Here is a 69,978-nt window from a genome sequence, read left to right on the forward strand (position 1 = left end):
TCATGCATCCAAAATACTTGAGCCAACCACTATGCCATTTGTGTCCACCATACCTACCTACTACATGGTATTTTTCCGCCATTCCAAAGTAAATTGCTTGAGTGCTACCTTTAAAATTCCATCATTCACCTTTGCAATATATAGCTCATGGGACAAATAGCTTTAAACTATTGTGGTATTGAATATGTAATTATGCACTTTATCTCTTATTAAGTTGCTTGTTGTGCGATAACCATGTTTCTGGGACGCCATCAACTACTCTTTGTTGAATTTCATGTGAGTTGCTATGCATGTTCGTCTTGTCTGAAGTAAGAGAGATCTACCACCATAGGGTTAAGCATGCATATGTTAGAGAAGAACCTTGGGCCGCTAACTAAAGCCATGTTCCATGGTGGAAGTTTCAGTTTTGGACAACAATCCTCAAATCTCAAATGAGAAAATTATTAATTGTTGTTATATGCTTATGCATAAAAGAGGAGTCCATTATCTGTTGTCTATGTTGTCCCGGTATGGATGTCTAAGTTGAAGAATAATCAATAGCGAGAAATCCAATGCGAGCTTTCTCCTTAGACCTTTGTACAAAGCATAGAGGTACCCCTTTGTGACACTTGGTAAAAACAATGCGGTGTGATGATCCTGGTAGTCCAAGCTAATTAGGACAAGGTGCGGGCACTATTAGTATACTATGCATGAGGCTTGCAACTTGTAAGATATAATTTACATGATACATATGCTTTATTACTACCGTTGACAAAATTGTTTCATGTTTTCAAAATCAAAGCTCTAGCACAAATATAGCAATCGATGCTTTTCCTCTATGGAGGACTATTCTTTTACTTTCAATGTTGAGTCGGTTCACCTATTTCTCTCCACCTCAAGAAGCAAACACTTGTGTGAACTATGCATTGATTCCTACATACTTGCTTATTGCACTTATTATATTACTCTATGTTGACAATATCCATGAGATATACATGTTACAAGTTGAAAGCAACCGCTGAAACTTAATCTTCTTTTGTGTTGCTTCAATACCTTTACTTTGAATTATTGCTTTATGAGTTAACTCTTATGCAAGACTTATTGATGCTTGTCTTGAAGTGCTATTCATGAAAAGTCTTTGCTTTATGATTCACTTGTTTACTCATGTCATATACATTGTTTTGATCGCTGCATTCACTACATATGCTTTACAAATAGTATGATCAAGATTATGATGGCATGTCACTCCAGAAATTATACGTGTTATCGTTTTACCTGCTCAGGACGAGCAGAACTAAGCTTGGGGATGCTGATACGTCTCCGACGTATCGATAATTTCTTATGTTCCATGCCACATTATTGATGTTATCTACATGTTTTATGCACACTTTATGCCATATTCGTGCATTTTACGGAACTAACCTATTAACAAGATGCCGAAGTGCCGATTCTTGTTTCTGCTGTTTTTGGTTTCAGAAATCCTAGTAAGGAAATATTCTCGGAATTGGATGAAATCAAAGCCCGGGGCCTATTTTCTCACGAAGCTTCCAGAAGTCCGAAGGAGAGACGAAGAGGGGCCACGGAGGGCCACACCCTAGGGCGGCGCGGCCCCCCTTGGCCGCGCGGCCCTGTGGTGTGGGGCCCCGTGCCGCCTCTTGACCTGCCCTTTCGCCTATAAAAAGTCTCCGTGACGAAAACCCCAAGCACCGAGAACCACGATACGGAAAACCTTCCGGAGACGCTGCCGCCGCCGATCCCATCTCGGGGATCCGGGAGATCGCCTCCGGCACCCTGCCGGAGAGGGGAATCATCTCCCGGAGGACTCTACGCCGCCATGGTCGCCTCCGGTGTGATGTGTGAGTAGTCTACCCCTGGACTATGGGTCCATAGCGGTAGCTAGATGGTTGTCTTCTCCCCATTGTGCTATCATTGTCGGATCTTGTGAGCTGCCTAACATGATCAAGATCATCTATCTGTAATTCTATATGTTGCGTTTGTTGGGATCCGATGAATAGAGAATACTTGTTATGTTGATTATCAAAGCTATGCTTATGTGTTGTTTATGATCTTGCATGCTCTCCGTTATTAGTAGATGCTCTGGCCAAGTTGATGCTAGTAACTCCAAGAGGGAGTACTTATGCTCGATAGTGGGTTCATGCCTGCATTGACACAGGACGATGACAGAAAGTTCTAAGGTTGTGTTGTGCTGTTGCCACTAGGGATAAAACATTAGTGCTATGTTCAAGGATGTAGTCACTAGTTACATTACGCACCATACTTAATGCAATTGTCTGTTGTTAGCAACTTAATACTGGAGGGGGTTCGGATGATAACCTGAAGGTGGACTTTTTAGGCATAGATGCAGTTGGATGGCGGTCTATGTACTTTGTCGTAATGCCCAATTAAATCTCACTATACTCATCATGATATGTATGTGCATGGTCATGCTCTCTTTATTTGTCAATTGCCCAACTGTAATTTGTTCACCCAACATGCTGTTCGTCTTATGGGAGAGACACCTCTAGTGAACTGTGGACCCCGGTCCAATTCTCTTTACTGAAATACAATCTCTTGCAATCTTGTTCTCTTTTTCTGCAAACAATCATCTTCCACACAATACGGTTAATCCTTTGTTACAGCAAGCCGGTGAGATTGACAACCTCACTGTTTCGTTGGGGCAAAGTACTTTGGTTGTGTTGTGCAGGTTCCACGTTGGCGCCGGAATCTCTGGTGTTGCGCCGCACTACATCCCGCCGCCATCAACCTTCAACGTGCTTCTTGGCTCCTCCTGGTTCGATAAACCTTGGTTTCTTTCTGAGGGAAAACTTGCTGCTGTGCGCATCATACCTTCCTCTTGGGGTTCCCAACAAACGTGTGAGTTACACGCCATCAGTCTTCACCTTCTTCTTTATGCACCAATTAAGAGAGCATAGTTGTCATTCTTAGTGCAATGTGCATAGTCCCAAAATTATTATTGATTGATTCATGATTATCCTACTGCTTGTTCTTAAATTACTTGTATCTAGTCACCTTCTGAACTTTGAAGGTGTCCTAACATTTATCTTTTGCTACTTTATAAAGGACATGTTGAGTACCACTTTGCTATATTTTATCTATGCTCATAAACAATCAGTTGCTTTCAATGCACAATTATTCATGATCCTTTGTTTGAGTTACTTCTCATGTTATAACATAGTTTCTAAGTTCTATTGTTAGAATTATATCTATCATGTCTATGTTTAGCATACTTTGATCCCAGCTCACAATGCTTTACAATAACTTGATCAAGATTGTGTTGGCTACATGTCATCTCAAAAATTATTTTTGTTATCACTTACCTACTCGAGGACGAGCAGGAGTTAAGCTTGGGGATGCTGATACGTTGCAAACGTATCTATAATTTTTGATGCTCCATGCTTGTTTTACACAAATTCCTATATGTTTTGCTCACACTTCATTGCATTTTTATACATTTTCCGGCACTAATCTATTGACAAGATGATACAGTGCCAGTTTCCTGTTTTCTGCTGTTTTGTATCTTAGAAAAGTTGTACAAGAAATATTCTCGGAATTGGACGAAACAAAAGCCGAAGATCTTATTTTTCCGTAACAGATGAAGTCCGGAGGAGAGACGAAGGGGAGCCACAGGGTGGCCAGACCATGCCTAGGCGCGGCCTGGCCCTGGCCCGCGCCTAGGGGTAGTGTGGGGCCACCTGGCCTCCACCGACCTCGCCCTTCCGCCTATAAGAAGTCTCCCGACGCGGGAACCCCTAAATCAATCTGCCTCCATCCACGAAAAGTTTTGTAGCTCCGCCGCCATCGCAAACAAGATTCGGGGGGCATAAGTCTCTGTTCCGACACCCTGCTGGGATGGGGAATTGCCCCCGGAGCCGTCTCCATCGACTCCACCGCCATCTTCATCGACATTATTGACTCCCACGATGAGGAGTGAGTAGTTCTCCCCCGAGGCTGAGAGCTTTACCGGTAGCTATGTGGTCTATCTATCTCTCCATGTATGATCATTATGTGATCATGAGTTTTGTAATCTAGTTCAATAAGTAGATGTTATTCTTCAACTATTGCGCTACTCAAGTGATTTTATTATGTGATCTTCGGGGACACCTTGTCCAACGGTGTGAAGGTGACAATGTGCACACCGTATTTGTTTCTTAAGCTTAATTTACAGAAATACTTATGAATTGTGGTGTCTAGTTAGTACCATCTTTGTATGCTCAAAGTGACAGCATGGGGCGTCCATAGATTGGGAATGTGAACATTAAGAAGTGCTTATGCATCCCTACGCAGTGAATTTGTGTTTATTATCAAACCGGAGAGTGGTTCAGAGTATCATAGTGAAGTGATAATATCTATGTATTCAATTTTGGTATCATTGTTGAGAGTGTCCACTAGTGAAAGTATGATCCCTAGGCCTTGTTTCCAAGCATTGAAACACCGTTTACAACCAATTCTGCTACATGTTTGCTTGCTGCCATTTTTATTTCAGATTGTATTTACCACTCATAATCATCCATATTACTTGTATTTCACTATATCTTCGCTGAAATAGTGCACCTATACACCTGACAAGTGTATTGGGTGTGTTGGGGATACAAGAGACTTCTTGTATCGTAATTGCAGGGTTGCTTGAGAGGGATATATTTGACATCTACCTCCCTGAGTTCGATAAACCTTGGGTGATTCACTTAAGGAAAACTTGCTGTTGTTCTACAAACCTCTGCACTTGGAGGCCCAACACTTTCTACAAGAATAGAAGCGTGCGTAGACATCAACTACCTCCATCCCTAGACTTAAAGTTTATATTTTTTTTCCAGAAAGTCAAACTATGTTAAGTTTGACTAAGTTTTTATAAAAAATCATTAACATGAAATGTACAAAATAAATATTATTAGATAGATAATGAAATATATTTTCATATGGTATCTACAAAATATCATATTTGTTCATAAATTTTTCTAAAAGTTTCATCAAACTTTACTTTGTTTGACTTTCTAAATGAAATATAGGCCTTAATCCTTAGAATGGAGGTAGTATTAGTTAGGGCAATGGTTTCAAACAACTCGATGCCCACCATAGGCACACTTGTTCCAAATAAGAGCAATACACGTCCAGTACTCAAACTTGTCGACGAAGTTTAGATAAGTCATCATATTTAGAGAATACCAATTTATGGTGATTGAATACGCTCTAAGGTTCATCTACGGTCACTGGTGCTGGGAACGCGATGTATTTGTCGACACGACACTCATGGAGCCCACATATCAGTCCCTATTTGTGTTACATTTTTCAGAAACCCCCTTCCCCAAATAATTGTCTCTTTGTCTCCGTCCTCCTCTCTCACATCTGTTTTCTCTCCTTCCTGCATCTCCTCCCCGCTGTTCCGTCAAATCCAAATCCTCTCCACCGCCGGAGACCCCTTCAACTCGGTATGCCATGCCGGGATGAGCAAGAAGCCCAGAATCCTCGGGTCCCCGTGCAGTAACGGCCTCCTGGAGGAGGGGAAGACGAAGACGATGGTCCAGGCCGGCGGTGGCGGACGCCACGACTGTGGTCGCACCAGCGGCGCTGGGGCTGTTGTGTACGGAGGCGGCGTCACACATGTAGGCCTAGATATCGCCGCGGGTGATACACGACTCATCTAGTCGTCTCCCTGCGCCTCGGAAGCCCGCGCGGCTTGCGCGTGTGCAATCGATTCTGCAGTTCGTGAAGCAATAAAGCAATGCACTCCTTTCGTGTGTTTCGGGTGGGCAGTACTAGCTGCTGGTCAATCAATCAGGCTACCTAGCTCACGCTAGTGGTAGTGGTAGTGGTAGTGTGATGGACGGCGGAAACTACTGCGGCGGCCGGGAGACGTGCTCGATGCGGCTGCGGCCGAGGGTTCGTCCACGGCCCCGTCGCACTCCACCTTGTGTAGAACGCTAGCCTTCGTACCTACTCCGGAAGGGATGCCGCCCTTATGGGTGCCACGGCTGCTACAGGTCGGGAGGTGTGCTCAGTGCAGCGGCTGCTAGGGGTTTGGGCAGGCACTATCGCGCTCAACCTTGTGCAGAATGCCGACGATATTGGGAACCACCTGGGTCCTCCACAGCATGTAGTTGGGGGGATCTAAGCGCACCATAATGGAGTTGGTGTATTGAGTGGGAATGGAGGTGGGGAGAGATGAGGTGATCATGCCAGCAGTGAGGGAAGTGGAGAGGGAGGTGGTGGTGGCGGCATCGGTGGAGGTGGAGAGTTGCATCATGGCTGTGTTCATCGCGAGAACGCATGCCCTAGACGGGAACGTTGTTCTGATACCAAGTCAAAAAGATTCTTTTGCCGTGAATCATCCCATCGTGGGGCTCTACATATATATCAGAGGTATATATACAAATACAAGACAATGATCACAACTCGATCAGCCAATGCATTTAGAGGATCACAACTGATCCCATCTAATAAAAGAAGATATGCACAATCACTACAATCACGGAAAATAATGCCTAACCGATTCTATTCTTAATAAGAACATCATTTATGTTCGTGGACTTTGTGAGAGGGAGTTACATTTTGCAATAGTATTCGGTATTGTTATCGACCCGCTTTAGTGTATCATCTTGAACTAAAACTTGCATAACTAAATCTAGACTACTTCAGCCCTTCCTACACCAAGCGGTACTTCTTCTTCTTCACGCTCAGCCTCTCCATCTCGACCCTCCGGTACTCCTCTGCCAGCTTCATCAGAGTTCTTCAAATTTATACGAAATATTTTTACCTCATTAATTTCACTAACCAACAAATAATTTTTTCACCTCACTAATGTTACTACCAACAAGTAATTCTTTTACTTCTACCAACAAGTTTGGTTTTTTCATTCAATCTAATATTTACCAGTACTCCATTAGAAATAAACATTAACCTAAATAATATTTTCTTTGTTTTTTACTCTTTTAGTTAGGTAGGGATGTTTAAGAAAACCTTTTGTTGCAAAGCACTTCACTCTAAATTAAAGGAAACCAAAGTGATTACACCACTCCGCCAATAAATTAGGCCATAACAATTTTCTAGTGTACTTTCGTTGTCTATAACATTCTTAAATATCATAAATCTTGGTACACTCATTGGGAGCATATGAATGTCAAGAAGTATTTTGATAGTAGTTTCTAGAGTATAAGCTTGAAAACGTTGCTTTAAGTAACTATATATTTGTGGTTTGTCCTATCTCCCTCTTTTTTTTTATGTAGTCTTGCTCACTTGACGATTTAGAGGATGAGGATATTTAGACCCTTCCTCGAACCAACCTATCTAACCTTTTTGGAACAAAAAATTGAGAAGTTTAGTGAAAACGGTCAATGTTTCTTCCAACCCTTCTAGCTCATTGAACTCACCTCTATCTCCGGTATAGGTAGTAGAAGCGAAACGGCGATCGAACTAACTTTGAAGTGACGAAATGCCATACCCCATACGGAATCAAATAGAAATACGATTATGAGTGAATCTCAAAGCTATTTTGAGTACATCTTAGAAGGTGAATCACAAAGCTAGTCTTAACGGCCCAAAAATAATATTAGGAGTGCAAAATAATATCAACGATGTTATGTATATGATACTACTACATAATATTATGCATTGTGAAGATAGTATCGTACACTTGTATCATATACATGATACTACTATATGATACTTTCCATTGTGACTAGTCTTAGGATGTGACGTGCAAACCCAAAACCTTTACAACAAAAAATGGGGTCAGCCCTGCAAAAAAAAAAAAAAAAAATGGGGTCAGGGAAAACGAGCTATTGCACAAAGCCACAAACGGACAACAAGGCTAAAAAAACGTGAGAAATGATGGCCGTTGCAGCACAACATGCCAACACACGCAGCCTAATGTATACACCCAAAAAAGCAGCAAATTCACCGCTTTGTGTTTCAAAATCAGCAAATTCGCATCCCAAATGGCAATTTGCGTTCGTTCCAAAGCGTACACGACCACCCAACCTTACTGTTCATAACCACGCCACCACGCGCGAAATCGAGGAAAAGCCCCAACGTCCCAACTCTTCTTCTACCTTCCCTTCCACGCCTCTCTCTCCACCTCCCCCCTTTCCCTTTCCTCCCAGATTCCCAGCTCGCCACGGCGCCATGCCGGCGGCGGTCGCCTGCTCCGTCAAGTGCCGCCCCCACTACCGCCTCACGGCGCCGCAGCCCCCCGCCGCGCTGGAGCTCCTGCCCCGCGCCCAGGCCGCCGCCGGCGAGCTGCGGGCGACCCGGTGCCGGAGCCCGCCCTCCCTGTCCTTCGCGCGGGCCTCCGACCACCAACCGGACTCTCCCCGTGCTCCCTGCCGAAGCCCCCCGTCCGCCAGGCGAGCTCGCGCCGGCGTGGCGGGCGAGGAGGCGGGCCGCTCCGACTCCGCGGCCGCGCTGCTCGGCGGCGCGCAGTCGCTGCACGCCATCTTCCGCGACGAGCTCGTGCGGAAGGCCTTCTACGCGGCCGAGGCGGCTCACCGCGGCCAGGTGCTCGACCGTGTCCCTCGCTCATCTGTGCATTTTGGTGGACGTTTGAGTGAGGTGACTTGACCGCGCCCCTCAATTGGGCGTTCTGGTGGTTTCTGCAGATGCGCGCGAGCGGCGACCCTTACCTGCAGCACTGCGTGGAGACAGCGGCGCTGCTCGCGGAGCTCGGCGCCGGCCCTTCGGTTGTCGCGGCGGGGCTGCTGCACGACACCGTCGACGACGCGGGTCTGGATTATGGCTCCATCTCCGAGCAGTTCGGCGCTGGCGTCGCGGACCTTGTCAAGGGGGTAAGAATCTGAATATTTAATGTAGTTACTAAACGTAGCTGACATTGAGCAGGCTAGCTTGTTACTGGTAACTAGTTTGATAGAGCTGATTCAGAGCTTCTTCCTTGGCACACCTCTTTTTCTAAAAAAAGTAATCACTCATACCAGCATCTGCGGATAACTTTCTGAGCATGACATAATTAGCTGACATTAGGATCTGATGAGCAGGCTCACTTGTTAGTGGTAACTAGTTTGGTAGAGCTGATTCAGAGCTTCTTCGATGGTACACCTCTTTTTCTAAAAAAAAAAGAGAGATCACTCATACCAGCATCTGCCGATAACTTTTTGAGCGTGACATAATCTTCGCCTGAGTCCAGGACCAGGTCATAATCACAATTGATTACTTATATGATTATGTCTCTGCATGACCCCTTCTTCTATTTTCATATTTCTTGGTCTTGTCATTTTCGTGGTCGAGAAGTAGATGCTGTTAGGTTTCTGGCCGTCTAGCTAAAGTAATTGATTAAAGATTGTGATCGACAGAAGATGCTGACTGTTACGTTATTGATAGGGCTTCTAGATGAAAATTTCTTAAGGCAGATATTGAGTTAACATCAGCTCTTTATTATATTAGGCAGTAGCCACCTCCTAGGATTGACTTACGCTTTAGTATATTGTAGAATCTGCTCCTTGTTGGTTACCAGATCATGTCAGATATGCTTTTTGGTGATTTTCTTAGTCTGTTCTCTGATTTTTCTTTCTGTGAACGGTCTACTTAGGTTATGATATCATATTTATCATCTAGAACTTGGGAAAGGATGCTTTGAGATTTTGGTTGCCTTAAGTCAATATTACACCTGATATATCTTAGGGTGCTTGGCAAACTTTTTCTGCGACAAGGATGCTTGGCCATTGTGGAATGACTAGATTTAGTGTGTTGATTTCTTTATAGGTTTCTAACCTAAGTCATTTGAGCAAACTGGCTCGTCGAAGCAATACAGCGAGCAGAACTGATGAAGCTGACAGGTTACGTACGGTCTTCCTTGCAATGGAAGATGCGAGAGCCGTGCTCATCAAACTTGCTGATAGACTACACAATATGAGGACGTTGGATTCGTTGCCCAAGATCAAGCGTCAGTGCTTTGCAAAGGAAACACTGGAGATATTTGCTCCGTTGGCAAATCAATTGGGGATATTGAACTGGAAGGAACAGCTTGAAAATCTGTGCTTCAAGCACCTTTATCCAGAACAATACGAGGAACTGTCATCTAATCTTCATCAGTTCTACAACAGAGATATGATTGCAGCAGCAATAAGGCGACTAGAACAAGCCCTTCAGGTGAGCGGACTATCCTATCGTTCCATATCGGGGAGGCATAAGAGCATGTACAGCATCTACAGCAAGATGGCAAGGTAATCTCGTGCATTATGTTTTACTTCTGCTATCCTTGCTAGTAAAAAGCATTCAAATAGTTGCATTTCAGTTTTAGTCGTGTTGAAATCAAAATAATTATTATCCATTTTACATAGTTTCTGAACTAGCTTGAACATAACTTTGAAGAAACCTTGCTAGGCTGAGGGACATATATACAGGCTAATGTGATTGTTTCTTATTACAGGAAGAAACTGGAGATGGATGAAATCTATGATGTACATGGGGTGCGTGTGATACTTGAGAATAAAGCTGATTGTTTCACAACATTAGAAGTTGTCCATCATTTGTGGCCTAGAATTCCTGGGAAGTTCAAAGACTATGTGAACAGCCCCAAACCTAATGGGTACGACCTTGCAAAGATTTGCTATAGTATGCCGAAAATCTTTTAGTTACTGTGGTAACTTATTTTTTCTTAACTTGTAGGTACCAGTCCCTGCACACGGTTGTCCTCAGTGAAGAAGCACTCCCATTAGAGATCCAAATTCGTACTGGGGACATGCATTTGCAGGCAGAGTTCGGAATTGCTGCACATTGGAGGTACAAGGAAGGCCTTCGGAGTTGCTCTTCATGCTCTCCTGAAATGGTTGACTGGGTTAGATGTGTTGTTACGTGGCAGTGTGAATCTTTGCACATAGATCACCCTTCACCTCTTGGAGTTGGTCCGTCACCGAGGACAACATGCACCTTCCCTTCTCACTCTGACGATTGTCCTTTCTCCTATTCGAAACAATATGATCACAGTGGACCAATCCTAGTAATACTTCTGGAGAACGAAAAGGTGGAGTACATTCACTATTTTTCGCGTTTGTGCTTTCTCATTAACTATATAGTTGCAATGTGTTAATTTATATCTCGTCAAAGAGCAGTAAAACTGAATTTGTTCTGTTTGTTTTGTTCAGATGTCAGTGCAAGAGCTCCCCCAAAAGTCAAAAATACTGGACCTATTGAAGAGGGCATCTTCCTATGACATGCAGTTGAGCCTGAGGCTGAATTGCCATGCTGTGCACAATTTGAACCAAGAGCTGAAGATGGGCGATGTGCTGGAGCTAATTCCTTCAACTCCATGCAAATCTGGAAGTTACATGAGGGGGTTCCACCGGTTTCGCCATCTTGACAGACATCGAACAGTAGATCTTGTGAATATAGATATGACAGAGCAGCTAATCATCTGAAGTTCAGATTCTACACTGACATAACAGTAACAGATAGTGTAGTATGTGGTGTTTATTTGTTGAAGTAGAGGAAAAGAAGGTACGTAGCATGTAAAATTCATCTGAAGTTTAGGTTCTCCTGCACTGACAGAATAGTAACACATTGTTAGCATCTGGTGTATATTTTGTTGATAATTTGTTGAAGTAGCACAAGATTGTAAGCATGTAAATATGTGATAAGAGTTTGAGCACAGTAAATGGTTTCCGTGGGACAACCCTTATTGGAATGTAAACACTGTTCTGATACACAGAGATTTGGTGCACATGGGCACAAGTAATCTTGTTTTAAAAAAAATCAAAAATCATAGTTTTGAGTTTCAAAAAATTCTGAAAACAAATCCGCATATAGTCAATGATGTATCCCGCAAACGTGTAAAAAATCAATTTCAAATACTTTATATTCTGAGCTACACAGAAATGACAAGAAATGACAAAATTGTATATATGAGTAGTCATTTTCAAATCTCCAAAACATATTAGATTTTGTCATTTTTTTAGCACAAAATAAAAGGAATTTCGGGTTAAGATTTTGCATGATTGTGGGATGTATCATTGACAATCTACAGAATTATTTTCATAATTTCTGATAACTTGTTAAAATATCTTTTATTTTTTTTAATGACGAGAGCACTGGAGCCAAAATCACTTTTTATACGTGCTTTCAGTTCTCTAGTAGTTCCCATTTTGCTTATGAAAGAATTGCGAATTTATAAAATATTTTGCTCCACGAGCTAGACATTGAAATGCCAGGGAGCTTTACTGCATAAGATGCAAAATGAGAAGTGAAGAAAAAAAAAATACGACGCCTGAGAGATTCGAACTCTCGCGGGGAAACCCCATGTACTTAGCAGGCACACGCCTTAACCACTCGGCCAAAGCGTCTTTGTTGTGCATAGAATGAACATTACTTTATTTGTACTATTTTATTTTTGGTGTTGCTGGTTCTTCGGAATGAAAGAATGTATACAGTACAGCCCAGAAACATACACGCGTCATTACAAAGCTTGGACAGTGCTGTTGCTGACGGCGACGCGCTGAAGGTGAAGCAGCTGCCAGTTTGGTGCTGCTGCAGGTGTTCTGAACCATGCCTGTGAGTGACCCCTTCAGGTTTTAGCTGAGGTTTGCATTTAGGCGATGACAAAGGCCCGGGATTAGGGTATGGTGAATATTTGTGGTGAAACTGGTTCATGCAGTATCCAGGAGTTTAACCTAGCTCCTATAGGTGTTCTCTTTCGAGGGAATAATTAAGAGATAATTCCTTATTTGACACTACCTTAAATTTTGGTTCCCTATTTGACACTGAAATTTTTCCTCTTCCCTATTTGACCATAAGTGTAAACTTCTTTCCTTATATGACACCGAAGTCCATCCTGTTAGTCCCTACCGTCACTTTTAGTTTTCTTGGACCAAATTACCCTTTCGTCAATGCATAGGCAACCATGGAAAAAGAGAGCAGTAGCTCAATGAGCAACGGCGTGAGTCATGTTGACCTGGAAAGACGGATAGCTAGCTGACTAGCACTCGCAACGAGCTATGGCTCCCTGCGCACACGACAACGTTGCAACACGATGAGCTAGCTAGGACGTCTGTTCAGTGGTGCGAGACATCGGGCATGGGACCAGCGGGGATGGAGCTGTGCATAGGAGAGCAGCGTCTTGAGCCTGGCTAGCGTTGGGGCTTGAGCTACCCGGCGCCGGCGGTGGCGCATAGACTATCTGCTGGTGGCAGCGGACCACTGGTCGGCGATGGACCCCCGGATGCGCACGAGAGTACTGAATCGATAGGCAATCAGGAGGTTGGGCACGATTTTTCAGTCTTTTTTATTCCGAGCCTGTAGAAGTAATTTGGTATGCAGAATCTGACTAATCTTGCAATTTTTTATTAATTAAAATTGGACGAGAAAATTTTCTAATTAAAATCTGCTGCTTTTGTCAAAAAAAAAAACCCTCATATAATGCACTAGGGGTAAAATCATCTTCTTACATTCTCAGTTAACACCGTTAGTCCTCAAAATGTACTGAAGTGTCATATAAGGAAATAAATTTGCATTTAGGGTCAAATAAGGAAGAAAAAGTTTCTCAGTGTCAAATAGGGAACCTAAATTTAAGGCAGTGTCAAATAAGGAATTCTCTCAATAATTAAGGCTCTAACTTTTCTGAATTTTACTTACTTTTTGTTTTCGTATTGCCCAAGGGCTTGTGAGCAGACACTATTGCAAAGTTTGGTGTGAAGATGGTGCATCAGCCCAAAGCCGTATGGCCGGCTGGTGCTGCTACATTTGCCCATGTTCTGGTGGTTGCCAGTGATCTTGGCAAGTCTAATAATGGGTTGCAGATTTTCCATCTACAAAAATTTTAGACCTCGTTTTCCACCCCTCATTTTATTTCATTTGGTAGAAATGAAAGGACAATGCGATGCCATCATTTCATATCTCATTTTGAAATTCCAAGCTAAAAAAATCATGTTTGACTGCCACGAGGAATTATGAAATTAAATGATTTCCACAAGAATGGCGGGGTTAGAGAGAGGAATTAACTTAACATACAGTACCAATTCCCTAAAATTTCCAGTTGAAATGACAATTTCAATTCCATGAAAAACAAACACGTTGTGTATGAATTTCGATCGAGTTCTACGATTTAGGCATGAAATGATGGCTGACAAACAAGCTCTTAGAGAGTGAAACATGGTGTATGCATATTGTTGAGCTACAATAACGTGTTCTTTTGCAGGAAGCAAAAAAGATTGTGTAACCTTCATGAATGAATTCTGTTAGGAAAATCCTAACTTAAACTGCATCAATAAAGCATGTAGTATTCTCATTCACAAGAAACGAGGTGCTAAACCAAACAAGTATGGCTCAATTACTCTAAAAAATGGTCGCGTCAAATCCATGTCAGAATGTATTTTTCTTCGCCTTGATCTCGTCATAGATCCATTGGTTCATCCAGATCAAGCAGACTTCGCGAGAGGGAGAAGCATATCACATAACTTCATTTATGAGTCCAATCTTGTCACAATGCAAATCCCCTCAATGCTTAATACTATATTTGCACCATGCTTTTGACTCTATCTTGTGCAATGCTCTTAACCCTATCTTTGTTGCAAAAGGTTTCCCCAATTGTTTGTGTCCCAGGATCTCATCCCTAAACTTCTGTAGTCAATCCACGATTCTCTGAACGGTAATCCCGGTCCTTGGATTCAGCCTCAGTCAAGGAGATCCGCTGTCTCCCTTCCACTTTATTATTGTAGCCAATGTCTGAAAACAAGTTATCATTTGATTCTCTAAGTCAGGCCTAATCTCCAATCTGCCCACGACTCCCTTCATTGTCTCATTTTACAATACGCCCTCAACACACTTATTATCATTGAAGCCAATGACGACCATCTTCGCAATCTTAAGAGGATTCTACAGAATTTCTCTTTGACCACAGTCTCTTGATTAACTTTGATGAAAGTATTTCCGCCTTATTTATATCGATCCTGGCATCACGTCCAACCCTTGTTTCTATCTTGGGCTGTTGGATATCATCTTTTTTTCCTCGAACTTCACATTCATGTATTTGCCTCCTTGTCAACAAAATAAACAAAATACTAGTTGGCTTTAAGGGCTGGTTACTCTCTAACCCTTCGTTATTGGACAAACCATCTTGGTTCGATCACTACTTCGGCCATTCACACCTATTTTATTTTGGACATGAGAGGAAATGGTGCATAGTGGACAATTCAAGGTCACATGGAAATATAATTTTGCTCGTATTGACAATGGTGGCCTTGTGTTGTAATACTAAGAAAACACAATCTCTACTTTCTTATCAAGCATCTAGCTAAGATTCTCTCACTTGGGAATCTTGTTTTTCTCTTTCCTATGGTTATAACTTATAACGATACTCATGACCTTGGAGATCCCCACTGACTAGATTATGTGGTGTGGAAAAACATCATCACCACCCTCCCCTTCTTCCGGTCCATTTCAAAAGTCAATGTTGGTAGTGGAAAATTTTCCGTCTTTTTGGTAGATTTGTGGCATGATGATACCTTGTACACTACCTTTCATGTGTTGTTCTCCCATGTTTTCACTCCAACTTCTAGGTTGCTTCTGTGTTTATAATTAAGCACATGTTCAATCTTCATATTAAACCATGCCTTTTCTTGGTCGTTATTATTAAACTTGCAACCCATCGATATAGTTTGGCTACTGTGGATTTGAATTTTCATGTTTCAAATGATCGCATGAGTAGGCTCAATGTGAAAACAATCACACAACAAAGTTGGTGTATTCAATATCCTTCAAGCCGAGGACCCAAGCACATTTTACTTCGTCGGAATGGAAGACCTATGCTCCAAATCGATGCTTACATCTTCATGTGGTTCTCAAACTACCAATTCCTCATCACAAATGACCGATGCTTCCATCAAGGAATTGCACTTTTCGATGGTCGTCCTTTCTGCAACAAGCCAAATATGGACCTCCACTTGCTACTCAATGTAGTTCCTTTGCAACTGTTTATCAGTCACTGATTTGTGGGGGTCTCTCAGACATGAAAAAAATTCCAATATTTTGTTCTTTGTTGTGTCTCGTGGAACATTTGGGAACCCATGGAATGCATAATCTTTAACCATACCGAAGATCCTCACATAGTCATAAAACATGCCTAGAAGACCTTCATTTTTATTTGTTAAATTCCCCCGATATATTAATAGTCATCAACAGTAGTACAGACAATCTAAGAAATAAAAAAAAATACAAATAGGTATTTGGACTACATAGCAACGACTACAAAGTACAAACACTAGCGTGAGCCGAAGATGCCACTGTCCTCGCCCCTCCATCACTGGAGCGAGTCCAAGTTTGTCGTAGTAGAGCTTATTGTAGTAGGCGGTCAGAAGTTGTTGTGCTAAGCCTTCAAAGGACCAGCAACAACCATCGCCAATGATGACAACTGTAAATTAGAAGAGACTGATCTGAAACCACACCAACCGACCAGATCCCGAGAAATCCGTTGAACACACGACTCCACGCGCGCTTCGCTGGCACTAGACGCACCACCGGAGCAAGGATAGGACAGGGAGAAACTTATTCTGACTTCAAGATGTAGCCGCTACTTCACCATCGCGAGGAGCCATGATTCACCACGCTTCCAAGACCCTAAGGCCATCGGAGAGGGACAAAACCCTAGATGGGTTTAGATCTGTCGCGCCTGCTGCCTTATTTCTCGTACCAGTTCGCATTGCCTGGCCTTGTTACCCAGAAGATCTTCTTATTTGGGGAAATCAATGCTCTTAACAACTAGGCAACTAATCGACTATGATGATGGTACAGTTAGACTCCTTTTATGTAATGTTTGTACATAATAACTTCTTTCTTCCCCATTTTCCCTTTTCTTTTGGTTCCATTGACTTTAAGGTTGTTTAACCTTTTGGCTTATATGTACATAGATTTTTGGTATAGGCTGACTTTTATTAATGATTTTACAAGAGAATTTCAACATGTAAAAGCCATCGTTGACCAAACATATTAATCATTTTATACATCTAAAAGTCATTAAATATTTCACATACTACTACATTCTCCATTATTTTTTTGTTTTTACTCGAAAGTTCCCAAACCAATTTTTTTTTACTGTAACTACGGCGGACGTGAGCCAGCCTGAACATATATTCAGCCAAGATGCCTATGAAGTTTTTCAGCCTCTACAAGATGGGTTCAAATGAACCAGAGTACACGGAGGTTACAAAGGAGAAGAAGAAAGAAAAAAAAAACGCACACCACCAACAGTTAAGACTAAGGAGAGAAAAACAAAATGGCCACCCCTCAATCTAGGGGACGGTTGGCCGATGAGAAATCTCATCGTGACCCAGGCACAACAATCACGAGGAAGACCCCCAAGGACACGAAGGAGGGACAACCCAGCTCGAGGACTCTCCGGAGTAGTCGAACAGCCTTGGTCCGCCGAGACCCAGCGCCGACACTGCACCATCGACGTAATCGAAGGGCAGCGCGCATCCGAGACCACACTACGCACCGACACCACCTGTGTCGAGGGTGTGGCCGAAAGGTTGCGCGCGGCCGAGACGATGCCACGACGCCTGTGTGCCACCGGCTGGAGTCGAAGGGCATCAAAAGGCAGAGACACCCATAGATTACTCTCGCATGGAGCACCCACCACGCGCCGAAGATCCCCACCAAGGACCCGACACCAGAGCCCAGCAACCGGCAAGAAGACGCCACCACCACCAGTGCCACGGCTCACCTCGCATCGGAGAGGAGACCGCACCCATGGCCTCCATCTGCATCACATGGGGCACACCAGGCGGAATCAGCGTCCTCCGCCACTGATGGCAAGACAGAGGGGCTCCACACCCAGCCACGAAGCCCCCCCGGGTGGGAAGCGCGTCACCACCGTGGCCGCCACTGCGAAACCACGGCACCCGCCAGCCCCAACAGCAACCCGCTGCATGCTGATAGCAAGGTAAGGAGGAGGCGAATCTCGCAGCCACTCCACCGACCACCAGAAATGGAGAGCTCGACGACCCGAACCAGCACCACCACACCACGTGGAGGCAAACCACATCGGAGACGGAGGCTCCGCCAGCACCATGCTGGCAGCACCTCCAGACCCGCCCGACACAGCCACGCCGGCCGCCACCGCCAACACCCGCCGCGGGCCGCCGCCCGAGAGCCCCCACCACCCTCTACGGAGGAGACTGCCGGAGGAGCCACCACACGCAGCAGCCGCGCCGCGCCGCCTCGTGTCGCCGCTGTCCGGCGAGCCTCCGAGCCGCAACAGCCGGAAAAGGGCGCCGAAGCCGGGCCGCCCAGATCGCGCGCGTAGGAGGGCGCCCCGCCGTCACCGCGCCGCCAGGGCTTTCCCCGACGATGGCCACAGGTGGCGGCGAGGGCAGGGGAGACATGGGAGCTTGCGGCTGGCCGGATCTGGGGCGCTCCGGTGCGGCCCGGCTCAGCCGCACGGGAGTGGAGCGGGGTGCTGAATTTTGTCAACGGTTCCTTCCCAAACCAAATTTTAAAAAAAAACGAGAAAATGTACATGAACGACACTTTCAGATGAGTCGCATTTCTGTTCTAAGGCAGATGGACTAAGCTTTCACGTGGGTTGGGATGTGAGGTTGCTGGGTGGTACAATTGTGCGACCACGACTGTGCACAACGTGGTTAAAATCATGTTTTTTTTTCTTAAGAAAGTGGTTAAAGTCATGTTGTTCTTGTTTACACATCGATAGATGGTTCCAGTAAGAATTTAGTGAAATTTGTGGGGGGTTAACCTTCTCATTTTTTTTTTGTTTCTACCCAAAAGATCCTAAACCTAATAAAAAGGAGAAAATTTACATGGCTGACAATTTTTTTTTCGAGAAAACTCCTCCAATCTGTTCCTGGTCCTCAATAGAGGTACCAGCAATCCTAAAATTAATAAAATTATGAACATGTCCTTGAACCACCTAGTGATGACTACAAGCACTCGAACGAGCCGAAGGCTCGCCGCCGTCATCGTCCCTCCCTCAGTGGACCCATAGAAAATTTGTCATAGTAGAGTTTGTTGTAATAGATAAGCGGAAACTTGTCGATGCCCCAAATGATCAGTGCACGAGAGCAGCAACCATCGCCGATAAAGAGAAGCGTAGATCAGAAGGAACACCAACCAAATCTAGTGAGATCCGCCGAAGACAAACCTCCACACACCCACCGTTAATGCTAGACGCACCGCCAGGATGGGGGCTAGACGAGGATGCCTTTATTCCATCTTTAGGGAGTCACCACCATCATATCTTCCTAAGTAGGGCAGAAACCCTAAGAAGACAGACAAAAACATAAAAAACGGAGTCCTCCCGCCGACAATGACTAGGATCCATCGCGCCTCCATGGCCCTAAGGCCACATAAGGTGAGTCAGATCGGCGGACCTCCAATGGGAGGCAGGAAGCCCTAATTTCCTAAGTTTCTCGCAAGCGAATGGGCACGCGTGACCCGATTAAGCTGTATGGCCGACGTTTTCAAATGAGCCACAATTTCTAGAATTTTTGGCAAAAAGGACCACATCCACGAGTGAATTGTCAGAAAAGACCACCTCCGAGTGAAATTGATAAAAAAAACACCACCTGCACCGTGGCGGCAAGCTCGCCAAGCGACACGTGGCACCTGCCGCCACAGGCTGTGGCGGCACGTACTGTTTACCCACAACCTGTGAACAGTGTCTGCCGCCACGGGTGGTGGCGACAAGTGCCACGTGTCACTTGTCGGTGTGTGAACTGTACATGTCGCCATAGGCTATGGCGGCAGGTGGCACGTGTCGTTTGGTGGAGCTTTCCGCCACGACGCAGGTGATCTTTTTTGGCAATTTCACTCGGATGTGGTCTTTTTTGACAATTCACTTGGAGAGGTGGTCTTTTTTGCCAAAAATTCCAATTTCTATTCCAAAGTGGCTATAGAGTTTGACTGTACAGTGTACACTACCTAATTCTGATAACGTTAGATCACCATATATTTGTACATTTTTTTCTTGAACTAAGCAAATTCTATGGAGATCTTTATGCAGAAAAATAAATTAAATGTACAATATCCGACTCAATAATCTCAGTTCACCATTGTACCATCTGCTTGAACTGAGGAAATGGTTTGCAGCATGCCTTACGTAGAAAGAAAACAGCAATGCTACACTTCCGGATAGGTTTTACAAAAATTACCTATGGACTGTCAGGGAGAAAACAGTAACGTGACCCTGATTTTCAGCAAGCCAACCAATTGATCACGCGTATGCCCGTAGAGTTTCCCAAAACCCACCAGTCCTTAGGATTATTGAGAGAAAAATAACTCTGGTGCTTGTACATATTTTCCTTGAACTAAGTAAATGCTCTGGAACCTGGCTTGTGCAGCAAAATAAATTTTCAAAAATTCGACACCTGAGAGATTCGAACTCTCGCGGGGAAACCCCATGTACTTAGCAGGCACACGCCTTAACCACTCGGCCAAAGTGTCTTTGTTGTGTTTTCCTGGATAGGAACATAAGTATTGTATACCTTTATTAGTTGAACCAAATCTTAATGGACCCCAGATTCTCCCGCGAAGAGTAGATACGATTCCATTTCCTCAGATCGGCTACTCTGCCCTAATGGACCCCAGAGCCGTACAGACACCTCTTCCTCCGGCGGCGGACGCCGGCGACGAGCCACGGGATACGCGCGTCGTGAAGGAGATCCTGCACTCGCTGGGGCTCAAGGAAGGGGATTACGAGCCGGCAGTGGTGCAGCAGTTCCTGATACTCGCCTACCGCTACGCCGGCGGCGTGCTCGTCGACGCGCTGGCCTACGCAGATCACGCCGGAAGGGGCGCGTCGCTCGATGCGGACGACGTCCGTTTGGCCATTCTCTCCAACGCCACCTTCTTCCCCCAGCTGCCCAGTCGCGAGGTACGCTGATCTGTTCCTTCCTCGCGAGGATTTTCTCTGCTGTTTCTTGATTGCAATCACGTAAGCTCTCGACGGGGTTGTGGTTGGTTAGATCCTGCGCATGCATTCTCCCTTCCCCGTTCAAGTTTTCTTGGACTTTTATCGATCATCTGAGGCTTTAGCATTGGAAAAAATTCAGTGTTTTTGACTTCTGCATCTTCTCATGTATAAATAATACGCAACAAACTTAATTTGTAAGAGGAGAAACTGAATATGCATACAAAAAGAGGGGAAAAGTATCTAGCAGATACTCAATATGCTTTGTACTCGTTTTGTTTATTATACTCAAAATATACGCCCCTGTGCTGCCTCTGAAAGGCCTGGACACATCTATGTTTCCAGTAGAAGCTAGCTAGTTGCTTTTCTGCAACACGTCCTGGTATATATTGATATATGCTATTAAACTTAGCATGTATACACATTTAAAAAATAATCTTGATAAGAGAAACTCTCGAATAGACAATAACTTGCTTTACAAATGATTTACCTTATGCTTATTTTTTACTCCGCTTGCTTTCACTGAGAATTACTACCCTCCCATCATTTTTGACACTCAGCCGGATGAAAATTCATTTTTAGTCTTGAATTTTTTTACATATAAAAACATGGTAATCTAAGAATTCTTGCACTACCGGCTCATCCTTTATATGAAGTTTTGTTGCCACCTAATGGGGGTTGACGCCTTGACGGTTGACCGCTATCAATTAGACATTGTCAATGCTTTGACTAGACCTTTGTTCATATATTGTTTTATCTTTAGGGACAAACCATCTGCAGTTAAAATATCATAAGGCGTTAAAATATCATAAGGCAAAGAGGACAAATGCTCCTGGCTTCAACCCTGAAAGATTTGAAAGCAGACACTCTCTCTTATCATTCATCTTGACACCTCCCCTGAAAAAAAATCACCTTCATACTCACATCAAGGAATCTTTTCTTGGGAATAATAGAGTCAATATGGTCTGATATGACATCTGAATAAGTCTTCACCTCTTATCTAGACTAGTCAAGAATACACAAGACGGTTGAGTTATCAAAATTATACCCCATAATAATGTACCTATATAGCAATGAGGGGTTTTCTACAATTGATTTCTCATGGCGCATAATGGAACCAAGTTCACAATATAATTTATTTTATTGGGTTTACTAATTATGGTTTTATTATCCGTATCAGTTTTAAGCACTGTTGTGAAATTTATGCCATGAGCTATATATACCTAATTGATCCTATAATATTTGTGTTATTAGAGTTTTTTTCATAAAGTGATGAATTCTTCACCTTGGGTAGGCTATCATCGAAATGGCACGTAGTCGGAACACAACCCCCCTGCCCAAGTATAATACTCCTCTAGGATCAATCTCTCTTCCACCTGATCAGGACATGTTGTTGAGACCAAATGACCAATGGCTTTATCACTTGAAGCCAAGCGATAATGTTGAAGAAACTAAGAACAAGGATGACGATGAAATCTGCAATCCTGAAGCTACTCGCAACAATGAAGAAAAAAATGGTAGCGATAAGCAACAATTTTCTAAGAGGATTTCTGCCAAACTCAATGCTATGGCTGCTAGGGCCTCAAGACGACGTATACTGAACACTCGAAAATCCAAGAAGGTTCAACCATTAATATGATTTATTTTTCTATTACAATTATCTTGTACTCCCCCATTTTATATTAATTGTCGTTGCAACACCTAATATAGAATGGAGGGAGTACATGGTAAATTATATGCTGTCATTGATAGAACTTGATACATGAGTGTAAAAGTTTTGGGCCTACACTGACAACAATTTCTCAACTTGGCATATTTTGCGGGCTACAATTATTTTGAAAAGTATGATTGCTGGATAATGACATGCCCAAAATAGGATATGGAGACTAAAACATAGCATCACACGATGTGCATATGCAGGGACCAACACATATATGCAATGTTGAGGGTACAACCATATGAACTAAACTGTGGCTCTTGGATATTGTTATGTTGTCAAAATTTGACAATTGTAAGTTAGTATTGGAACCCTGCACTAGAATTAGCCAACCTACACTATCAATTTAGCTATGGTGGTTTCTAGAGATGACAACGATCCTACCCACAATGATCTTTTTTACCCCAACTACGGAAGGACTAGGCGAGCACACACTTCAAAATAAGAAGTATGAAAAATTATTAAAAGAAAGTTACAAGCACAGAGAGCGAAGAAATGCAAGTGAATCTTACTGATTTCAAAATATTGCAAAATCTTAGTGGGCCATGATTTTTTGTTCAAGAAGAGGCATATTCCAAGGTTAGCCTATAAAAGAAGTCCATTTGTGTAACTATGGAACACATAAGCAATATGTTCATCCTTCAAGTGAAATACTTTTCCACGACGTTTATTTCGAATGTTTCACTTAACTTTGTTGGCGACGTTGAGTCAACATCACTCCGATGGTGTGTGAAAGGACATGAAAATATCAACACAAGAGTCTATCAAGAGTATCCTCTTATGTACTAGTGGAGAAAATGTGATAAGTAGGGAAAAAATTCTCCAAAAGCAACATAAAAGTTGTTGTCTAGTTCCAATTAAATCCACATGAAGGGGTAGGAGCTCACCCAAACCAAGTATGATCTCTTCCACCATGGATAGCTTTTCCCCCACCATGAAAGCTTCACAACCAGGACACTTGACGGACCCCGTGCCCTCCCTCGTCGCTCCCGTGGGCGACGGGGAGGGAACCCTAGCCGCCCCCTTCTCCGGCCCCTACCTCTCCTCCTCCCCCTCCTCGCCGCCGCCGGACGGCGTCGTCGGGCAAAGCCTGGGCGGTGGCGGCGGCGGGGCCCTCCTTCCCCCTCGCACGGAGAAACGGCGCGGGCCGCGGCGGACGTCGAGGGCAACGTACTTGGTGAGGGGTGCGGCGGCACGGTCGGTCCTCCGGCGGCGTGGTGGCCTCGTGGTGGTGTCGGTGCAATCGGGGCGGCGTGCAGCAGCTGCTGCGGCGGCGGCGGCTGGTCCCGGGCGGCGCGGGCTCGACCCCATCTCTGGCAGCGGGGGTCTACGGCACAACGGCGGCGGCAGAGGCACGAGGATCTGGCAGGGGATGACGGCGGCAACCACTGGCGGCACGGCTGGCGGCGCAGCGCGGTAGATGGGCGGCGCCGGTGAGATCTGGGCCCGATCTGAGCCAGGCGGGCTCGATCTGGGCTCGATCTGGGCCTAGCGGGCCCCACTGCGTACGTTGGCCGCGACCATTCTGGGGCCAGGTGGGCCTCGGTTGGCAGCCACCGCGTGCCAGATCGGTGTCCGCTCAATCTTCGGTTCGACCTCTCACGCCCCTTGCCCTGCCGCTGGTCTGTATGGTGGTGGCCGCCGGTTGATGGGTTGGGCGAGGATGTCGGGGCGGCGGCCGTGGAAGCTGCACGGTTGGCTCTACGGCGGGCGACGTTGCGGTGGTGGTGGCTTCTCTTCTGGGACATGGGGATGGCGTGGAGTGGGCGGCGGGGATTCCTGGCGTCGGTGGTGCTTCGGCAGTGGCGGCTCCCAGATCTTGTCTCGGAGGCTCTGTTTGATGACGGCGGGCTGCACATCGGTCCTTCGTGTGGAGGGAGTCGATTTCGGGCGAAAGCCCAGCGCTTTGGCGCCAACGGTGACGGCGCCCGTGGGTGTCGTGTCCCTCTTGGGGGCACCGTTGTGGTCGCTCCCCTGTGCGTGAGCTCCGGGTGAAAACCTCTGACCGTTCTCGGTCTCGGCGGCGGCGGGACCTTGTGTCGTCACCCTCTTGGGGGCGTCGCTGTGGAGCTTGGGTTCCCGTGGGCGGTTCTCGTTGTCATCGGCGGGCATGCTCAGATCTTCTCGCGGTGCTTCGATCCCGACGTAGGGTGGACTTGGCGGCTTCCTATCTTATACACGTGACATTGAGGCCTTAGTTCCTGGTACTTGTTGTCTGCGGGCAGGATCGGCGCTCCACGGCCCGGAGCGGGAGGGCAGGCGGCCCTCCCCAGCAAACAACTTGGTGGGTACGAGACGACGATGTCCGGTGGTTTCACAAGGAGGCGGGGTGCATCTTTAGTTAGTAGGGTCGGTTGTACCTTGGAGGGTGTGGCGTCTCCTTTATGTTCTCTGTTTGTATCTTTGATCTGCTTTGTAAGAGGTCTCCCTCACTACCTTGTATCGGTTTGGCCGTGTGCGGCTTTATTTATAAAGCGGGGCGAAAACCTATTTCGAGGAGGAAAGCTTCACAACCACTCCGCAAACACTTGGGCCTCTTCACAATGTTCATAAAGAGGTCACCAACACAACAACCACCAACCATCTAGGTGGTGGTGTCCTCCAAGAGCCCCCCACAGACACACACACATTGGGAAGAAGACCCATATGTACAGGGCCCCGAGAAATTTACTCGTTGGGGGTTCATGGTCCGGATAGGACTCGAAGTGGATCGGATCCGGGATCAGGTACGAATACAAGTACATATGTTATCGGATTATGCTCAAAAAAAAAAAATATGTTATCGGATACATATGCGGAGAGTGTTTTACTCAAACTAACATGCAGATTATATGCATACTTAATTCGGAATGGGTACATATATCTTACAAATTTAACACCGAACAAATAGAAAGAAATAATCCCTAAGACAAAATAATAAAGTTATGTCAATAGTGTCAACTACAAGATCGTATACACATAAATATACTACTCCCTCCATCCATAAAAAGGATGTCTCAGTTTTATCAAAATATGCATGTATCTAGATGTATTTTAGTGAGTAGATATGTGCCAATTTAGATAAAGTTGAGACATACTTTTGGGGCCGGAGGGAGTACTTCACTACATAATAGTTTCTAAGTTTGATCCCACAAAAAAAATACATTTTACCACTTCTTTATTTTTGATACGTTGATAATCGGCATATAGGTATAAGACTAATGAAATTGGCTAACGAAATTTTATTCAAATTTAAAGTATATGCACTTCATATCCACACATGCTTCAAAATCCCATATTGTAAAATAAATTAAAACAATGTCTACATCCATCCTACATTTCAAATATAAATATCAAATATTCCATACTTCCCGAACCAAATTTTGGCGCTGGTCCAGGAGCTATTCGATTGGTCCTACCGTCTTGATTTAGGAGCAGAGGGGTGTGGTCATTTTTGTTTTTCGTGATTTGTCCGGTGCCTATTACGGAGCATCAACGGTAATGGTCGAAGGGGCTGCTTATTGATCCAACCACTCTGTTCAGATTGATTATTTGATCTTTATGTTGATCTTGTTTAGATTGCACGAGATTACTTTACCGTAATCAAGGACATCGAGGAGAAGATCTTATGGTAATATAGCACTACTACCCAGGAGATCACAAGCAAGAGAAGCCTAATTGCTTGCGTCATGTTATACCATGAACAAATAAACTCTAATGTGTAAGTTCATAACAATCTTGTAGAAGCGATGACCTCCCTTTCAGCGGGTCGCCAATGTTAGTTATACACTAATGTAGAGACGATGTACATTCCTTTGAGATGCAATGAGGATGTGTTCAGAAGATGGCAGAGTGTGCTCTCGCGGTGCCGCCTATACAAATCGCCTTCCACAGTCGAGTGTCGTCTTGCTCCTAGCCCGCGACGGGCTCCTCTGGCGTGGCTGAGGGACCGATGTTTTCAATGCCTCTCGAGAGGCCACTGTCCGTGCTCCTGCAGGGACCCAATTCGGTGCAGGAACTGCCTCAAATTTGACCATATTGCTCGCTTCTTCGGTGCTATGCATTGTCCCGATCAATCTGCACCGCTTTGATGTTCTGCTTCACTGCCTCTCCAACCGGTTGCACCAACTGCTTCACCACCTTTCCAACCAGATGCACCCACCGTTGTTCAACCCTGCCCGCACCCAATGATGCCGCTACCCTTTTGGATGTGTGTTTGGAGCACACCCTTCTGGAGGAGGCTATGCTGATTCGCTCTGAGCTTCGCGATTGCCTTGCGCGGGTTCAGAATGTTTTGCTTAGAGTGGAGCGTGCTCTTGGCAAATTGCAGTTGCTACCTTTGTTGCCTAGGCTCGAGATCGATTCTTTCGAGCATATGGACATGTGGGCCTCTGCAACCGGTCGATTCTACTGAGTCCACCGAGGAGGAGTTAGTGGTTGTTGATGATGATGCAGTCGCTGAGATGGTGTTGTCAAAGTTTGTCGTTTGTGGTTGGGGAAGATTGCACCTTTGGTTCTTTCTCCCCCTCGTGCTAGGTCATATCCATTGTCGTAGCATGTTGTGTCGATTTCCTTTGTGTGCGAGGACATTGATGGGCTCATGTCTCCATTGATGCAGATCAAGCCCGATCTTCATGAGTTGTGTGAGGTGCTCTCTCTATTAATGATGCATCTGTAGGTGGTTGACTTGAGGACATCAGCGGTGGCTTCCACACCATCATTGCGGTGCTTAGCCAGCCGCTTGACTTTGTTGACCATGGTGAGAAGGTTAATGAGGTAGGTGAATTGGCACCTAACTTCGAGGCACTTTTTGCAAATGAGCTTTGCAACTTGCTTGTATGTTTGGAGGCGGCTAGATCTAGCAAGGAGATTGCTTGCCTTTGTACGAGGAAGGGTACGAGTTACAAAATCAAGAAGCTGAAGAAGTATCTCAGAAGCACAAGCAAAAAAAAATCCCTAACTCTTATTTAATAGATTTGGCCAAAGCTTCCGTTTAAAAAAATCATATTTTGATCGAGAAAAAAAAATACTACTATCATATACCACCAAGGCTTCCTTCTTATAACTTTTAAACCCCCTTTTAAATATATGACGTTTAATCCCTAACTTTTTTTTTTTGAAAAACAATATATATTAGGTCAGCAAGCCGCCTCATTAAAAACCTTCCAGCCCCCCCTTGAGTACCCTGGAAGGAAAAGAGTGCGTCTGAAACTTGCTACCTTACACAAACAGTTACACAGCAGGGTTACAATCAGCACTAAGGCTGTGAACAAGAAAAACCGGCGGCTCGACATTCCAGGTAAAAGACTCCTCCTGTACCAACGCAAATTTTGCGCAACAGTGGTTTGCCTCCCGCCGAACAGAAACTACATTACAAGAGATGAAAGATAAACTAATATCCCTAATCTCTTCCAGGATTGGACGAATCACATACCTATCCACCTCACCTTTTTGCCAACATCTCACCAGCTCAGCACAATCAACCTCAAAAATCACATGAGTAAAACCTCTCTCTGTAGCATACATGAAAGCATCTCTGAGAGCCAAGAAGGTAACTCCCTTTTAAACCCCCTTTTAAATGTATGACGTTTAATCCCTAACTCCTGTCTCAGAAGGTAACTCCTACTCCAAATTCGGGATTTGTCGTAGAAAATCGTTTCGCGGTTGAACCGGACTCTCGAGAATAGACATTCGCAGCCTCGCAGGCGGTAGGTACCGCCCCAGAGATTGTCTTCTTCTTGTGCAATCTGCATACAGATCAGACATGCAACAGCCACGCGCACGCACGATACAACTGTGAAACGACGTGACCAACCGCCAAGGTACCGCGCTCCGCGATCCAATCTCCAGCCCCCGCCACCGCAACCATGCCATCCTCCACGCTGGGCATCGCGCCGCTGCTGGACGCCTACTTCCGGCGCCGGTTCGCCGCGGCGGGGCTGGTCCAGGAGACCGTGCCCCTGGACGGCGGCGCCACCACGGTGCACTGCTGGCGCTTCCCGCCCGGCGCCGCGGCGAGCGAGGACCTCCCCGTGCTCGTCCTCCTCCACGGCTTCGGCCCGCCGGCGACGTGGCAGTGGTTCCGCCAGGTGGGCGCGCTGTCCCGCCGGTTCCGCCTCGTCGTGCCGAACCTCCTCTTCTTCGGCGGCTCCCGCACCTCGCACAAGGAGCGGTCGGAGGCCCGACAGGCGGAGGCGGTCGCGGGGCTCATCCGCGCGGTCGTCCCCGCCGGCGCCCGCGTGTCGGTGGTCGGGACCAGCTACGGCGGCTTCGTCGCGTACCACGTGGCGCGGCTGCTGGGCGCGGACGCCGTGGAGCGGGTGGTGATCGCCAGCTCCGACCTGCTCAAGGGCGACGCCGACGACCGCGCCCTGCTGCGGCGCGGCGGGGCGGACCGCGTGGAGGACGTGATGCTGCCGCGCACCCCCGAGAAGATGCGCCGGCTCATGGAGCTCGCCTACCACCGCCCCCGCCGGTTCGCCCCGGGGTTCGTGCTCCGAGACCTCATACAGGTAACGTAACGGCCGCCGTTTCCTCGCTTCTTTTGGATCCTCTTCCTCCGGCCGCCATGTGTGGTTGTGACCACGAGTCAGGAGCCAGGACACAGGTGTCCATGGCCACACTGCCACATTACAACCTATTCCCGTATTCTGATCTGTCGGTAACCAGGCAGCATGCAGGCGGGCAACATAGCAAAAAACTTTTTCTTGTTCTTATTCGCCATGGGTTTATTCAAATTCTTAGGCGTTCTCCAGAGACCATATCAAAAATTCCGCCTGAATTTCTCCTGATCGTTGCATGCTCGGAGGCGAACGTGCTTGCCATGTCTATCGTCGCCGACCGTGTGGCCCAGCAGATTCGTTCGTCCAACGGCCTCGCCGCGGTAGCTACCAGTCTATTGTCACCATCCACTCTGAACAGTACGAGCTCCCGTCTCCCACCCGTTCTTCCTGAACGGTCGTTCCAGCCGGTCGCTGGCTACCCTTTCTGCTGCGAAGGACATTTCTACCTGCCGTGTTTTCCAACTTCCTCAGCGGCGAAGGAGATAGTGGACAGGTGAACGACCTGTACGCGCTGCATCTGCCTACCTAGCTATATCCCAGCAAGCGACAGCATGCCTCGCCGTCCTTCACCTTTCTCCAACCTTTTCTGACACGAAAGTCCATGTCAGGCGACAACTGAACTGTTTGTTAGACGGCCGATACGTCTCTTCTGAGAAACCATTCATTGAAAAGGCCCCGCCATGATTTCCAGAAACACTCCTAGTCGCGGTGACGGTCGGATCACTTTACATTAGGTAGTGTAGAGTGATTGAAATTTGAAAGACATATCACATTGCAATTAGTTAGTATAAGTATTGTGCTTTTGGGAGTACTAGATTGTATCATCTAAACAATTGCAAACGCAACATTTTTTTTCTTCGAGAATCATACATCCTCCATGATTTTTTAGCTTCGTGTGAAAAGGTCCGCCACCAACTTGATCTGAATAACAGTACCACACATATGTAAAACGTGTGTTTGTTGCAGTATCTCTACACCAACAACATAGAGGAGAAGAAGGAGCTGATCAAGGCGATAACCCTGGGGGACAAAGACAAGTTCCAGCTCACTCCACTCCCCCAGGTACGTGCTAGCAAATCCTGCAGACAGACAAGAGAGTGCATTGCCTACCAACTTACCAAGTGAGCTCATAATTTATTCTCATCTCCGCGCCATGTTTTTCAGCAAGTTCTTGTGCTGTGGGGAGAGAATGATCAGATCTTCCCCATAGAGAAGGCATTCCAGGTGACAAGGTCAGCACAACACTCTCTGCTCTTGCTTGGTTGGTGTTGCAATCTGGTTGAAACCCTGTCACACAATGCACTGTAACTTATACATGAAAAATGTGTGCAAATCGATGCAGGCAGCTAGGTGCGACTGCTAGGCTGGAGATCCTGAAGAACACTGGCCACATGCCGCAGGAGGAGGACGCAAAGAGGTTCAACGAGGCTCTGCTGAACTTCTTGCTACCGGCTCCGATTTCATCACTGTGACGCGAATTTCATTGCCGATATCTGGGAAGAGATGGTCGGGGTTTCATAATTTAAGATATGTCTTGCCTGTAGACTGTAGTTAGCTTATTTATCGGTTCGGCGTCTCAAACCAAAAGTACACTCAGCATCTTTAGGGGAAAAAACGTTGCAATCGGTTTGGGCTGCTTCTGCTCTCTACATATGCTTGGCCTATGATCTTAGTATTGCCAAATTAAAATAACACACAGCACGACTGCACGAGGGAGCACTGATAATTGAGTGTAATGAATTATTGATTCAGCAGGATAGACGAGGACTTGAGATACCGTGTTTTCTGATGTCAGTGTCATAGAATTTAGCTAGTATATAATATGTTAATAGAGATTTGCAAATGTATCAGTACCAGTTGAGCGAGCAAAAGTAATGGACTGGCGCAAATAAGAACTTTTCGCTCGCAAAATCCCATATCTCCCTTCTCAGATCTAGGAATCATCTAAATGTTATTTTTCCATCGGACGCAAAATAAGCAATCTCTGAACAAATCTGAAAAGGATAGGCATCATTTTTTTTCTCGGCACAGTAAGTCTCCGAACAAATCTGTTTGAAACCTGAGCAGATAATATCGAAATTGACACTGTAATGTAAGTTTTCAATTTTTAACTCCAGCTCACTATAGATTTTATCTCAGAAAAATATATGGAATTATATATCACCTATGATTCTGCAACGGATGACCAAATCAACTGACAATATAAATCAGGCTGGCCAGGCTCGGGGGGAGGAGGCCTATAGACATTGCACCCCTAATCTTCGACATATCCAACCGCGAAAATTGGGTGGTAGCCAAAGCTTTGCATGAAAATTCTTGGGTGGCCAAAATTGACCTTGAGAAGAACTTCACTATTGAACACTTCAACCAATTCCTTGAGCTTTGGACACATTTGTCCACCATCCACCTCAACGACTTGTAGAAGATGACATCTCTTGGAGCTTACCTCCAACAGCCAATACTCCGCTAAATCGTCTTATGAAGTGCAATTCTTAGGATTGATCAAGTCTCCTATGTACGACACGGTGTGGAAGGCTCGGGCGCCTCCCAAAACGAAGTTTTTTTTGCATGGCTCGCCACGCAAAATAGAGTTTGGGCGGCCGATCGGTTAGCCAAGCACGGTTGGCCCAATTGTGGCATTTCCCCTCTTTGCAAACAATGTGTTGAGTCTGTCAATCATCTCTTTATACATTGCCGTTTCACCAAGCGGCTTTGGGCCCTTGTTGTGAGCTGGCTTGGAATCAGCGGAGTTGATACCTCCCTTTGGGCCGGGTTAAGCATGAAGGAATGATGGAATGGGATGGCGGCCAGAAGTGCTCCAAACCGCAAGACCATGTCAACTCTCACCTTCCTCATAACTTGGGAGATTTGGTACGAGCGGAACACGAGGGTTTTCCGTAACAAGCAAGATCCCGCTCAAGTTGTTTTTGAGAAGATTAGGAGACAGGCTAAACTTTGGGTGTTAGCGGATGCAAAACGCTTGTGGGATTTGATGCCGGGAGAGAGTAATTCTTGTATCCTGTACCTTGTAACGTATTTGCGGTTTCTGTAAACTTGCTAAACTTCTCCTTAATTAATAGATTGGGAAAGCTTTTGCCCCCGTTTTGAAAAAAAAAACGGAAACCAGGGCTACCAGGACTAGGAAGAAAATCTGGAGGAACTTCTTGTTGAGAGTGTACAATAGTAATCATTCGCTCTGGTCCCACCTCATGACATGAGCATTCCATTTAGAGGAAGCAGAATCGCTCCCTACCGGGTGATCGCGATCACGACACGATAGGCGAGTATTTTAGGGACCATTCCTAGTTTCTTCTACCCGAGGGGGAGAACAGAGGGAAGCAATGCCACTGCACCATCAAAACGGAGAGAGAAGAGAGAAGCACATCAATGTCACCTTCTCTGCCGTCCATCTCGCCAGGGCTGACCTCGGCGAAGAAGGCGACAGTGAGCCTAGAGCGAGCCGCTAGCGAGCAATAAACTTAGAGGAGGGGGGTACGGATGCGTAGGCACCGGAGGTGGAGGAAGCGGCGGGGCTTAGATGGAACGCTTAGGGCGGCGAAGGACCGACGCGTGAGGAGCTTTAATTGGGATGGTGCGGTGAGGCGGCCGTGGACAGCACCGGTCAGTGGTCCGGCCAGTGGTGGATGCAGGGTTGGAGCTGGTGCTATTCTTCCTCTTGTGCAGGCGGTGGTGCTCCTCCTCTCCGCTTCTTCTCTCCTCCGTTCCAACAGCAAGACATCTATAGTAGCTATCAAAATTTCATCCGGGACACGGTCACCCATAAGATAGCATAGCCCTATAGCAAGTTTATCTTGGATGTACACTGGTAAAGAAATTGTTGTTTTTCGTTGAACTCCAAAGGAAATGAAAGTATCACCCTTTTTGTTCTAAGAACAGTAAGCCCTTTGATTTGATTGGATATTTTCACGGTAAACCTTGACCAGTAGTTTATTAAAGTACACTCCAATACCGCAAGTACCTGCAAGCGAAGCCTATACATATAGTTTTTGAATTTCCAATGTGAGTATTCATAATGATGCGAACACTCTGATGTTATAATAGCTTAACAGAAAGGCATACCCAAAGTATCACTGAACGTATGTTACTCTGTTACAGATAACTAACGTGACATGCCATAGATGTAGACAACTCTGAACTCAAGCAATTATCTTGCACGTGTAGCATCCAAAGACCGTTAGTCAATAGTATAATGGAACTTCTCTATCTGGTTTCAGCGATTTGAATTTACAAACTAGACTACCAACATAGCAGAGCACATATCGAACGAGCCAATCATAACAGTTCTGAGGACGAGCAGACTTTTAGCAGTAGGAACACATGCTACTTAGAGAGCGAAAACGACAGGATTTAATTAGTGAATCCCCTGCCTCGAGCAGAACACATGTCAAACATATCAATATTTACATTCTGAATTCGAGCTTCTACATGCTAGAATTTTTTTTAAAAAAAATGTTTACTCCGTGAAACACACATGAATATCAAGTCGCACAATTTCCTCCTTTTACTTTTCATCATGTGAACTCAACTATACCAGTTAACGAAACCAGGCAGATGAATTACATTTGATTGCATATTCATCACTGCTTGTACAGCCACAGTAGAAACATTTGCAACAGCATAATTCAGAATTCAGAATTCAGAGTCATTAGTTTCTGGTACGCCTTGACAAAAAGAAGTCAGGAAGAAGATTTATCCATAACCACCTGACTAGATACTACTCCCATCGAAATTGCTCAATGAGTTGCAGACGAAGAAGAATACCAACAAAACTAAACCTTTTCAGAGTCCAGCAGTCATTACTCATAGTAGTCTTCTTCTGTAACCCAAAAAGGACTTTTTTTAGCCAGGTTTGCAAACATATACAACACTGATTTGGAAGAAAAAGAAGGTAGCACTCATATGAATTGAACATCAAATGGAAACTTACGTGCTTCCTCTTCCTGGTTCCAGTCATCGTCGTCATCGTCAAACTCGATATTCTACAAGGCGAGACCATGGGAGTCAAGGTATGAGTGCTAGAGAAGACAATACGGAAGACAGGAAATGTACATAGCTGGTCTATCCATTTCATATTTGTTGACGTGGCAGAACACACATACACCACATAATTATTCCCAAACTATACACCATCCAACACCCATTTCCTACATCAAAGAACAACTTGAATGTATGAAGTTCCCAAGTTTCAATATACTCACCTGATTATAATCGTCATCTGAACTTTCTTCCTCTTCTACTTCCTCCTCCTCCTCCTCGTCATCCTCGTCTTCACCATCCTTTTCGGCCTTGTTCTCTCCAGCCTACAAGTACCAAATCTCTATCAATATGGTAGCATAACCTCACTACTTCCAAAATGTGAAACAAAGCCTAAGACTCTAAAACTGGTAATGATATGTCTACAACAGAAAAAAAAAAAAAGCTTTCCAAATTGACTCCAGCAATCTGAAAGAAAAATTAAAAGATAATGATAGCTTGCCTTGTGCTGTGCTTCAAGCTTCTCAAATACTTCAAACGTCTTGTCATCTAAGTAACGGAATACAAGATCCAAGTAAGAGGTCAACGCATGTGCAGCTAAATAATTTCTAGCCTACAGATAGACATGCCAGAAGAATGGTGCTAACAAAGCAGTTTACTTAAAACAAATCCTAGAAGATGTCACAACTCAAAAGCAAAAATACAAGTTCATGACAGAAGCAACAAAGAAATTATGTTACTGTTTGTGAAAAACAGCAAACCTGCATCTTTATCCCACCGAAGCTTCTTACTGACTGGTTGCGCTCGTGTAGAATCTGAATTGTAACATAATGTCAAGGATCTATATTGATCTGCAGTCACGTAGCATAAGTACGCACGCACAATACTATATTAAAGAGTCAAAACTACCTTTCCACAGTTCCTCAGGGAAATTCCCAGGAGTTAGTTTGAGGTACGATTTAAGAGATTCACGTTTGTTTCTTGTTTTGCGCTTCCTATCAGAAAATCTCTCAATCTCTTTGTCGTCATTTTCTGAAAAGATAACGAGCAGTAAGTGACCATATAGAATCTAACAAAAAAAGAAGCAAAACCAGAACATTGTAACCCGGAAAGATGATGTGAGTCTCGTTATTTATAGGCCATATATAACAAGATAATGAGATGGAATTGAGAAGCAATGTATTAGATTGCGCGGAAAGAGGAAATGAGGATCGATAACAGGTTTGTTCACTGTACTTTTCTTGGGGACATCCGGCTCTAGATGGTAGCAAGAATTCCTAATGAACTCCTCGAGCTTCAGGGTGGACAGTATCAGAGCCTTCTCCTCGGCTGTGGCCGCGAACTTCGTCTCGGGCAGAGGGATCTCCTGCACGGGACGAGCGTCAAACACCCGGTGTGTGAATCCCGAACCTCAATAGGTGGTGGCTATAGAAAAGGGGGAGGAGCGGAGGGGAGTGGCTGTACCGGGAAGTTCTCGTGGGGCTCGTGCTTCCCATTGAAGTTGAAATTGGAGGACCCGTAGCCTCCGCGGCCGCCTGTCCCGCCTCTGCCTCCTCCTCTCCCTCCGCGGCCTCGGAACGACATCCTGGGGAGCCCGAAGCCGCGCCTCTCGGTAGAAGATGGAGGTGTTACGGGGGCACCAGATTAGGGGGGAAACGAGCTGTGATCGACGGGGGTCGGTGGGGGTGAGTCTCGCCGTCGTCGTCAGTGTCGGCGGTGGCCGGAGGAGAGACAGACGGCTAGGGCAGGGGTGAGCGCCGACGCGGCGGTTGATTCGGTGCGAGGAAAGCGAGAGAAGCCCAGCCCAGTGTGCCGCCGGCGAAGGGACAGGGCAGGGATGGTGCGCGGCCCGTTGGCCCGGTCGATGCGCGTGGCCCACCTAGTACATGGGCTATTGAGCATTGCTAGGCGTCTGAGAGGGCCGGGACGAATCAATTCGCATGAGCCCGCTGTGCCTATCTGGGCATTAGGGACTTTGTTGTTTGTTGTGTTTGAATTATTTCTTCTTTTAATCAACAAGGAGGGACCTTCCCGGTTCCATTGATCACATCGACGAAACTAAACACTTTGGCCCGAGGTTCTCAGTTAATACAAAAAAAAAACTAGGAGAGAGATCGTTTAAAACTGTCTCTTACAAAACACACTGGAAATCGACACATGATCCATCACTAGGCGAGTGTTAAAGAACTCAGAGACAAGATGCCAAATTTGTTTAGCCACTATGCACTGGCAAAAGAGATGATCAATGCTTTCATCTTCATGATAGAAAATACAAAAAAAGAGGTTTATTCGTGTTTCTTTTAAACAAATTGTCTCTAGTCATAAGTTTATATGAGACAGTAACCAAAGAAACACATGGACTCTAGAGGGTATGTTTAGTTGCCAAACAGTGGGAATATGAATAGGAGTAACCCCACCAAAATTAATGATAGCATAAAGAGAACTAATGGAGCGGTCATATTGCCAAATCAGAGAATCGCAATCATCTGAGTAGGAAATGCTGGTGGCAATCCCTTATAGATCATTCCATTGTTGCATGAAGGGAGGTGAAAAATACCACTAAAGGTAAGCATCAAAGTAGATCCATCCTAGACTTGGGCAATGGTTTTATTATATTCATTGCAAACAACATAAAGTGAAAAAATGAACGGCTAAAAGGGAGGTACCAAACCATGTGTCCTCCCCAAATCTAATTTTCCTACCATTTCCTACTTTCCACCTATATCCAGATTTAATACTCTCTATAGCCCACACATATCACTCCTTTCCAGAATTGGGACACTCTACAGAAGATGTTGGGATTGTTTGTGTTATATTTGGCATCCACTAGGGTTTTCTAGAGCTTTCCATCATCCCTAGAGTGTCTCTTTATCCAGTACCCAAGAAGGCAGATGTTAACATTAGCTAGGTCTAGGATACCCAACCCTCCAAATTCTTTATTTGTGCACACTAATCTCCAATTTGCTAGGTAAAGCTTCCCCTGCCCATCAAAATCATTCCATTAGCAATTGGGCATTTGGGTATGTATGAGATCCAAAACTCACTAGGGGAATTTGAATTTTTTTCTTTAAGTAACCACATATTTCATTAGATAATCGGTTTACAAAGGTTACACATGTGGCCACCATATAATACAAACATAAATACCAAGCAACTTTCCACAAAGAACCCCACAAGTAAAATTACAACTCCACCTTTGGAGAACCTCGTGCCTCGCCGGATCATCCTCCACCATCGTCCTCTGCCGCCACCATGGTAACGCTAGAGAAAGAGGTAGAGTGCCACCATACCCAGATCTAGGAGAACACCTTTGCATAGAAGGATGTTGTTTGACCCGACGAGCCGGACCGCGATGAGCGACAAGACCGAGACTTTGTGGCACATCGTCCGGGGAATTTCCCCATGGTCACCAGATCTCGAAGCCATCCACTTCATCCGATGTAGTCAAAGAAGAGGAACATCGCCGTCTGCCACCATCCATGCGCCCAACTGCAACGCATCAAACACAATTGCGGTATCCAATGTGATCGCCACCCATGAGTGTTTGAACTTTCTTAGTGTAACATACTTTGATTAGTTTTAGAAATAAATCGTTTGTTACAAAAACAATCTATTATCTACTTCATAGAAACCTAGCTGTCCAAAGAGAAAGCCTCCCTTCCGGTCATTTACGGTGGTTACCATCATGTAAATCAATGATCTAGCCTAGGTTCATATTGTAATTTCATTTTCTTTAGATTTTTTTTTTGTTAGTGGCAATGTTACGGTTGTTGATCACATGCAATAAATATCTCGTGGATTTGTGGTAGTATAATGTTGTGGCACACTGGGTCGACACAGGAAATTTGTGAAGTTTTGATATGAATGTTCTCATTTCTTCAGAATAGTAAAAGGAGTATTTAGTTTTTGAAAAAGAGCTTGATCATGTTGGATGTGCGCCACCGAATAGCACTTCGCTCTTACAATTATTAAGCAGAATTTGTAGGAAATGATGAGGATATCCAGGAAGCTTGGTACACTAGGACATCCCGTGATATGATGATTAAGTCTAAGGTTGTACTAGTATTTAATCATAGTATTATTATTAGAAAATAATGTAGCCATGTCATGTGGTGGGCCAATTAGGAGTTTAAGTGTGTCTGTTTGATTTGGGCCTGTCCAAGTCAATTAGGTTAGGCCCAATAGGGGCTGGGCGGCCACCTCTCCCTCATATAAGGAGATGGTGCGGCCTAGGGTTTGGTAGATTAGGTTAAATCAGAATAATGTAGAACTTCAAGTTCATGTTATCACCGTTCCTATGGGATCGGTGTGTGTGACGGCGTCTCGGACGTTCGTCCAGTTATCTATCAATAAAGACGTGATAGTTCTTGAGTTTGTCAAGGGTGATCGTGCGTGCGAGAAGGTCCTCGAACTGTCGAGGGTTATCGAGCTTGGCGTGTCTATTCAGCTTGAGGTTCGGCGTTCCTCGTCGAGTTGCTCGCTGGATTGGCGTTTCCCATCTTCAGGTTACGTGTATCGCACACGTGATTGGAAGAGTTATCGGATCCATTGGATCAAGGAGGTGCACCGTGAAAAATCGGGCCAACGACCCGTATCATCTTGGTATCAGAGCGCTAGGTTGATCACGGTGCAAATTGTGGCCGTTGAGTTGGTCTTGTGGTGGGCACGATGGCACATATCTGGTGGAAGAGTTCTTTGGTCGCAGTTTCGATTATTCCTTCATGTTAAAGGCTGATTTGTTCATCAAGGCGGCGGCGGTGCGTGTTAAAGCGAAGATCGATAATTTTCCAGTGTCGTGGACATCTGATTTTCATTACGCCAGGAAGTGGGCAAGCGAAAAAAAAAGTGTGTTGATCAGATCAGATCCGAGTCAGTTTTGGCATGTTTTCGATTTGGTTGGTACATGATTATTCTTGTGGGCCAGCTAGGAAAGAAAGAAAAAAGTGAAGGAAAATGGAGAGGCAGCACGTGGTGGTATGATCACGATGCAACGAGAAAATTATGGAAGAGGGAAAGGAAAGTTTGGATCGGGTTGCTAAATTGGTTGTTTCGTTTTGGAAAGGAAAGGAATCAACATTAGTTTGGATCTATATACCACGTGGAGTTCAGGCAGCAAAGAGAAAAAAAATAGGAAAGGAAGGTTTGGGTGTTGGTACGTGAGGTTCTTACTGGGAGAAAAAGAAAAGTCAAGTGTCCAAATCAGATTGGACTTCTGTTTGCATCGGTAGTTTACATCTTCTGTGTGATCTGTTGGTGTGATTTTTGTGGATGGATAGAAATAAAGGAAATAAAAAAGTTGTTGCAGAAAAATTGTTCTTGAAGGAGGAAGATACTGGTTTTCAGAAAGATTGCATACTCGGGTGTGTTCAGCTTATTTGGATCCATGGCGTGCAGGAGTTTTTTCTGTGTGTTTTGGGTGATATGCTTGGTGAACTAGGTGTTTTCAGCTTATTTGGATCCATGGCGTGCAGGAGTTTGTTCTGTGTGTTTTGCGTGATATGCATGGTGCACTTTCAGTTTGTATTTAGAGGATGCATGTGTCTCAATCAGGTTGATGGCGTCGAAGACCAAAGGGCGCCAAGGTCAAGTCAAGCTAGTCGAGAGGGAGGATGAGGTGTGGAAGACTGGCGAGGCTTGCGGATGAAGACCGGCGATGTTGCTTATCTGACGCCACCCTTTTTCCAGCAGACCCTCACACGTTGGGGACAACGCTTCTTGAAGGAGGAGGATGATGAGGATATCCAGAAAGCTTGGTACACTAGGATAGCCAGTGATATGATGATTAAGCCTAAGGTTGTACCAGTATTTTATTATAGTATTGTTATTAGGAAATAATGTAGCCAGGTCATGTGGTGGGCCAATTAGGATTTTAAGTGTGTCTGTTTGACTTGGGCATGTCCAAGTCAATTAGGTTAGGCCCAATAGGGGCTGGCCGGCCACCTCTCCCTCATATAAGGAGATGGTGCGGCCTAGGGTTTGGTAGATTAGGTTAAATTAGAATAATGTAGAACTTCAAGTTCATGTTATCACCGTTCCTATGGGATCGGCGCGTGTGACGGCGTCTCGGACGTTCGTCCAGTTATCCATCAATAAAGACATGATAGTTCTTGAGTTTGTCAAGGGTGATCGTGCGTGCGAGAAGGTCCTCGAAATGTTGAGGGTTATCGAGCTTGACGTGTCTATCCAGCTTGAGGTTTGACGTTCCTCGTCGAGTTGCTCGCCGGATTGGTGTTCCCCATCTTCAGGTTACGTGTATTGCACACGTGATTGGGAGAGTTATCGGATCCATCGAATCAAGAAGGTGCACCGTGAAAAATCGGGCCAACGACCCGTATCAGGAAAGAAATGATATTTGTTCGCTCCTACAATCATCGTGCGGACCTGTAGGAGCTAAGAGACTACGATTCCGCACATTTGAAGGAGTACATGATCTGTCATAGCAAATCCATACATGAGCAAGGCATGGTCCTTCAATGGCCTCATCGCGTGCTTTCGGTGTGTAGACCTTTATTCATTAGAGACATTGCTAGATTTATGGTTGAAGTATCTTATTTTTTACTTAGCAACACCTCTTTTATAACAGTGAGAAATGAACCAAAGCGTGATCATTTTGTTTTGGGAGCCACCACGCGGCCGGCATCTTCCCGGCCCCCATGCGAGCCCGCCGCGCGCTGGTGCCGCCTATGCTCCCGCAGTCATGCCTAACCAATCTTCCTGTCTCGTATCCTCCGGCCACGGACACAGGATTCTGATTGAGATCTCATTCTGATTCCTTGCGTTGCTTTCGTCAATTCGTCTAATCACCTTGTACTAAGGAGTGACGCATTCTGGCTTGGCCAACTGGGTGCTTGCTGGGACTTAATTTAGCCTAATTGGGTGCGATCATGGGACCTCCGCCGAGAATTTGCAACCAATTCATGAGTTCGCCCTTCGTCCTTCGGGCATGTCCCTTGTCAATATCGAGAGAGTAATCCATACTTACTCCGTTACTCGGTAAGCTTGACGATACTCTCGGCGTATATGAACCAGACAAACCAGCCGTTTGTCTCAACTTGGAAGCAAACAAAAGGCATTTGTCGTCGCCGGCCTCATCTTTCAACGTCAAATTGGCATTACTATGTGCCATCTCGTCCTCGCCTCCCGTGTATTTTCACGTTTGTCTGTAATTAGTTTACTTGTTTACCAAGGTATTATTCATTTATTCTGGGCTGAAACACCTAAGCGTTTAAACCCCGAAGGGAGATTGACCCTACCTAAGTATTTTCTTAGATAGAAGTGGTTGGTCAAGTGTGAGTCACGCCGGGGCGGGTAGACCCACTTTGAATAGCAACGCCCAGATCAATGGAAAATGGAAGTTTCTAGAATTGCTGCTCTGTTCTGTTCAAGAAGTCTTTCTCCAGGGTTCGGTTCAGAAGGCGGGATGGAAGAGAGAGAATGGGCTCATGATAATTTCGGCTTGCGCTCTAGAAGCAAAACTCGCCAACTGAGGCATAGAGTGAAAATATCGATCATTTATACTACCTATTTCCATAAAAATATATCATATGTAGACGCTCTTTAGTGTATAGATACATTCAAATTTAAATAAATCTTCGATATTCTTTTAAAGACAGAGTGAGTAATATAAAATGAGCTTCGTTCTGCGTTGATCCTCACAGTGTCCACAGCCGCAGCCCCATTCTGTCCCTGTCGCCACGCATACGCTGCGCCACGCAATGGAGCCCGAATCCAAGAGAGAAGAGACCAGTAAGGAACCTGAGTTACCTGACAGCTCTGTTATATACCGAGATGCAAGCCTGCAACCTGGGCCATGACACGAGAGCTAGCAGCTCAATTCTGCAGCAATGGCTGAGCTAGCGCTCGGCATCGAGGGCGGCGACCTCGCTCCAGAGACTATGGGCCAGTGGTCGCTGGAATGGCTGGTCTGCGTCGTCGGCTTCACGACCGCGTGCATGTCAGCGTCCTTGGCTATCTACAAGATGCCCGCCGGCATCTTCGACGGCCACAAGTTCGCCTACTACGCCTCCGTGCTCTCCGCCGGCGTCGTTGGCCTAGCGGAGGTGTTCGCCGCCGTTACATGGATGTCTGGATCGGCCGGCGGCGAGACAGTTCGTGCACGTCGATGCGTTCTATGCGCTTCGCTTGTGCCGCTGGCGTTCGTGGCAGGCCTCGGTGGAGTTCGCCTATTTGTCAGGTAAGTATTGCTGATTGTCCGACCTTGCCCGCTATGATGCGTTAGCTGGGCGGAGCTGCAACGCTGCATCTCTCCCGCTGCCTATATATGTTTCGAGATTAAAAGTACACTACTATCCCCTGGTCATAAAAGGATGTCGGAAGCTTGATGTATCTAGATACTTTTTGGTGTATAGCTACATTTGAATTTAGATAAATTTCTAGAATTCTTTTATGAACGGAAAGAGTAGTTGATGTGTGTGTTGCGTGGTTTGTAACGGATATACTCGATTATTTCGTTTGTAATATTAGTAATAATTGATTCTCAAACGTGATATATAAGATTGACATGCATCTAATATTCTGCCGAGAGAATAGATTTCTTGTCTTTTAGTTCTTGTCTTCCGCTTGAGGCTGCTTGTTATACTAACTTTCTTTGTTTCCTTGCCTAGGACCACTTGTTTAACATCTTCTCTGTCATTCACTACTTGAGAGCACCAGTTGGAAGTTTCATGTTTCCAAAATATTTTGAGCGCCGCGTAAAATAGGTTGTCAGAATCGAGTCAGATTTTGAATCGAACCCTGGGATACATGTCACAAACCAAAATCTTAAGATCATAGGTTGCAAAGTCGTGGAATATCGGGACTCAACATAACTTAACGTCATGGATAAAAAAAAAAACCGGCTTTCGATTCGGCTAAACTGACGGAAGGTCCTCCTGGCCGTGATAGGTATCAACCAAAGATTGATCACATCTGAAAAAATTTGTTTTGTGTTTGAAAATGGCTCTAATTCATGTATAATCGCAATATTTTGACCACATAAAATAGGTTAATTTTCATTGAATTGGAGAATCATTGCAAGTTTTACCAAAATAGAAAAGAGTGAATTTCACTTTTTACCACCTTCCTTTGTTTCCGTATAAAACCACAAACTCATATTTCAGGTACCCAGAAAAAACAGAGCCAACAAAAAAATAGCACAACTAATTATTTGAAAATGCTCATGTTTCGGGTTAATTAAATGTGTTGCATTTGGTGTCATCTTCTATGGCTGCATGCAACATTCACATCAACGAGCATCGTCCTACGAGGTAGAAGCCTAATGGATCGTTCTAGATTAGTGTAGCGGTCTCGTATACTTAAAAATTGTATTTTTTTATAGTGGTCTTGAAAAGTGTATTTTTTATAGTAGTTTTGTATTTATGATGTTAATTACCCATCGAGTGAAAAAATATCTAAAATTTCACTTTTAGAAACTTCAGACCCTCCTTTTCTAGGGCATATTCGTTGGGCAAAGTGTGAGGTGACAGTTAAGCCTAAAAAATATGACGACAACAAGAAATGAAGCAGATGGGTGGACAAGATCATCAACGATGCACTATGCTTTTTTACATATTTCTCCGTGTCACATTGATCTAACATGTTCATCTTATATAGCGAAGCATCCAACATGATCAAATGTGGGTAAAATTGTGCTCTTCACTAAATGAGGTAGTATGTGTCACAAATACATAAGTAGTGTAAAATGTAAAATTCACTCAAACAAAAAAAAGAATTGTTTTGTGTCGGCTCGAAACTTCTCTATGATGTTCGTGACACAAAGTGTATAGTGATACAACTCAGATTACCGAAATATTTCCATCCCCTCAAGGGAACACAATCTGAGAATTTCCATACCCTCCGAATTGCTTCGGCAAATTTCATAAAAGCAAACGTCTTTTGTCCAAAATTTGAACTTGGTTTGTGCTGCTAAAAAAAGATACAACTAATTCTCAGTTGATCTAGAACTATCGTAGTTTTCTTTCACCCGATTTCACGTGTAACTGTGAAAAAAGATGTTCAATTCCAATTTACACCAATCACAATGCAAATCGAGAGTCTATCTAGAATCTTGATACAAAGTAACAGACGAAATCACCGAGATTTTAGGCAGACTCCCTCTATGCTCTAGCAGCCGCGCACTTCCTCTATGCAAGAGCAAGACGTGCCACTGCGCCGCCTGAACTAGCGCACAGCGACTCCGATGTGCAACATCATTTTCTAGCCTACGTGCCTCTTTTTTCAGAACTGGAGTGCACATTGATGCATGGAAAAATGTCAAAACAGAAGCAAATATGAAGTGGTCGGCTTACACAGGCAAGGGGAGCATAATCCGATTTTGAGGTCCATTCCATTACCAAGGCGAGGGTTGTTCAACGCACGATCGATCTCAATTTCACAAGGTCTCCATTATAGACAGCGCAAAACACACTTAAAACCGAAGCTAAACCTGAAACCTCTCAGAGGCTCGCCGCCGCCACTTTGTTACTGATCCAGGAAGCACATGGTAGCTATCCGAGAGTCCGGTCTTACCAGCAAATCTAGGCGTTGCCAGCGGCTGCAGAAGAACTTCTTCTGAAGAAGGCGGCACTGCAACTGCGCGTGCTGCAACTTCTCACTGCAACATCAAGTTATGGTGTACCTGGCTCTTTATCCTGGAGTGGACATTGATGCATCATGCATGGACATGCCAAAATTAGAAGCAAATCAAAGTTGTATGCAACATAGGCTAGCAATTCTTATTCATCTCACAAGATGGATCCCAATTCTGATCTAGAATTAACTTAATTTTCGGTTGATCTAAAGGGGGAGAGATTATAGGCAGACTCCCTCTATGCTCTAGCAGCCGTGCTCTACGTGCCGTCTGAACTAGCGCACAGCGAGCTCTCCGAGTCTGGGCATTGCCAGCGGCTGTCGAAGAAGACAACACCGGAACTGCGCGAGCTGCAACATCATGTTGGTCTACCTGCCTCTTTATTCAAAACTGGAGTGCACATGATGCATGGACATGTCAAAACAGAAGCAAATATGAAGTGGTTGGCGAGGATAATCCGATTTTGAGCTCCATCCCATTACCAAGGCAAGGATTGTTCAACGCACAATTGATCTCAATTTCACAAGGTCTCCATTATTATTACCCCTAATAGACACAGCACAAAACACACTCAAAACCGAAGCTAAACCTGAAACCTTTCAAAGGCTCGCCGCCGCCACTTTGTTACTGATCCAGGAAGCACATGGTAGCTATCCGAGACTCCGGTTTTACCAGCAAATCTAGGCGTTGCAGCGGCTGCAGAAGAATGCGGCACTGCAATTGTCCGAGCTGCAACTTCTTGCTGCAACATCAGGTTCTGGTGTGTACCTGCCTCTTTATCCCGCAGTGGACATTGATGCATCATGCATGGACATGCCAAAATTAGAAGCAAATCAAAGTTGTATGCAGCATAGGCAAGCAATTCTTATTCATCTCACAAGATGGATCCCAATTTCATGAGCTCACATCGACAACACACTCGAATCCAAAATCAACCTGAAACCTCCGATCATCATCATTCAGAGGCTGGCGGCCGCGGCCGGAGCGTCGACGACGAAGTCCAGCACCATGACGTCGTCGAGCAAGGGCCTGAGGGCGGCCTTGGCCTCCTCCACCTTGGCGTCCCCCTCGACGGCGTCGAGCTCCTCCACGCTGCCGAACACAGCCACCATCCCGAACTGGAACCCCTTGGCCCTAGCCGGGGAGAAGTTCTCCCCGAAGCTGACCCTGGCGGCGCCCTCCCCCACCCCAGCAGCAGCCCTGGTGGCCTCGCGCACCTCCTCCACGAGCCGCGCGACCTCCACCCCGTCCTTGACCTTGGCGAGGGTGAGCCGCACGGCGGCGCCGGGCGCGACGGGGGACGGGAGGTCGGCGGCGTTGACCCAGTCGACGGCGGTGGCGTCGAGCGCGTTGGGCGCGACGTGCGCCTGCACGGCGGCGACGTGCGCCGGGTGCGCGGCGTAGGTGGCCAGGTCGGGCTTGGCGGCGTAGCGGGAGTGGAGGAGGTGCGTGGGGCCCAGCGCCTCGGCGGCCGGGGAGCGCAGGCGGAGCACGGGGCCCGCGTGGATGTAGGCGAGCCCTGGCACGACCGCCGAGAGCGCCTGCAGCGAGGAGACCATCGCGGCGGCGGCGCCCGAGGACAAGGCCTCCGGGCGGACCTTGATGAGCACGAAGTGCTCGATCGGGGCGGTGATGGCGGGGGAGGTGGTCGAGGAGGACATGGCGGCGGCGGCGGCGGGTCGTCTGAGGCGGCGGAGGAGCGGTAGGTGGAGTCGGGGCGAGGGGATGGCTCTGAGGCAAATCATGGTTCAGGAGCTGGTTAAAAATCGAATTGGGGATTGGGGAGGACAGTGACCTGGCCGTCACACTCTTGGCAAGATGGGATTTTTATAGTGGTGCTGGCGCATGGAGTGGCACGGGCACGGCGCCGGTGGCGGCTGCGCTACGTTTTCTGGTGTGCGCCAGTGCAGTCCAGTGTGCAGGAGCATCGTGACACCGTCCAGCTCTGAAAAAGCTTCATGTTTGTTGTAAACTATGGTGTACCGCACACGCTCTTACCAGTACTTGTAGTTTAGCGTAGCTCTGGGTGAGTTTTGTTCGGAAATTGTAGACCGTCCATCGTTCCATTTCTCACACGCCGCCTGAAGCCCTCGACCGAAGAAACTAGCATTCAGCACCGACGGCAACAAATGGACAATATCAACAAAGGGCTCCAACAGCCATGCGTAGAATGGCACACTCCAGTTAAGCAGGTAATCTACTGTACATTTACTGATCATGAATAAGCAAAACAATACCACGAGATCTCTGGTGTGCCGTTTAAATGTTGGATTCAGATTGCCGTGTAAGTGTCCAATTCAGATGTGGCAGGAATACAAGGGGGTACAAGCATATCAGTATACACGGGGATACAAGAGATACAGCCTGAGAAGGTGTTCAGAAAACAAAACAGAGTACCGGGTTGCTCAATTGCTCTACTAGGATCCTAGTCATTCCTTATTCTACCCTACAAAATTCACCTGTCTGTCCACAATGGTACTTGTACAAGGGTATCTGTCGGCACTACAACTTTTTCTTTTGTTTGTTTTCCAGATCGGTCCTTGGCGCTATTGATGATGTCTAGAGCCCGACTGTTTTTCAACTTCAGCGGACGGTCTTCTATCCATTCTTCTTTTGGCGTAAATAAATTTATCTTCGCCTTGATGAAGGCATGGAGCCTGTGGGGGACCATAAGATCCCTTGCTACCACGAGAAATGATGTGCTAGAAATCCGAATGATATATGCAAATTAAACTTGAATGGGTAATAGGAGTTCTGCATAGGGGGCACTCGGGCTTCTCGTTGCACCACTCCATTATGCAGTTCCTGCAGGCAATGCCATGAGTTGTCATACCATTCAAGGGAGGGTGGGAAGGGTTCAAAGCCAGTTTGCTTAAAGGCATAGCAGCTGAAAAACGAGTTTTACCAGCAGAATACATGGCCACAGGTTGTGGCAGTAGGGTTCTGGCGGGTGCTCAGACAGAGTGTGCATTTGCTCTTGCTACTGGACGCCTGAACATCAGAAAACGCACAATAGATCACATGTACTGAATTTAAAAAAATAATGGTTGGAAGCATGTGCAATTCTAGGACTAATCTGAAATTCTAACATTTCTGGATTCCAGAACTTTGATTTGTCAAGAAAAATGCATCACGGCGTGCATCTGAGGAGCAACATGTAATATATAACTCTTTAGTTTTCAATACAAAGATGAACATTTAGTTTATTAATGAGGCATAAGTTCGTTTTCCGCTGCTTCTAAGGTACACAAAAGAAGTCATTCCAACTCAAGGACATTTATTTGAAGAAGAATACCTCTGAACCAGAAGCCAAATCTACACCTTTACCATGGCGGATGTCACTGATGATATTTCCATCTTCATTTAGAACAGGGACACTCCGACCTGTTTTGCCGTTCACAAAGACGAGGATTGAAATCATCATACATATATTTCTAGCATTCTAATGGAGAGGTTCAACATAATATTAATAAAAAAATATTTGCAGTGGATATACAAATAATAGCTATTGGTTCACTAAATATTAATAGTAGTTCAAATAACCTCAGTAAAAGAGTGTGTACCAGTAGACGAAGGATAGCTTCCTGATGAAATTTGATTAATGGAACTAGCTATTGATGATAAGTTACTTCTTCGGAGCCTCTCAGCACCAAGAATACACAACTGAATCAGCAAGAAGATGCCCAATATTTGATACCTGCAAATGTAGTGCATTACGCTTGATCATCTGGAGAATTCGTAACTCGAAGGAATATAGTGTGAAGATAGTCCAAAACACTAGAGATCATGAGAAATCTTCTTATCATTTGCATTCTAAAATTCATTTGTGGCGTCTAATTTTGTAGCACCAATGGCTGTATGATTTGTTTATTGTGATTTCATGTAGTTAGACTTTTAGACAAAGTAAATAAGTAGAGAACAAGGTACCTGGGTCTCTGATTCATTGGCTTACCAATGAATACATAATGAATACCAGCTCCCCGCTTCGATAAATGATAATATAACCCTACAGCAAAGGAAATTTACAGAAGTGTAATCATATACCGAATATTTAGTATTTAGTACAGAGGATATATCAATTAATCATCATCAAGCATTACCCCCTTGTTTAAGGCTTGAAGGTAAGCAATCAAATCATCAATCAATCCTACCTTAGAGAAATTGAATGATATAACTGCAGCAAGACATCAACAGTGTCTATGAATGTATGAATGTGTGACAGTGTTCTGATATGCAGCATAACAGTATAACAAACCGACTAACCGAGTGAGTTGAATTTGCGAAAAGAAGTCAGCCTGGAAATTTTAATTTGCCTTAAGGTGATCAGTAAGCAAGGCATTAGAAAGAAAACAGTTTAGCTGTTACTTGTTACACGAACCCATAATAACAATCATTTGAAATATATCGCAAATAGTAAATGATTTTACATATCCTACAGAACATAAGATACCTTCAAAATAGAAGAACATCAGGTTTGTCCGGATAGCCAACTGTATAAAATCTTGACCAAGCGGCAGCATCTAGGAACAGACAAGAAAACATCTTGTTAGTGTCAGAAAAACACTTTTAATTCCTCAATGACTAAAACTAAGGGATTTTCCATATAAAAAAATACAGATGCACATAGGAACTACAACAATTTCGTACCGAAGGCCATTTCTGAACTATCCATAGCCAAAAGGCATGAGCTCTGCTTCTCAACCTTGAAGGAGTGGAGAAACTCAAGCTTGCTAAAGAGTCATCTGTGTTTGTAGACGATTGTGCAATGCCTCCACTAGAGTTATCACTTTCATGATGATAACCAAGCTGAGAATCATCGAGGTAAATACCACGGGAGATAATTCTCGAACTGTTAAAATCAGTGAACAGAAAATATGCGATCAACTTCTTCCAGCAAAGAGAATATTGGTTAAAGGGGCGTATTTAAACTTACGACTAACATACCTAATTCTTTCAGCAAGATAGGGCACGGTAGTTTGGTACAAAATGAAAAGCATCCGCCTAGCAGGTGTGGGCGGAAGTCCATGTGAAGTTGCAACCTGAAGAGCCCAATCACAACATATATATGCATCAGCATAATGCATTAATACTATTCCCTGAAGATTCTAAAGGTACTGCCTAACTTTCTGGGACAAATTTGATTATCTCACTGGCCATCACACTTGGTGTAACTTGCCTTTTGTTTAAACTTTGAAGGGATATTTCAATTAATTGGCTAACCAATATTCCCGTCTAGTACACTAAAACAGTAATGTTTAACCTCAGACGAAAAGTGACGCTTCATAGTAAAACATATGCACATCATCAGATTTCTTTGGTGATTCCTACGGTAAACAGATACAAGGAAACAAGCCCAATGGCACCAGATAAAGTATGGGCCCCCAGAACATTTGAAATGGCTGGAAGCAGACACTTAAAGGTACATAACTTTTGTCCTTGTTAAAGAAATATAAACGATGCTAAAAAGGAAAGGCAATATGACCTGAGATATATCACAATATTCTTCTCCAAGTGTTTGCTGGCCTGAGCCTGTTGTCAGCAAGTAATAAAGGGACTGGCCAAGAAGTTTTATCTGTGGAAGTTCAAATTAATGTAAGTTTCTGCCACATTCTACTAATTATATAAGTAAAATCAAATAAGCAAATGCCAATAATATAAATGTTGGCACAAAGAAAACTAAAGAGATAACAATACTCAAACTGATGCAGAAGCTCTACCGAAGAACTTGTCACACTATATGTGGACTGCCCACCTTTCCATCAGTTTGGACTTTTGGTTCTACTGGTTGGAGCACGATACTTAACATGGTATCAGAGCAGAGCTCTTGGGTTCAAGTATCGGCTTTTGCAATTTGATAAAAAAATGCTCTTGCCCTCTTTCTGTCCATGTATAGGCCTTATCGAGCCATACATGAGATTCTATTCACGTGTAGGCCACATCGAGTCACCTATGAGGATTGCCCACCTTCTTTCCATCAGTTCAAACTTCTGTTTCTACTTGTTGGCACATGAAACTTAACATGGCAGCTCACAGACATGAAATTTTTCTGTTTTATCCAGCACAACAGTCCTACTCTACTGAGATGCACTGCCATACAAAGGCCATATTTCCATCTCTCCAGTTAAAAAAAACTAATATCAAGCATCGAATATAAGATATAACAAAGCTCTGACTAGCTAGACTACTACTCCATCCATACCGGTTTATTAGTCTCACTACAAAATCAGGAAAATACCAAGAGTTAGGCTCATATCAGCAATAATTAATACACATCATGGCTCCTCCTCTTATAATCGCTCCCAGCCGATCCTCTTCCCGTTGCATGCGCTCAATCCTCGGTAATTAATACCCAACAAAAAATAAACGAACCAATGCATGCGCTCTATCCTCCCTTGATAAGAGGATCGGTTTTCATGCACAAAGATTGGGTGGCTTTCCATCTTAATAACTGCATCGCTAAACAGAATCACAACGCTTTGACAAGATTTTCTTCAACCTATCGAGTAGCACCTTGGTCGCAGCGCTCAGCCTAGTTAGCCCAATAAACCGGTATGGAGGGAGTATATCTCAGAGCACCATCTTAGATGAAAACTTAACTTGTTAGCATTTATTATTGTTTAAATTTCCCACTGCCAGTAAAGTAAATGGGTAGCCAAACTGCAAACCTCTAAATCTCGTGATTTTTGGTAGGTGTTCTGCAAAATGCACCCACCAAAATATCAACCTCTGAAAACATCCGTTATCGCCGCCAAATATGTTAAATCTACAAATGAATATACAACAACCGAGCAATTTCAACTGCTAGCACCCAAGTAAATAGGGTCCATGAACCATTCACAGCAACCAACACATAAAACATGTTAGATTTCGAGCTGAATAGATAGCTACCAATTGCTACAAACTAAGGAGAACCATATGCCAGCATAGGAAATTTAGCACTCACCTCGTTCTGGTAAGCAACGGCAACCCTGGTACCTGCATCGTGACCAAAACGACAAATCACAACCAAATCGGGTAGACGGAGCTAAGCTACGACGAGCTCGGGAGGAGGCAAAAGCAGGAGGGGGTTTGCGGACCGAAGAGGTGGCGGAAGGCGTCGCGGCAGGCCTCGGTGACGTGGGCGGCATAGCTGTCGTCCTTCTCCGCCGCGCGCATGACCTCCGGCTGCGCCGCCGTCGGGAACCGCCGAGGGCGCGCGGCTGCCCCGCCTCGGGCGCCGCCCCGGGAGCTCCGCCCCGCATCGCCGGCGGGATCCCCGGCGCTCATCTCGGTAGAGTCAGAGCTCAGAGGAGTGCGCCGCTCGCGTGTGTGCGCCGTGGTAGGCTCCGGACCTCCGGTGGTAGGTTTTGCAGATACACCCCTACTCTTCCTGGTATTTCTGTATCCACGCCTCATCCTTCTGATTCTTTGCGAGTTTGCGTGCGATTCGTGGGCCCACGTGTCATCGACTGTTTAGTGTCCACACGCTGTGGAGGCGGATCTTTTTTGGGGGAGAGGCGGCTCGTCCCAGTCGTCGCCTTATTTAGGGTTCAGGGTTCAAGCGGCGGCGGCGACTACCTCCTCTCGCTTCCTCTCAAGGTTTGGGTCCAGTCGAGTGGAGAAGTTCTAGATCTTCCGTCGGGTAGTCGCCATGAGCCGATCGGGGCAGCCACCGGATCTGAAGAAGTAATATCGCTGCCCTTTTTCTTCTCGAGTTAAATCTATTTTGCTTGTTTTCTCTGATTCCTTGCGGTTCTGATGCTATTTGGTTTCTTGGATTGCAGGTACATGGACAAGAAGCTCCAAAGTAAGTGCGCCTATTAGGTTCTTGATTTTTGTTTGGTTATAATACTTGTCAGACGCAAGATTTTATTCTAGGATTCTGTGACGGAACTCTATGTGCTATCTGTAACCTGCAAGAATCTTATGTTTGTATTTGATCGTGCTGTGTGACTAGTAAATTGTATCTAGAACTGGTATATGCTATTCGATAATGTTCGTTTTGGAAATTGTAGAATGTTGATTCTGTTTTATTCATTGGGGGTATAATCCGCACTGTTGTTCTGTATTTGTATCTTGTAGTGTTTGTACAACCAATAAGCAAAATCAATTTGGCTTACGCATTGTCCTGTTTGTTAGTTAACACAATACAGATTCACAAAAAAGTTAACACAGCACAGAAATTGGGAAGGTCGCTTGATTTACTTTTGATTGATGAGTAGTGCTGACTGTAGTTATATGTGAATGTGAATTTGCTAGTAATTAGCAATGGATATGTTCTGATGACCATCTTTGCAGTTTTGCACGTTGGTGAAGTAAATGCCCTAAATGATGATATCTTAGCAAAGCTGTGGATTTATCTCCAAACGAAGCTTCTTTGTCATAGTTACTCTGATACGGCATTTACGGTTCTGTTTTGTTGCATAGGTGTTGCTGTATGGTATTACCAAACTGCACATTCAGATATTTGTGCACATCTTGGCAGCCGCAATTTGTGTATTCTTTGGAGCTTGCTGTCATCTTCTATTTTTTTAAGTTTTTCATTGTTCTGTGACTTAATAATTTTGGTTCTGTGAATTTGAATTTGCTAGTAATTTGCAATGGATATGCTCTGCTGACCATCTTTGCAGTTTTCCATGTTGGTGAAGTAAAGCCCTAAATGATGATATCTTAGCAAAGCTATGGATTTATCTCCAAATGAAGTTTCTTCGTCATAGTTACTCTTATAGGGCTTTTACGGTTCTATTCTGTTGCATAGGTATAGCTGTACTGTATTACCAACCTGCACATTCAGATATTTGTGCACAACTTGGCAGCTGCAATTTGCTTATTCTTTGGAGCTTACTGTCATCTTCTATTTCTTATTGTTTTCCGTTGTTCTGTTTTACTTAACATCTGTTCCCTGGTCAACTTATGTCCATGCAGAAAAACATTAAACATAATTGTGCCTGCGAATTCTAGGAATTATCCTCCCAAATTCCACTTAGTTTGTGTCCCCTCAATTCATTATTTCCTCGTTTTATTTTGTGACAGATGCTTAGTTGAATCTATTAATGGTGAAGTAGTAATCATTTGATCATAGATTTTAGAGTTTAGACTAATGTACTTAAATACCTTGTCATTCATAAATTGGTAAAGTTGAGTGTATATCTTCCTAGGACTAGCATTCTTCCCATTTTTCATTTCACGCTCTAAATTTTCAAGAAAAAAGAACTCTGTATTTTTGATCAAATTTTGTCAAGTTTACTAATTGTCCATAATAGTAGTCCTGTAAAGTGATGTTGAACTATGGATTTTTTTGCCTCCTCTGCTTTAATGGACTATTTACTGAACTGATTCTCTTTTTAATTGTTTCCAGTCAAGCTGAATGCAAACCGTGTTGTCATTGGCACACTTCGAGGATTTGATCAGTTCATGAATTTGGTCGTGGATAACACTGTGGAGGTCAATGGAGATGAAAGGAACGACATAGGGATGGTGGTGAGTAATTATTTCTTGTTCTCTTATATAATCAGACGGTAGTGCCTACTGTCAATTAGGCCATACCCGATCCAAATGTTCCCAGCTAAATTATATTGGCAACTAAAATACTTTGTCAACTTCTTCTCATCTGTTCCAATTATATGACCTATCTTACTGTAACAACTTCTGCAGGTTCTGAGAGGAAATAGTGTTGTGATGATTGAAGCCCTTGAACCAATTGCCAAGTCTCAGTGATATTTTGGGATATTTTGGCATACCTACTTCTGGTTTAGTACCTGAGCTGATGTGTTAAGTCAAAACTGATGTGTGTGCAATCGGGCATATTGTATCCTACTATGTTAATGTGTGAAATTTAGCACATTCGTATAGTTTGGACTGTCTTCTAATGCTTGATCAAGGTTAATATTGCTGAGATTCAATGTTATTCTGGTTCGAATTTAGGCAACCTTTTGGGCGATGTTTGTGTATTTGTTGTACTATATATGAACTGACACTGAAGCTTAACATCAGTCTGCAGTTGTGAGATCAGAACTCTGTCTTATTGCAAGAATTTACACAAACTACTCTATCTTTGGAATCTCTGTTAGCATCGAGAGAAATGTAAGTAGTCAACGTTGAACTCACAATGATGTCTAGAGATTGATGGTGATTGTGACATCAGAACTTACATCTTTCATGCATTTTTCAACTTTTAGCTTGTCACACAATCTACTTGCTCATGTGCATCTTAAACTGGATCAGCTGCCTCTGAACGTGTTCTGGTCTTAGCCATAAAGCGTGTGGCAATGGCGAGCGAATTTGCGTTATGGGTATGTTTGGTTTAAGCTTAGGGTTGCCCTGCCAATTTTGTTGTTGATGTCTTGTGGCGAAATCCCTGGAGGTTCTGACAGTGATCCAAACGTGGTTCGAATCCACCTTAGAATGAACAATGAATTAATGTCTTTTCAGGAAAGTCAAAGGCCAAAGATTGGAGGGAGATAGGTTGCGGAAGCTAAGGGCAAAATAAGAAGTGGCGTGCCAACCTTGCCTAGTTTTTTTTTTACATGAACTACAGTTGGTAGTGAGGCATTGGCATGCTAAAAAGTGGCAACCATCCAAACACACCAACTTTTTGGTCATAATACCCAATAAATTTGTAAGGCATAGGTTGGTCCCAATCCAAACATACCTGTACTTGATAGTCCCCTCTATTTGGGTACATATGTCCTCACTTTTGTGCCAAAACCTTGACCATGATTTTGAGCAACAGAACATGTGCTATATGCCACAAATATGTACCATTGGAATCTTTAAAATACGAATGCAACTATATGTTTTCTGTGTCACATAAATTATATTTTCTTAGTTAAGTCATAGTTGGACTAAAAAATTGAGGGAGTGACATAACTGGGAAGATGCCACATGGGTTTGGGTAGTTTAAGTGTGATTCCTTTTTACTTTGACATTTGATTTGATTTTGATCTTGGGTACATTGTACAAGTCTGTTTATCATAGAGTGTTTCTGTTACGTACTTAGGATGTAACCAAGTTGTGCCTCTTAATATATTTTGTTGCAAATCTCATAGTAATTCAAAATTCTAAACACTGACACACCTAAATGTTCATGCCTACGTGCTTACGGAAAAGTTCATTGCGAATAACTTTTTTGTAGAATGTATAAAATAGGGCATTTCAAAAAATATTCTAGAGCACTATTTTATCACTTTTATTACTCGTAGCACACTAAGTATTTTTTTCATAAAACTTTGCAAGCATGTGACCACGAGCATATATAGCCAATAAGCATATGCATTTCATTTTTTACATAATTTAACTATTTTACTGGTTACACTGGAGCATATGCATGGAACCAAAAGGCTGCCCTAACATAAATTTCACTACAATACATGTCTTAGTTGTTTTTGGTCTCGATACTCGACGCTCCATGGCCTAGAGCAAGAGGTCGGGAGGCCCTTTGTGGGTCCAGAGCGACGATGTTTGGTGGTTTAATAAAGTGTAGTTTAACCTTTTATTGGTTGTCTTAGAGCATCTCTATCTGATACCGTAAAAGATCTAAAACTGCACGTGGTTGACAAAAGAATACACGGAATAGATCTTGTATAATGGTCCAACCCGTATATATTTTTGCTAAGAACCGCAAAAGAAACATGGTTGGCTCAGAGGCAAGGGGGCTAGAAAGAGCATCGAGGGTGACCAAGCAGTGGTCAGGGCAACTGCGCCGTGATCCATGTGTCTACGAGGAAGATGACAACATATTAGGTGTATATTCCTTTTTACGGTAGGATTATACGGCTTCTATTCTAATGGACTAACTTGTTCATAGTACCGCATCAAGGTTTTACTGTCCGCATGTTTGCTAGAGGTGCTCTTAGGTGTGTCGTGGAGGGTGTAGATCCTCATATTTTTATTCTTTTATCTTTATTAATATGTTTTATAAAATAAGTTTTCATCCCTTGCATCGGCTTATTATTGTGGTTTTATTTATAAAGCTGAACAAAACCTTTTTGGAAAAACAAAAGTCTCACTGCAATCCTCGGATGGCACGGAGCAGCCCACAGGGTGCGGCGCGGGTGCGGGGCCAATCGCTGAATCGTGTTGAAAGTAATATGGAGAAGCAAAGGAGAGAGACAACAAATGATTCAACTGTTCTGTTCCATTGATGATTCACAACTTATATACAAGGGAAAGAGACGCGAATATGGGTCACGTCCGTTCGAAGAGGTGTGAGGAAGGGTTGTGTCTGTTGACAAACCAACCAACACAGAGAATTACATGAGGGAGGATTATCCCTTTAATTAAACCTACTTAATTAAATCCTAACACTCCCCCTAATCCTTGCTTGTCCTTGTGCTTCGTCATCTTTAGAATCATCTTTGGAATCATCTCCTCTAAAAACTCTGTGGGAAAAATATGAGGAGAGTAGTGTGTATGATATGTTGCTAAAACTCCTTAAAAACCTAGTGGGAAAAATAAGGAGAAAATGGTGCAACATATAAAGGTTGGATATGCTGTTAAAACTCCTTCAAAACCCAGTGGGAAAATAAGAAGAAAATGACACAACATATAATTGGTATTGTCTCTTTGTTAACTCAATATGAGAAAAACCTTGTAAAAGGGAAAAATCCATAGAGTTTAGAGAACAATATATGTCGTATATACTTTCCTAAAAACCCCGGTGGGGAAAACAGAAAATATGACATATCATCTTGTGTTGATATTACCTCATTGAAAACCTTGATAAGAACCTATGTAGTAAACTCATAAAGGGAAAAAGGATGTAATATGATGCTTTGAACATGATTGATTCAGGAAGATACTCCCCCTGATTCTTGCAAATTTGGAAGCCGTCGCATACCAATTCCATAAAATACTTCTGGAATGTTGAAGTTGGTAGAGACTTGGTGAACAAACCAACATCATTATTATGTGATTTAACTTGCAAGATGTTTATGATCCAATTCTTCTGAAGTTCATGGAGATAAAACAATCTAGAGGCAATATGCTTAGTGATATTGCTCTTGATGTATCAATGTTTGCATCCATGCAACACAAGCAACATTATCTGTGTAGGTAATGATTGATGGTTCAAGAGAACCAATACCACATGACTGATGTATGTGGTTTATCATTCCATAAAGCTACACGTGGGTACGAGGCCTTGTATTTTATAATGATTGGTAGGTGTAGTCACCAGCTGTCTCGAAGACATCAATGGAGTGACAGTTCTACCATGTTGATACACATTGTGGGGATCATTCAAGTAGCCAACATCAGTGTATCCTGATGCTATTGGAGTTCAGATTTTTGTGAAATTACAAGAATATGTCAAGTAATGTGTGGTGCCTTGGAGATATCGAAAGAAATTCTTAATTCTCAACCAATTGTGTTGGTGGATCCAATGGCACTGAGATATGGAACTTCAATTCCCAACATCCATTCTACATCATCCCGTGGTTTGAGTGAATCTTTCTCTACGTCTAGAGATTGAACAACCGGCATGAGAGATGGATATGACTTGTCCATTTTAAGTTTCTCCAATATTTATAGTATAGGCAACTTGGTGTACCATCATATTTGAGTGAAGTAGCTTGACTTGTAATATCAAGCACTGTTTGGGTTTCACCGAATCCTTCATCTCAAATTCCATCTTTTAGATGATCACGCGCTTCGTCATTGCAAGAGTAATCCTTGCGTATGACAAACACACATGGGTAATCATCATTGTAGGAGTAATCCTTGTGTATAAGGAACTCACTATGTCGGTTGTACCAAAATGTACCGACAACAATAAGTCATATTATGGCTTAAAGATTTTACACAATACATGCTGCATTTGCATTTCGATTCGGATTGAGATTCCATCGGGAACCATACATATCCAAATTTAGTGATCCACATCGATATGAGTCACTGCATCTATCGACTGCATAGATAGATAATTTTGTATTGCCGATGATATAATATACCGGAAATAGGATTTCACTCACATCTGGAGATTAGGTCTTGGATCTCTGCGTAAATCCGACCTTGTGCTACAAGCCCTGCTTTCTCACCACCTTGTTATGTTATTCCGTTGCTGGAAGAGAACATATTGAAACGCATAGGGAATTCATTTGGAGGAGCGAGGCTAATTCTGCTTGGATTGCATCCTTCGATTGATTCAGTCCGAGCAAGTGGTTTTACACTATGCCATGGCTATGGTCTTTGGATTTGAATCATTGTGAAGGATGTTTGCAATCATACAAGAGAAATATTGTCGACATTTGTAGGCTTTAATCATATGATTCTCCATAATTGATATAGTTGGAGGAAATCTCAGACACCCATGATGACTCTTCGTGATTTCCCGATACGCGTGAGTCCGAGTGTTCCGATGTCCCAGCCAGTGTGTGCAAGCTGAAGCTGGGTTGTGGAGGTTTCCCTTCCACTGGGTGTATACTACCCATAAGGTGTTAGTCAACGCTAGGTTGATATGTATTTAATGATTCAGAGGATTTCTCCTCGTTTTACCTTGTTGCTTGTAGGAAGCTAGATCCTAGTTAGAGGCCGTACTAATCCTCTTTTCAGGGATACGGAGTTGAGTGATTTTTATTGGTACCTCCACTCTTTCGGGCGCATTTCTAGCCGGATTAAAGGATTATATATCACCTTTTAATCAGTAAATAAATCTGGCAGGTTATTTGCAAAGTGTTGCAAATTTGTGAATCGTAGACGTATAGTCCAGATTATTGAGTACGTGGATATGAAGAGGAACGTGGAGTTCCAAATAATTTCCTGGCATTATATTTGGTACTTGAAATATCCCCCTAATGCGTGGAAATATCCATCCTTCAATATTTGCAATCAGCGTACGAGGCTATGAATAGATCCCTTATGAGGAGTTCAAGGTACTTAGTGATCGACGGAGATCTGTACCCCACATAGATCCCTAATTTGTGGGACTATGATGTACGTTGCGGTGGTGAGATCGGTACGCGTGAAGCGATTCCAAACTTACGCAGATAGGAAATGCTCGGAGGATTTTCACGTATCAATTGCAGAGGGGAAGTTCTGCGCAGTTAGTTAGTCAAGAGTGTGCAAAGCCGCATGACTCCAACGTGAAGTTGTTAACATTTCAACTCATTAACAAAGGTCCTGCAAGGAAGCTGATCCTCTTGCTCAGATATTCAACCAACCTTTTGTGTATGAACATATATATATATATATATATATATATATATATATATATATATATATATATATATATATATATATATATATATATATATATATATATATATGACAAAGTGCTGAACTTCAATCTTCGAAAGCCATGCAATAATTATTGGAGGCACATGAAGAGAATTCTGCTTCATTATCCATTTGAATTGATTATAATTCATTTTTTTAGTCCATACAACGGTTGGATGAGACCACAAATATCACCTCGAATGCATTCGATCGAGGGACTAAAGTGATCTAGCTTTGATCTCGAGGCATATGCATGAGAACCTCAAAATGAGCTACATAACCCGATGATTGAGAAAGCTTAGTTTCATGCAAATCATGACCAATGGAATTGATTTATATGCAACATGTGCTACGGGTTGGTTGTACGTGTAGTACAATCCAAAATATAGAGAGGGTACTGATGTCTACGCACGCTTCTATTCCTGTAGACAGTGTTGGGCCTCCAAGAGCAGAGGTTTGTATAACAGCAGCAAGTTTCCCTTAAGTGAATCACCCAAGGTTTATCGAACTCAGGGAGGTAGAGGTCAAAGATATCCCTCTCAAGCAACCCTGCAATTACGATACACGAAGTCTCTTGTGTCCCCAACACACCTGATAACCCACAAGTATAGGGGATCGCGATAGTCTTCGAGGGAAGTAAAACCCAAATTTATTGATTCGACACAAGGGGAGGTAAAGAATACTTATAAGCCTTAACAACTGAGTTGTCAATTCAGCTGCACCTGGAAAAGCACTAGTAACAGGGGTGATGTGAAAGTAGCAGTAATATGAGAGCAATAGTAACAGTAACACAGCAGCAGTAACAGTAACACAGGAGCAATGGCACCAGAAAATAGTTGATACTACTTCCAATGACATGTAGAACGAGTATATGATGATGAGAGATGGACCGGGGTTCCCAGCAATCTACACTAGTGGTAACTCTCCAATAACAAGTAACAAGTGTTGGGTGAACAAATTACAGTTGGGCAATTGATAGGAATCAAAGCATTAAGATAGAACATCCAGATTATTAATTATGTAGGCATGTTTTCCAATTATAGTCGTACGTGCTCGCAATGAGAAACTTGCACAACATCTTTTATCCTACCAGCCGGTGGCAGCCGGGCCTCAAGGGAAACTACTGGATATTAAGGTACTCCTTTTAATAGAGTACCGGAGCAAAGCATTAACACTCCGTGAAAACATGTGTTCCTCACATCACCGCCATCCCCTCCGGTTGTCCCGATTCTTGTCACTTCGGGGCCTTTGGTTCCGGACAGTGACATGTGCATACAACTTGTAGATACAATCTAAGCAATAAGTATAGAGCTCAAATCTAAGATCATGCCACTCGGGCCCTAGTGACAAGCATTAAGCATAACAAGATTGCAGCAACAATAACTTCACAAACTTTATAGATAGACTAATCATAATGTATCATCCATCGGATCCCAACAAACACAACACCGATTACATCAGATGAATCTCAATCATGTAAGGCAGCTCATGAGATCATTGTATTGAAGTACATGGAGGAGAGAATACCAACTAGCTACTGCTAGAACCCGTAGTCCATGGGGGAACTACTCACGGAGCATGATGGAGGCGGTGGCGTCGATGGAGATGGCTTCCGGGGGCACTTCCCCGTCCCGGCAGGGTGCCGGAACAGAGACTTCTGTCCCCCGAATTGGAGTTTCGCGATGGCGGCGACGCCCCTGGAGTCTTTCTGGAGTTTCGTCAATTGGTACTGTGTTTTTAGGTCGAAAGGGATTATATAGGCGAAGAGGCGGCGCAGGAGGGTCGACAGGGTGGCCTCCCCATAGGGGCGCGGCCGGGGGTGTGGCCCGCGCGGCCCACCCTCTGGTGGCCCCCTGGCTCTCCTCCGACTCTTCTTCGGTGTTCCGGATGCTTCCGGGAAAAATAGGATGTTTGGCGTTGATTTCGTCCAATTCCGAGAATATTGCCCGAACAGCCTTTCTGGAACCAAAAACAGCAGAAAACAGGAACTGGCACTGTGGCATCTTGTTAATAGGTTAGTTCCGGAAAACGCATAAAAACATTATAAAGTGTAAGCAAAACATGTAAGTATTGTCATAAAACAAGCATGGAACATCAGAAATTATGGATACGTTGGAGACGTATCAGCATCCCCAAGCTTAGTTTCTGCTCGTCCCGAGTAGGTAAACGATAAAAAGAATAATTTCTGTAGTGACATGCTACTTACATAACCTTGATCATACTATTACAAAGCATATGAAATGAATGAAGTGACTCAAGGCAATGATCTATAGTTGCTAACAAATAGATAACATATAGCAAAACTTTTCATGAAGAGTACTTTCAAGACAAGCATCAAAAGTCTTGCACAAGAGTTAACTCATAAAGCAATAGATTCAAAGTAAAGGAATCGAAACAACACAAAGGAAGATATAAGTTTCAGCAGTTGCTTTCAACTTTCAACATGTACATCCCATGGATAATGGTCAACACAAAGTAATATGATGAATGCAAATAAGCAAGTATGTAAGAATCAATGCACAGTTAACACAAGTGTTTGCTTCTAAGATAGAGAGAAATGGGTAAACTGACTCAACATAAAAGTAGAAGAATGGCCCTTCGCAGAGGGAAGCATTGATTGCTATATTTGTGCTAGAGCTTTGGTTTTAAAAACATAGAGAGAGCATAAAAGTAAAATTTTGAGAGGTGCTTGTTATTGTCAACGAATGGTAGTGGGCACTCTAACCCCCTTGCCAGACAAACCTTCAAAGAGCGGCTCCCATTTTATTTTATTTTTGGGTGGCACTCCTTCCAACCTTTCTTTCACAAACCATGGCTAACCGAATCCTCAGGTGCCTGCCAACAATCTCATACCATGAAGGAGTGCCTTTTTATTTTAGTTTTATTATGATGACACTCCTCCCCACCTTTGCTTTCTCAAGCCATGGCTAACCGAATCTTCGGGTGCCGTCTAACAATCACATACCATGGAGGAGTGTCTATTTTGGTTAATTAATTTGGGACTGGGAATCCCATTGCCAGCTCTTTTTGCAAAATTATTGGATAAGCGGATGAAGCCACTAGTCCATTGGTGAAAGTTGCCCAACAAGATTGAAAGATAAACACCACATACTTCCTCATGAGCTATAAAACATTGACACAAATCAGAGGTGATAAATTTTGAATTGTTTAAAGGTAGCACTCAAGCAATTTACTTTGGAATGGCAGGAAATACCACATAGTAGGTAGGTATGGTGGACACAAATGGCATAGTGGTTGGCTCAAGTATTTGGATGCATGAGAAGTATTCCCTCTCAGTACAAGGTTTAGGCTAGCAAGGTTATTTGAAGCAAACACAAGTATGAACCGGTACAACAAAACTTACATAAGAACATATTGCAAGCATTATAATACCCTACACTGTCTTCCTTGTTGCTCAAACACTTTTACCAGAAAATATCTAGACCTTAAGAGAGACCAATCATGCAAACCAATTTTAACAAGCTCTACAGTAGTTCTCCACTAATAGGTTTAAACTACATGAAAAAACTTAATCATGATCTACTTGAGAGCTCAAAACAATTGCCAAGTGTCAAATTATCCAAAACATTATGAGGCATTTTCTGTTTCCAACCAAATAATAAGTGTTGTAGCTTCCAACTTTTATCATTGAACATTAAAAGTAAAACGAAGAACAAGTGTTCATATGAAAAAGCGGAGCGTGTCTCTCTCCCACACAAGGATTGCTAGGATCCGATCTTATTCAAACAAAAACAAAAATGAAAGCACACAGACGCTCCAAGTAAAGCACATACGATGTGACCGAATAAAAATATAGTTTCAATAGAAGGAACCTGATAAGTTGATGAAGAAGGGGATGCCTTGGGCGTCCCCAAGCTTAGACGCTTGAGTCTTCTTGAAATATGCAGGGATGAACCACGGGGGCATCCCCAAGCTTAGACTTTTCACTCTTCTTGATCATATATCATCCTCCTCTCTTGACCCTTGAAAACTTCCTTCACACCAAACTTCTCATAAACTTCATTAGAGGGGTTAGTACTCAAAAAATTTGAATCCACCTTGGTCCTGTAGTGACACATTGCAAGAACTCAATAAAACATTAGCTACAGCTCTCCACATGTAGAAAGCCTTGCTTCAAGTCCACAAGAGACAATGCAAAAAAAACAGAGACAGAATCTGCCAAAACAGAACAGCCAGTAAAGACGAATTTTAAATAAATACTTCCGTTGCTCAAATCAGAAAACTCAAAACTAATGAAAGTTGCGTACATATCTGAGAAACACGCACGTAAATTGGCATATTTTTCTGAGTTACCTACAGAGAAAACAGCCCAGATTCGTGACAGATAGAAATCTGTTTCTGCGCAGAAATCCAAATCTAGTATCAACCTTCGATTAGAGGCTTCACTTGGCACAACAAAACACAAAACTAAGATAAGAAGGGGTTGCTACAGTATTAAACAACTTCCAAGACACAAATATAAAACAAAGTACTGTAGGAAAATAACACATGGGTTATCTCCCAAGAAGTTGCTTTCTTTATAGCCATTAAGATGGGCTCAGCAGTTTTGATGATGCACTCGCAAGAAATAAGAGTTGAAGCAAAAGAGAGCATCAAAAAGCAAATTCAAAACACATTTAAACCTAACATGCTTCCTATGCAAAGGAATCTTGTAAATAAACAAGTTCATGAAAAGCAAAGTAGCAAGCATAGGAAGATAGAACAAGTGTAACTTCAACAATTTCAGCATATAGAGAGGTGTTTTAGTACCATGCAAATTTCTACAACCATATTTTCCTCTCTCATAATAATTTTCAGTAGCTTCATGAATAAACTCAACAATATAACTATCACATGCAGCATACTTTTCATGATCCACAAACATATAATTTTTATCAAGCTCAAAAATAGTGGAATTAAAACTTTCAAACTCACTTTTATCAATAATATAACAAGATGATTGATCAATCTCAAGAGATATGGGACTCATAGATAAAGTCAAGAACTCTCCAATCCCATTTTCATTAGTAGTACAATTAATATTATCAAGTAACATAGGACCATCATCTAAAGATTTATCATAAACATTTGCTAAGCAAAATTCTTTAGTACCATGCATTTCGACATCAGGCACAAACAAAGCATTATCATAAGATTTATCAAAGTAGCATGGATTATCATAAATAACAGTAGCATAATTATTCTCACAAGTATTACTCATAGGTACTATTTCAAGAGAATCCACAGGAACATAACATTCAACCTCTTTCGGTAAGCATGGAGGACAATCAAATAGTGTAAGAGATAAAGAGTTACTCTCATTAGAAGGTTGGCATGGGTAGCTAATCCATTCTTCCTCCTTTTGTTCGTCGCTCTCCTCTTCTTTTTCATCCAATGTGCTTTCAAGTTCATCAATTTCCTCCTCTTTTTCATCCAATGCGCTTTCAGGTTCATCAATTTCTTCTTCCACAGGTTCCTGCAAATTGTGAGTGCATTCTTGTGCATTAATGAGTCTCTCTTTATAATCAATGATATAAGGATTATCACTGAAGCATTCTATGCAACAATTAAGGATAGAAGAGACATAATCTTTAAGGTCCTTACAAACAACACAAGTTTCATAATTCTCAACCATGAAGGATTCGATCTCAGAAGCTCCCATAAATACGACAAATTGTTCTACCTCTTCGAACCCATAATGAATATAGCAATTCCGATTATAGTTCTTAATTAAAAATTCCTCACTAAAGCCTCATTGAAATTTAAGATGTTTAGTATCTGTTGAGAGCAACAGTTTATATCATGGCGTTTAAGCAAGATTTTAGCAATTGTATTCACTTTTTCTATCATAGCACTCATTACTTCACCAGCTCTTGATTTTCTATAATTATTATAACATTCTATAAGCTCCAAGTAGGTTGTTGGTTCTCCCATAACAGCAGTTTTTAATTTTTAGATTTTTCAAATTTTTATGGATTTTTGGGTATATGAGAAAAATAAAACAAGACAAAAAGAAACTAAGCAAAAGTAAACTAGACAAAATAATACTAGACAAAAATAAACTAAGCACAAGTAAACTAGAAAAAAGTAAACTAAGCAAAACAAAATAAAATAAAACAGAGAGAGAGGTAGAGTGTACTCCCCAGGTGAACTTATGAGTAGAGCTATGCCTCCCCGGCAACGGCGCCAGAAAACAGTCTTGATAACCCACAAGTATAGGGGATCGCAATAGTCTTCGAGGGAAGTAAAACCCAAATTTATTGATTCGACACAAGGGGAGGTAAAGAATACTTATAAGCCTTAACAACTGAGTTGTCAATTCAGCTGCACCTGGAAAAGCACTAGTAACAGGGGTGATGTGAAATTAGCAGTAATATGAGAGCAATAGTAACAGTAACACAGCAGCAGTAACAGTAACACGGGAGCAATGGCACCAGAAAATAGTTGATACTACTTCCAATGACATGTAGAACGAGTATATGATGATGAGAGATGGACCGGGGTTCCCAGCGATCTACACTAGTGGTAACTCTCCAATAACAAGTAACAAGTGTTGGGTGAACAAATTACAGTTGGGCAATTGATAGGAATCAAAGCATTAAGATAGAACATCCAGATTATTAATTATGTAGGCATGTTTTCCAATTATAGTCGTACGTGCTCGCAATGAGAAACTTGCACAACATCTTTTGTCCTACCAGCCGGTGGCAGCCGGGCCTCAAGGGAAACTACTGGATATTAAGGTACTCCTTTTAATAGAGTACCGGAGCAAAGCATTAACACTCCGTGAAAACATGTGTTCCTCACATCACCGCCATCCCCTCCGGTTTTCCCGATTCTTGTCACTTCGGGGCCTTTGGTTCCGGACAGTGACATGTGCATACAACTTGTAGATACAATCTAAGCAATAAGTATAGAGCTCAAATCTAAGATCATGCCACTCGGGCCCTAGTGACAAGCATTCAGCATAACAAGATTGCAGCAACAATAACTTCACAAACTTTATAGATAGACTAATCATAATGTATCATCCATCGGATCCCAACAAACACAACACCGATTACATCAGATGAATCTCAATCATGTAAGGCAGCTCATGAGATCATTGTATTGAAGTACATGGAGGAGAGAATACCAACTAGCTACTACTAGAACCCGTAGTCCATGGGGGAACTACTCACGGAGCATGATGGAGGCGGTGGCGTCGATGGAGATGGCTTCCGGGGGCACTTCCCCGTCCCGACAGGGTGCCGGAACAGAGACTTCTGTCCCCCGAATTGGAGTTTCGCGATGGTGGCGGCGCCCCTGGAGTCTTTCTGAGTTTCGTCAATTGGTGCTGTGTTTTTAGGTCGAAAGGGATTATATAGGCGAAGAGGCGGCGCAGGAGGGTCGACAGGGTGGCCTCCCCATAGGGGGGCGCGGCCAGGGTGTGGCCCGCGCGGCCCACCCCTCTGGTGGCCCCTGGCTCTCCTCCGACTCTTCTTCGGTGTTCTGGATGCTTCCGGGAAAAATAGGATGTTTGGCGTTGATTTCGTCCAATTCCGAGAATATTGCCCGAACAGCCTTTCTGGAACCAAAAACAGCAGAAAACGGGAACTGGCACTGTGGCATCTTGTTAATAGGTTAGTTCCGGAAAACGCATAAAAACATTATAAAGTGCAAGCAAAACATGTAAGTATTGTCATAAAACAAGCATGGAACATCAGAAATTATGGATACGTTGGAGATGTATCAACACCTAATACACTTGTCAGATGTATAGGTGCACTAGTTCGGCGAAGAGATAGTGAAATACAAGTAATATGGATGATTGTAAGTAGTAATTGCAATCTGAAATAAAGATGGCAGCAAGCAAACATGTAACAGAACTTGTTGGAAACGGTGTTTCAATGCTTAGAAATAAGGTCTAGGGATCATACTTTCACTAGTGGACACTCTCAACAATGATCACATAATAAAACTACTCTACACTCTCTTGTTGGATAACAAACACCATTCATTGTGTAGGGCTATAAAAGCACACCTCAAGCCGGAGTAAACAAGCTCCACAACATCCGGAGTTCATATTTAAGTAACCTCTAGAGTGCATAATAGACCGTTGCAATTTAGACCGAGTACTAACATAGCATACACACTGTCAACAATAGCTATGAAAGGGGGAATAGATCGCATCAATACTATCATAGTAATAGTTAACTCCATAATCTACAAGAGATTACAATCATAACCTATGCCAAGTACTGCATGATGCACACACTGTCAACATTACATCATGGAGGAGGAATAGAGTACTTTAATAACATCACTAGAGTAGCACATAGATTGATAGTGATACAAAGCTCATCATATGGATCTCAATCATGTAAGGCAGCTCATGAGATCATTGTATTGAAGTACATGGGAGAGAGATGAACCACATAGCTACCGTAGAGCCCTCAGCCTCGGGGGAGAACTACTCCCTCCTCATTATAGGAGACAGCGATGTCGATGAAGATGGCGGTGGTGTCGATGGAGATGCCTTCCGGGGGCACTTCCCCGTCCCGGCGGCGTGCCGGAACAGAGACTTCTGTCCCCCGAATCTTGGCTTCGCGATGGCGGCGGCTGATACGTCTCCGACGTATCGATAATTTCTTATGTTCCATGCCACATTATTGATGATATCTACATGTTTTATGCACACTTTATGTCATATTCGTGCATTTTCTGGAACTAACCTATTAACAAGATGCCGAAGTGCCGATTCTTTGTTTCTGCTGTTTTTGGTTTCAGAAATCCTAGTAAGGAAATATTCTCGGAATTGGACGAAATCAACGCCCAGGGTCCTATTTTGCCACGAAGCTTCCAGAAGACCGAAGAGGAGACGAAGTGGGGCCACGAGGTGGCCAAACCATAGGGCGGCGCGGCCCAGGTCTTGGCCGCGCCGACCTGTGGTGTGGGCCCCTCGTGACGCCCCTCGACCTGCCCTTCCGCCTACAAATAGCCTTCGTCGCGAAACCCCCAGTACCGAGAGCCACGATACGGAAAACCTTACTGAGATGCCGCTGCCGCCAATCCCATCTCGGGGGATTCAGGAGATCGCCTCCGGCACCCTGCCGGAGAGGGGAATCATCGCCCGGAGGACTCTACGCCGCCATGGTCGCCTCCGGAGTGATGTGTGAGTAGTCTACCCCTGGACTATGGGTCCATAGCAGTAGCTAGATGGTTGTCTTCTCCCCATTGTGTTTAATTGTCGGGTCTTGTGAGCTGCCGAACAAGATCAAGATCATCTATCTGTAATTCTATATGTTGTGTTTGTTGGGATCCGATGAATAGAGAATACTATGTTATGTTGATTATCAATTTATATCTATGTGTTGTTTATGATCTTGCATGCTCTCTGTTATTAGTAGATGCTCTGGCCAAGTTGATGCTAGTAACTCCAAGAGGGAGTATTTATGCTCGATAGTGGGTTCATGTCTCCGTGAATCTGGGGAAGTGACAGAAATCTCTAGGATTATGGATGTGCTGTTGCCACTAGGGATAAAACATTGGTGCTATGTTCGAGGATGTAGTTACTGATTACATTACGCGCAATACTTAATGCAATTGTCTGTTGTTAGCAACTTAATACTGGAGGGGGTTCGGATGATAACCTGAAGGTGGACTTTTTAGGCATAGATGCATGCTGGATAGCGGTCTATGTACTTTGTCGTAATGCCCAATTAAATCTCACAATACTCATCATAATATGTATGTGCATGGTCATGCCCTCTTTATTTGTCAATTGCCCAACTGTAATTTGTTCACCCAACATGCTGTTTATCTTATGGGAGAGACACCTCTAGTGAACTGTGGACCCCGGTCCAATTCTCTATACTGAAATACAATCTACTGCAATACTGTTCTACTGTTTTCTGCAAACAATCATCTTCCACACTATACATCTAATCCTTTGTTACAGCAAGCCGGTGAGATTGACAACCTCGCTGTTTCGTTGGGGCAAAGTACTTGGTTTGTGTTGTGCAGGTTCCACGTTGGCGCCGGAATCCCTGGTGTTGCGCCGCACTACATCTCGCCGCCATCAACCTTCAACGTGCTTCTTGGCTCCTAC

At 43.9% G+C, this 69,978-nt stretch overlaps 7 protein-coding genes and 2 non-coding genes across 10 annotated transcripts; 4 read left to right on the forward strand and 5 right to left on the reverse strand.

Annotated features, from left to right (window-relative positions):
- Nucleotides 1-7,900: 7,900 nt before the first annotated feature.
- LOC127332698 (probable GTP diphosphokinase RSH2, chloroplastic) lies at nt 7,901-11,645 on the forward strand. Its single transcript, XM_051359020.2, has 6 exons — nt 7,901-8,487; nt 8,589-8,774; nt 9,706-10,166; nt 10,373-10,531; nt 10,612-10,966; nt 11,088-11,645. The coding sequence occupies exons 1-6, from the start codon at nt 8,116-8,118 to the stop codon at nt 11,358-11,360; spliced, it is 1,806 nt and encodes a 601-aa protein (XP_051214980.1). The 5' UTR covers nt 7,901-8,115; the 3' UTR covers nt 11,361-11,645.
- A 554-nt stretch (nt 11,646-12,199) lies between these two features.
- TRNAS-GCU (transfer RNA serine (anticodon GCU)) lies at nt 12,200-12,281 on the reverse strand. Its single transcript has one exon. It is a non-coding gene; the product is annotated as a tRNA-Ser (tRNA).
- An 8,025-nt stretch (nt 12,282-20,306) lies between these two features.
- On the reverse strand, nt 20,307-20,388 carry TRNAS-GCU (transfer RNA serine (anticodon GCU)). Its single transcript has one exon. It is a non-coding gene; the product is annotated as a tRNA-Ser (tRNA).
- A 116-nt stretch (nt 20,389-20,504) lies between these two features.
- Nucleotides 20,505-26,463, forward strand: LOC127330029 (transcription initiation factor TFIID subunit 9-like). Of its 2 annotated transcripts, none has more exons than XM_071825113.1 (2): nt 20,505-20,818; nt 26,129-26,463. In XM_071825113.1, exons 1-2 carry the CDS (start codon nt 20,522-20,524, stop codon nt 26,183-26,185), a joined length of 354 nt encoding a protein of 117 aa, XP_071681214.1. In that variant the 5' UTR covers nt 20,505-20,521; the 3' UTR covers nt 26,186-26,463. The 2 variants fall into 2 exon arrangements, with proteins under 2 accessions (XP_071681214.1, XP_051212352.2); XM_051356392.2 differs by lacking the exon at nt 26,129-26,463 and adding an exon at nt 22,149-22,661.
- Nucleotides 26,464-28,225: 1,762 nt separating this feature from the next.
- Nucleotides 28,226-30,889, forward strand: LOC127332699 (uncharacterized). The gene is made up of 4 exons (XM_051359021.2): nt 28,226-29,062; nt 30,080-30,175; nt 30,278-30,345; nt 30,456-30,889. The coding sequence occupies exons 1-4, from the start codon at nt 28,418-28,420 to the stop codon at nt 30,583-30,585; spliced, it is 939 nt and encodes a 312-aa protein (XP_051214981.1). The 5' UTR covers nt 28,226-28,417; the 3' UTR covers nt 30,586-30,889.
- Nucleotides 30,890-33,668: 2,779 nt separating this feature from the next.
- On the reverse strand, nt 33,669-35,883 carry LOC127332700 (uncharacterized). The gene is made up of 8 exons (XM_051359022.2): nt 35,573-35,883; nt 35,345-35,474; nt 35,018-35,140; nt 34,870-34,923; nt 34,611-34,657; nt 34,333-34,434; nt 34,062-34,113; nt 33,669-33,950 (listed from the first exon to the last, which is right to left on the reverse strand). The coding sequence occupies exons 1-8, from the start codon at nt 35,690-35,692 to the stop codon at nt 33,931-33,933; spliced, it is 648 nt and encodes a 215-aa protein (XP_051214982.1). The 5' UTR covers nt 35,693-35,883; the 3' UTR covers nt 33,669-33,930.
- Nucleotides 35,884-45,518: 9,635 nt separating this feature from the next.
- LOC127332703 (stress-response A/B barrel domain-containing protein UP3) lies at nt 45,519-46,504 on the reverse strand. The gene has a single exon (XM_051359029.1). The coding sequence runs from the start codon at nt 46,439-46,441 to the stop codon at nt 45,656-45,658; it is 786 nt and encodes a 261-aa protein (XP_051214989.1). The 5' UTR covers nt 46,442-46,504; the 3' UTR covers nt 45,519-45,655.
- A 445-nt stretch (nt 46,505-46,949) lies between these two features.
- LOC127332701 (peroxisome biogenesis factor 10) lies at nt 46,950-52,106 on the reverse strand. Its single transcript, XM_051359024.1, has 11 exons — nt 51,773-52,106; nt 51,640-51,671; nt 50,179-50,268; nt 49,641-49,735; nt 49,344-49,545; nt 49,147-49,216; nt 48,624-48,702; nt 48,260-48,393; nt 47,992-48,080; nt 47,602-47,687; nt 46,950-47,501 (listed from the first exon to the last, which is right to left on the reverse strand). Exons 1-11 carry the CDS (start codon nt 52,089-52,091, stop codon nt 47,399-47,401), a joined length of 1,299 nt encoding a protein of 432 aa, XP_051214984.1. The 5' UTR covers nt 52,092-52,106; the 3' UTR covers nt 46,950-47,398.
- Nucleotides 52,107-52,161: 55 nt separating this feature from the next.
- LOC127332706 (probable small nuclear ribonucleoprotein G) lies at nt 52,162-54,570 on the forward strand. The gene is made up of 4 exons (XM_051359032.2): nt 52,162-52,361; nt 52,460-52,482; nt 54,034-54,155; nt 54,330-54,570. The coding sequence occupies exons 1-4, from the start codon at nt 52,327-52,329 to the stop codon at nt 54,390-54,392; spliced, it is 243 nt and encodes an 80-aa protein (XP_051214992.1). The 5' UTR covers nt 52,162-52,326; the 3' UTR covers nt 54,393-54,570.
- Nucleotides 54,571-69,978: the final 15,408 nt, after the last annotated feature.

Source organism: Lolium perenne, chromosome 2, assembly GCF_019359855.2.
Source record: "Lolium perenne isolate Kyuss_39 chromosome 2, Kyuss_2.0, whole genome shotgun sequence".
Lineage (NCBI taxonomy): Eukaryota > Viridiplantae > Streptophyta > Magnoliopsida > Poales > Poaceae > Lolium > Lolium perenne.

Excerpts from the sequence above, each read along its gene's own strand:
- LOC127332698 (XM_051359020.2), top strand. The coding sequence starts at position 8,116 with ATGCCGGCGGCGGTCGCCTGCTCCGTCAAGTGCCGCCCCCACTACCGC. Across the intron at positions 8,775-9,705 it reads TCGCGGACCTTGTCAAGGGG|GTTTCTAACCTAAGTCATTT; the intron begins GTAAGAATCTGA and ends ATTTCTTTATAG. Across the intron at positions 10,167-10,372 it reads ATCTACAGCAAGATGGCAAG|GAAGAAACTGGAGATGGATG; the intron begins GTAATCTCGTGC and ends TTCTTATTACAG.
- LOC127332701 (XM_051359024.1), bottom strand. The coding sequence starts at position 52,091 with ATGAGGCGTGGATACAGAAATACCAGGAAGAGTAGGGGTGTATCTGCA. Across the intron at positions 49,736-50,178 it reads AATATTGTGATATATCTCAG|GTTGCAACTTCACATGGACT; the intron begins GTCATATTGCCT and ends TGGGCTCTTCAG. Across the intron at positions 48,394-48,623 it reads CCAATGAATCAGAGACCCAG|GTATCAAATATTGGGCATCT; the intron begins GTACCTTGTTCT and ends CTACATTTGCAG.
- LOC127332700 (XM_051359022.2), bottom strand. The coding sequence starts at position 35,692 with ATGTCGTTCCGAGGCCGCGGAGGGAGAGGAGGAGGCAGAGGCGGGACA. Across the intron at positions 34,924-35,017 it reads CCCTGAGGAACTGTGGAAAG|ATTCTACACGAGCGCAACCA; the intron begins GTAGTTTTGACT and ends GTTACAATTCAG. Across the intron at positions 34,114-34,332 it reads CAGATGACGATTATAATCAG|AATATCGAGTTTGACGATGA; the intron begins GTGAGTATATTG and ends CTCGCCTTGTAG.
- LOC127332699 (XM_051359021.2), top strand. The coding sequence starts at position 28,418 with ATGCCATCCTCCACGCTGGGCATCGCGCCGCTGCTGGACGCCTACTTC. Across the intron at positions 30,176-30,277 it reads AGCTCACTCCACTCCCCCAG|CAAGTTCTTGTGCTGTGGGG; the intron begins GTACGTGCTAGC and ends CATGTTTTTCAG. Across the intron at positions 30,346-30,455 it reads AAGGCATTCCAGGTGACAAG|GCAGCTAGGTGCGACTGCTA; the intron begins GTCAGCACAACA and ends AAATCGATGCAG.
- LOC127332706 (XM_051359032.2), top strand. The coding sequence starts at position 52,327 with ATGAGCCGATCGGGGCAGCCACCGGATCTGAAGAA. Across the intron at positions 52,362-52,459 it reads CAGCCACCGGATCTGAAGAA|GTACATGGACAAGAAGCTCC; the intron begins GTAATATCGCTG and ends CTTGGATTGCAG. Across the intron at positions 54,156-54,329 it reads GGAACGACATAGGGATGGTG|GTTCTGAGAGGAAATAGTGT; the intron begins GTGAGTAATTAT and ends CAACTTCTGCAG.
- LOC127332703 (XM_051359029.1), bottom strand. The coding sequence starts at position 46,441 with ATGATTTGCCTCAGAGCCATCCCCTCGCCCCGACTCCACCTACCGCTC.
- LOC127330029 (XM_051356392.2), top strand. The coding sequence starts at position 20,522 with ATGGACCCCAGAGCCGTACAGACACCTCTTCCTCCGGCGGCGGACGCC. Across the intron at positions 20,819-22,148 it reads CCCAGCTGCCCAGTCGCGAG|GCTATCATCGAAATGGCACG; the intron begins GTACGCTGATCT and ends CACCTTGGGTAG.